Source organism: Rhizophagus irregularis, chromosome 22 (genome assembly GCF_026210795.1).
Source record: "Rhizophagus irregularis chromosome 22, complete sequence".
Classification (NCBI taxonomy): Eukaryota; Fungi; Glomeromycota; class Glomeromycetes; order Glomerales; family Glomeraceae; genus Rhizophagus; species Rhizophagus irregularis.
Genome location: NC_089450.1, coordinates 2,953,816 through 3,010,729, shown reverse-complemented (window position 1 = coordinate 3,010,729; position 56,914 = coordinate 2,953,816). Strand labels below are relative to the sequence as shown.

Here is a 56,914-nt window from a genome sequence, read left to right as displayed (position 1 = left end):
GATCATTTTTCTAATTTTATCCCAAAAAAATTCTGACGTGCGATCAAATTTCCAAAAAAAATTTTATAGGGTCAATATGCACTTAATTATCTGAATCCAGAGCTAGATACACGAATAAATTAAATCAAGTTAATATTTACGATAAGTAAGTTATTTATTATTAACGGGCGATCATGAGTGTATAGGCAAAGTCACGTGATCAATTGGTGAAACTTTGACAATAACCAATATAAACGATGATATTATCGTAATATTATTAACAAATAGGTTTGTCAGATAAACATAGGAAAAACCTGCCTACCTCGCTCTTTGTGTGAAACGCTCTTTTCTAACTGCTGATGCGCGTGATAAAATTAAATCAAGCAATAGTTAAGTAGAGTTTTCCTTGAACGGATAAAATCCTGATTCGGATTATCCTTGAACAGGATATCCGGATCTAAAATTTGTCGAATAATTTGGACTATGATACCCGTACCGTATAGATAAAGTTATTAGGATGGTTTTTATTAACAATTATTATTGTTCAAATTCCATAATAAATTAGAAATCTCTTTTTATCACATATACAGTATACACGAATAATTACATAAATATCCGTCATACACTAATCTATATGATTAGGGTATTTTTATAATCAGCTTTTTATATTCTAACGATGAATTTCAACGTAAAAAAATATCCATTTTTGTAAAAGTTTATGTTAAATATGTCAACACTACTATCAATATTGCAATTAATAATTTGCTATAGTTTATTATGAGATTATACTCAAAATAATCGGAGATAAAAGGCTAATCCGACTTAGAAAAGTATTTTAAAAAAATTTTCGTTGTTATACAAATATAGCAATGTGACAATATTAATTTTAATCACGAGAATTTTGACCTGAAAGTCACCATTCAATCTTGGATGCTTATAATTGACATAATTGGTATAAGATTGATAGGCATTATGCAAGATGGATTATTTGATTGCTGATAATCTAAAAAATTTATACAAAAAGATAAGGAGTTTTGGAAATGAGGAATTGGGTGCTCGATTACACTTTTAAATATTTTCTTAACATGTAAAATTCATTTTATATACTGTATGATTTAGATGAACTTTTTTATTTATTTATTTTGATATATTGTTTAGTTTACCCTGGCGGTAGAATATCATGGTTTTCACGACGCAGCCATGAAATCAATGATATCCAATTTCCTGTAAATAACTATTACATATAAATGGTTCCCGGAGTTAAGTTTTGGACCTGAGTCAGAAGGCAGAACCGAGTTAGTATATTCGTCACTTCTTTTCTTACATATTTTTAATCAAAAAAACTTCAAAACTTCAACCAGTCTTTTTATATAATGTTTGCACATCTAGGCGTTGTTGTTTTTAGGTTCTAAAAGAATAGCTTAAAAAAATTTTTTGATAATATTGTTTCGTTAGTAATAATAGCAATAAGTACACGTTTAAGTGTAAGTTTAAAATTCGTGTCCTTGAACGATTTAGAATTCAGTTCGTTTAAATCAATTAATATACATATTAGATTTTATTCCAATTATATAGTTCATTGACTTGTCGCTGTTTAATAAATTTGAGCACGATTTCGTGAGAATCAAATCAAATTTCGAAATTTTGTTATATTCAGAAAAATCAGAAAAAGAATTTGAAAAGTTCACACAATTATTTATAAGATACAAGCAATTTTAAAAATTAGTAACTTTAAGCTATGAAATTTAAATTAAAAAAAAGGTTCATTAAATTATTCTGTATTACATAAATGAAATAAATAAATAATGATCGAAAAAACCTCTTTTTTTTCTAATTTCGTATTTAGATAGACGATTAATGGAAAAGTAATGTAACTATTGAACTGAAAAATTCAATATTTCCCGAATTTTTTATTTTATGAGATTATCATTTTAGACGTAACAAAATCGTAAAGAAATTATAAAATACTGTGTTTTTACAATATTTATAATTACTGACCTAGTCATTTAAAAACCACTGTTATCATTTATATCAAACTTACAAAGATATTTAAATATATCTCTATAAAATCAGGAATGTCGTCTTAAAATTCAAATCCATGTTAACATCTTCTAAATATATCCCTCTTTAATTTGGTAGTTTCGCTTGCAGAAACTGTACATGTGATTCCAACATCTCAGTTTTGATGGGAGCGTAATTTATCATGTGGGCCTGCGGAGATAAAGCGAAAAAACTCTTAAGGGGATTTAATTTTTTGTTGAAAAGCGCATCAAGCTGACCAACGTTATGTCAGTTTTATTTTTAGTTTATCGATTTTTGATCATATTTCTCAAAGTGCATAAGTAACCTTTGAATAAAATATCTTGATATTTGGACTTTCCTCGTGATTAATACTGTATTTTACATACTGAATATCTATGAAAGTAAGTCCCAATCGAACAGCGCGAAATAATGCATGCGATTTTCCATAGCGTACTAACAACCATTCAGTTTTGGCATAAGCATCCTTTGAAATGACAGACCAGTTCGACAAGTTAATGCCAAATTAAGAGTGTAATCGTCTAATCGACATATTTATAAATATTTATCTTAATCTCATACTCTAAATTTTGAAGCATTATAAATATATCGGAAATTAGGAATATGGATTGGAATCGATTTTAGAATCGACTAATCGCGATTAATTGTTTCTCAAATTTCGATTCTAAAATTCGATTTTCGATTTAGATTAATTGTTTCTAATCGATTATGCATCATTAAATTTGTGACAGGAAAATTTCCAACGATCACAAATTTAACATATAAAACATTAGATTATTAAATTTTATGATTTTACATTTAAAATAAAATGTTTATTGCACTAATCTGTGATTGGCGGTAACTCTGGCCAAGCTTATAATTCCGGTCACAATTCAAAATTTTATCATTTCGTAATTCGGGCCGGCACTATAGTTTCGATAATTGAGTTTAATCGATTATTAGGTTCAGTTAATATAATAATAGGTTCTTATTATAACAATAAACATAAAAATATGGAATTAATGCGTTTATCAAAAAAATATATATATATAAATAAAAATACGGAATTATTTTTTGCAAAATTTTTTTTTCCTTTTTTGGCATTCTTTGTCCTTTAAACAAATGATCTTCAAATTTTTCAAAGTATTAGATAATATAAATAATGTTACACGCCAAGACCAATAAAGTATATATGTTATGTAAATCGGTTTAAAATATCAGATTTTCATAACTGATAATGGTTTATAATTAATGCCAATCCAAATATGTTCATCAAAAGAATTTTAAAGTAATAAAAAAGTTTTTTTTATTATAACTTGGTATTATTTTAAAATATATATATTTTAATATAATGGTTTATAATTGATGCCAATCCAAAATCCAAATATGTTCATCAAAAGAATTTTAAAGTAATAAAAAAGTTTTTTTTTATTTGCTGTGTATACCTGTATATGATAGTAGTGCGATTTCGTGTTACGCCAGAATAAGTTGTTGTTTACGAGATTTTTTTTATATAAACCTTTGAAATGTTCTTCTCTCAAAAAATATTCTTCATTTCCATCAATTCAATAATCTATCAAAATAATAATAATAATAATAATTATTATTATTATGAATATTAATAATTCTCTTCCAAATAGTTTTAGTAACAATGTTTACGAATCCAATTCTCAAACAGCTGTTACCCAGACTTACGATACACATACGCCTGTCACGTATAACAATAACGTTAACGTAATTTCTGATCAGAACAATGGCGTCATTATTCCTCCTGATCACGCTTCGTTTAATAATAATCACTACCAACATAATGTTTCAAACAATGTTCTTAACCATAACTATCAGCAACATATCCAGCAATCTGGCATTTCTAACAACAATGCTACTGATCCTACTATTATTTCTGACCATAATCACCACCACAACTATCAACAACACATGTCCAATGTCGATACAAACGATAACGTTACCTTTTCTTCTAGTAATAATAGTAATAATCATCACGCTTTCACTCATCAACAATCCGCGTCCAATAACGTTTTTTCACCACCGCAATCTTACAACGATCAAAACCAACCTAGTAATCCATCGCAATCTAATATCCTTCCTCTGCTTAGTTCGTTTGGTATTAATATTAATTCTCCTCAGGCAACTATTATTCTTATGCCTACAACTAATTCGGATATTCAAAATCAGCTTCAACGGGTTCTTGCTCGGTTTCAACAATAAATTCTTAACGTTCAATGAATAGGATTTTTCCATTTTACAATAATCATTTATTTATTTTTTTTATTTATTTCATTATTTCTTTATATTTTAACATAATGGTCGCCATAGTTACTACTGTCACAGTAGCCCTATCACTGATCTTTTAAATTAATAAATATTATTAACAATTGTAATAAGAATTATATATTTTTTTAAGTTGTTTTAGAATTTACGTCGTTACACGTGGTTTTGAAATTGTTACTAAATAAAGGCTTTGAATGAACAAAAAATTCTTGCTTCTTTGCCCATTCGGTTGATGATTTAGAAATGGGAGTCTCTCTGAGGCGACCGTTTAAAGATAGGATTCGTTATGAGAAATTCTTTTTCTTCACAAAATAATGAAACTGTTCATTTTTCGTGGAACGTTACAAATTTAACCCTGTAAAAAAAAATGTCCGGAAATTGTAGCTAAAAACATCCGGAAAATGTCCGTGTGTCCGGAAAACGTCCAGAAAATTGCAATATTCCGGACACTTTCGGTCTGAACCCTCCTAGACATTTTCTGGACATTTTCTGGAAAATGGAAATTTTCCAACGTCCAGAATATTGCAATATTCCGGACATATTCCAGACAAATAAACATTTTCCGGACGTTTTTAGCTACAATTTCCGGACATTCTTTTTTTATAGGGTAAGAGAATTTTTCGATTTTTAGATTTGAACGCAGGTTTAATAAAATTTATTATAATAAACTTTTTAATTTTGACTAAAGTTAATTTCATGACACTATGGTAATCTATGAAAAAAAGAATTCTAATAAGTAAATAAGTAAGTAAATACGCTTAATTATATTCTTAACTGAATCAAGTCTTGAAGATATCCATTTAAGAATTTAATTGTTAATCTTCCCATCATCTTTTTAAATACAAAAGTACCATTAATATTTGGGTTTAACATGTATAATAAGCGGGTTTACCACGAAATCCCGACAAGCACAATCCCGATATGATAAAATCCCGAGGCACGTATTCCTAACAGAGACAATATACTGAACGATCAAAATCCCGAAAGTATCATATCCCGAATGGTCTAAAATCCAGAATTTAAATTTCCTGAAAGTTCAAGTTACTGATGAGTCAAAATCCCGACACAATATTATAATTTTGAGTATCTCTTTGATTTTTGTTTACTAGGAAGATCATTTCCTACTGATTATATAATTTGCGACAATTAATACAATCATATATACAATACATATGCACTATTTCCAATTTAAATGATAAAAAATTGCAATTTTGATTTATGACTTACATGTTACAGTATAATATATAGTGAGATCACGCAGTAGTAATTGACATAATAACTCCTTGGCAAATTATGCAAATTATTAACAATTGTGCAATCACTACGATTTATTACATAAATGATCACATGAAAAAATTCTTTTCTTTATTGTGTCGGGATTTTGACTCATCAGTAACTTGAACTTTCGGGAATTTTGAATTCCAGATTTTGGACTATTCGGGATATAATTCTTTCAGTATTTTAATCATTCGGGATATTGTCTTAGTCGGGAATAGGAGTGTCAAGATTTTATCACATCGGGATTATGGTTGTCGGGATTTCGGGAGAATCCCATAATAAGCATAGTCTGTGGTTATCAACAAAGAAATTGTTTAAGAAATTTTGTTTACATGGCCGTATTTTTTTTTTTTATAAATTGTAATAATTAGTGTAGTGCGTTAATTATTACAAACGCCAATGTACGTAAAAATAAAAAATTTCATTTTCCCCTGATAATTAATCCAATATTTGTATGATATATATAAATATTATTTTGTCATAAATTAGCGTTTTAATGAGGTATTACATTATTAAATTAGAAATAAGGAAATTTTTTCGTTAATAATACAATTTGGAAATAACATTTACTGATGATTGCTTACAAAAAAGTAAATTGAATTAAAAAATTAAAAGTTGATTGAATTGAATTAAAAGTTAATTGAATAGTTAAATTTACTGAATTCAAAGTAAAATTAAAGATATTATATTTTTTTTGATTACAATTAATCCAAAATTGCAATTATTTAAACCGCTTATTTTTTTTAAGCGGATTTTTAAAGAATGTGTTTAGAATTTCTAATTAAAACACACCTAACCAGAGTCAAGAATTAAATAATAAATAATAATAATAATAATATAGTAATTAAATAGTACAATTTTACTATATGTCTATCTAAAGCATTCTATATATATTTTGTGCGCTTGGAATACGTAAAAAGCTGTCTGGAGAACCACTCTTAAGACCTTTAACGACTCCCTTTGTTGATAAAGTTTTAATTGCGGTTGCCATTTCAGCTGGTGATTTGTTACCATCCTTGGCAATTATAAGAGCTATAGTACCAGCAACATGTGGGGTAGCTTGAGAGGTGCCGGAAAATACTACACTACCAGTATCGGCTTTAAAATTAGCACCTTGAATGTTCCGACCTGGAGCGAAAATGTCGAGACATTTTCCAATATTTGAGAAATCTGTGATTGCGTCACTATTTTGTTCGGTGGCACCGACCGTGATAGCGCTAGGTTCAGATGCAGGTGATACATTACACGCATCCTGACTATCGTTACCTGCAGCAACAGCTACGTGAACACCAGCATTGGTAAGTTGCTTGACAGCATCGTTCATAGCTTTTGATGGATTACCTCCAAGAGACATGATGTTGACAACTGATTTCTTACTTTTACTCTTACTGTGTGTTTTTCCTACAAAGTTCAATCCAGCGATAACTCCACTATTTTTTCCAAAACCATCAGCGTCCAAAACTCTAACAGCAATTGGTGTGGCATTTCTTGCTACTCCTAAAGTTGCTCCACATGCAATGCTAGCAACATGAGTACCATGACCAAATTCATCTTCTTTGTTGCATCCATCACAGAAAGATCCTCCGAATTTGGCACGACCACCGAATTCTTTATGTGTAATTCGAATACCAGTATCGACAATAAAAACATTTACACCTTCTCCAGCAGAATCGGGGTAAGTATATTTTCCATCTAGAGGTCGTTTAGCTTGATCAATACGATCAATATTGTAAGTTGGTTTATTGTCTACTGCACGTCTAGTAAGTTGAGATGGTACTACATATTGAGTCCTAACTTCACCATCTTCTTCAATATAATCAACATCATCCATTTTTTCAAGTTCCTTTGCAAATTGTGGTGTCATTTCTCCAATAAGACCAAAGAGATTAACAATTCCGAAACTAACGAAAGTGGGTTTGCCCTTATTGCTAAGAGATTTAATTTTTTCGAAACTATCAATTTCTGCATCAAGACAATTTTTAAATAACTCATGTTGCCTTTCAGCAGCTTTCTTGTCTTTAAAGACAACGATAAATTTTTTCCCTTTACCATTGGGCTTGGCATTGATTGATAATGTATCAGGGCAACCAGTTTCATTTTTTGCTGATTCAGCCGAGGAGAGCAAGAAAGTAACTATTACAGCGATAGAGAATATTTTAGCGAAGCGTGGAGCAACCATTTTTTTTTTTTTTTTTGGAAATTAGTAGGTAAGAATTTTAAATTAAGGAGATAAATATAATAATGAGGAAGGTGATGATTTAATAATTTATTCTATCCACGCAGTGGATAAAGAATGTTATAGTATTATAAAATGAGGGAGGAGGAGAATTAGACTCTGGTTAGGATTTTTTATTATTTTGATTTTTTGATTTTTCGGATGAAGAAAAATTAAAAAGCAAAATTGGTTGTATTTATATACAGAAAATTTTTCAAATCTTGGAAAATAAATTTTTACGTACGCTAGTAAAGATTTTCAAGTAATATTAAACTCGGTTTTAATATAAGTTTCCATTTCATTTTAAAAAAAACTTCTTAATTACGAAAGAGAAAGATTTCCATTTCCTAATAAAATAAAAAAATTAAAAAAAGTTAGCTTCATATAAAATTACCTGCGGGGTATTTTTTTTTTATGAAAATTGATACCTTCCATATTCCCATTTTTTGTTATTTTACATTTTACATTTTTATTTTTAAAATAATGATATTAAAAAAGGTTTCTATGCCGATCATTTAATGATTAAATGATCACATAATCACATGTCGGCAGAACATTGCTGTTTTCAAGTTAGTCTGTACGTCATCCCCTAAAGAATCGGTTTTCGGGATTTTCCTGAATAACTATCGATTATTAGCAATTACCAGAGGAAATCTTGGGAAATTTCAGTTATTTAAGTAGTTTCTCTTGAAATATAATAGTGTTAATTTTAAATTTATTTATAATGAAACTACCCACAAGCCAGAAATCACCAAAATTCTTTCAGAAATCGCTAATAATCGGCCATTTTTTATATAATGGTACAATATAAATTGCCGCTATTTGCAAAAATAACGGACCCATTTTTGCTCCGAAGTTTCATACTGTTAGAGGTCAGTTCTTATAAGCTTAAAAATAAGCTATACATTAAAAAATGTTTATATTTAATAAAGCAGAAGGTTAATTTTAAAGATCAACGTATATGTTAAAATCAATCCAATCAGATGTGAATAGAGTATCACTTCACACTGGCGCATACAATCAGACACAAATAAAGGAAAGCAGATTAACCATATAAAACCAAACTTAAAATTAAGGTGTATATTAAAGGGTAAACATTTTATTAATTAAATTCTTCACACATGTTCTTATTGAATTATCCTAATTACAGGTCTAATTACAGGTCTATATATACATAAAATTCCAAACTAAAAATGTTTAAAATGTTTAATATGTGCCATATATACCATATGTGCAATATATTTAATATATTTGATATATTAAACATTTCGTACATTGATCTTCCCGTTATGTGACGTTGATCATTCATCGGTAATATTAATCGTCCCGGTAATTACCATTGATCAACAGCTGTATCACGTGATTTCGTCACATTTTTTTTTATCGTAACAATACGCAGTCATACGCAGTCATACACACAAGAGAATAAATCACGAGAATTATACTTTCCATTTTAAGAAATTTAATGTTACACTAGTTCTAAAAAGGAAATTTTCATTTTTTGGAAAAACAAAATTTGTGGAACGGCTATCGCCTAAAAAGGATATGATCGGTACAGCCGATTTATAATTCTGGCCAAAATTATAATTTGGCCGGAATTACTGCCGATCAATAATAATCTTTGCGTATGATTGCGTATGACTGCGTATGAATCTTCGGAGAAAAAAATGAATTAGATGGTCCGTTATTCTGTAATAATACAGTTACTAATAAAAATAAGAAAATTGTTAGTGCCACCCGGATGGCATTTAAACAACTTCGGACCTTGTGTAATAAAGCAGGTGTATAGGGTGTATCCACGTGTACCCGAAATCAAGTTAAAGATTTTTTTTTCAAGTTTTTTATTCAAACTAGGATTTTTTATTATAATTCAGCAATAATAATTATTAAAAAAGTTAAAATTCACGTGATGCTGAAGTCAAAAAGTTACCATTCCTATTTAGTAGCGTTTTGCGTTTCGCGTTAACAGTTAATAATTTTAATTATATAATTAAGACCCGTTACTGCGCCACATCATTTTTAAAATTATATAATTGGAATCTATATAACTAAAAAAATAGTTGTGTAACCGTAACGTTTAAAACTAGCATGTATAAATAGTTTTGAATTGTGTAATATATTTTCAGCTTTTTTTTTTGCTTTTTTGTTTTCTAGTCCCGAATTGCAGATCATCACTATTGTTACCAATTTTAAATCATTTGTTTGATTAGGGTGCTGTCAGATATTACCTAATATTTAGGGGGTAACTAAAATCTTAGGTTTACATACAATACTATATAAGGAATTATATATATAATATAACTTACCTAGGAGAGGGGGAGTAAGCTCTTATATTAAAGTGATATTAGGTAATATCTGACAGTGCCCTTACTAATTTTAATTATATAACAAGAGGCCATTTTCCCATTTTCCATGGGGGATGGTGAATTGGTATTGTATTGTATATCAGATAATGTATTATACTTGGATCAACATAGCGGGCTTTCCGATTTATCGCGTAAATTTTTTCAATTTATCACATTATATAAGTACCGTTTGTGAGATTAGTTTTTTGCTTTTTTGAAAAATTCTACATATTAAAATACTCCAATCAAACTCTAATTGATAATTTAAGCATATTTACTTTTATTAAAATCTATTTGTTATTGATCAACTTTTATATGTAATAATTATTTTAATTTAGCGTTATCAATTATAATAAAAATTTAATAATAATCCAAATAAGGGATGATGTATCCGTTAAGAAAGCTTTTTTCAGTTTTTTCCTTTAGGCCAAATTTTTTTTAATAATATTACCGCATTTTATGTTAATGTTTTTTATTTACTATTTTTATTAACTTATGAATAGATATATTATTAATTGGTTATGGTACATTTCACTGAAATCCATTTCGCCGTAGCCGTTTCACCGAAGGGATGTTTCACCGAAGGGACGTTTCGCTGAAAGTGTATTTTATCGAATCCATTCACCGATTTTGACAAAATGGACATTTCACCAAAAATATTAGCAATGAAAATAAAAATTAAATTATTTTTAGAATTTTTTTTTTCCAGGATGTTATTACTTCAACATTCAAGTAACTGATATTAATTGTTAAGCAATAAATAAATAACTTTATTTTCCTGAAAATAACCCAAATGAAATAATTAATTTTTCGGTGAAATGTCCATTCGGTGAGATGTCCATTCGATAAAATGGCTTCAGAGAGAAATGGAATTCGGTGAAATGGGGTTTTTGGTAAATGGTATTTCGGCGAAACGTCCTTTTAGCGAAATGACCCTTCGGTGAACATCCCTTCGATGAAATGGACTTTCAGTGAAAAGTCCGGATACTTTATTATTTATTTCATCTTTGGAGTTTCAGGAAATGGCCAATCGGGAAATTGACTTCAGGAAAATGATATGTTCGGGCAAAATCTCCCTTTTTCCGATTTTTTAATAATTTCTTTCTGGATCAGCAATATAATCATTAAAAATCAATAATATATATATTTTTGTTTATTTGAAACAAATATGGTTGGTATGATTTTTAGTCGTAACGATTTTTTCATTTGTCAGATTGACCTCCGTATTGATCCTTTATTATAACGAAACTTGGATTAATAGATAATTAAAATGGGTAATGTTGTACAACCGATAACGCTAATCGTTTATCATGGCCGATCCTCACATGATCACCGGCTAATTAAAATGTCCCGTTATAACACCAACAATTTTATTATTAAAATTCCATCCCCACGTGACCGGTGACATTTAATGGGTGTGAAAAAAATAATTTTGTGAGGCAAAAAAAACCCAAGTCCCTCAGATAAATAAAACAGTGAAAACGCGGTGGGGTGTGATGCCGGTGATGAATATTGGGAAAATTTGTTAGTGTTACTGGGGAAGTTCTAATTAAATCGTTGTGTTTGCCAATCGAGCTTAATCATATTGTGACACGTTATGCTTATAAAAGCGCAAAAAAATATTCATGCCGTTTATTAATTAATTACTAACTTGTAATCTCCAGGACGGAAGAAAAAATTATTAATCCATTTCAATAATTTATCACAAACAGATTACTCAAGCGACCATAATGAACGACGAAATACGTACTCAAATGTTGCGTTCGACATATATTTAATCATTAAGGTTTATAAGGTTTATAAGGTTTATATTATTATGTATTCCATAATTTCTTTCGTTTATTATGTTATCATCTTTTGATTCTTCATATGGTACTTGTCAGTGCTTCAGCACATGATTTTTAATATTATTTAAATATAACTTTTTTTAAAGATTTAATTAAGTCTTCTTTCGATATTGTACGGAATTAAATATATAAGAATAAAGTTTTTGTAAAAAAAATAATCGATTTGACTTACTATTTGATGATAAAATTGGTAAAATTGAATGTAATATTTATCATGTTGATCACTGGAGTTTATGATGATAAATGCATGCATGTCACAACGGCCCGTTCTGGTTACTGCGTAAATAATTAAACCGGGTTCATAAATAATACTATATAAGAATCATATGTAATATAATTTTTGTGGATTATTCTCCGAATTTTAAATGCATATGTATTTTGATTATTAAGAAAGTAAGCTGAATAATCGTAGCAATAGATTATAAACGGAAAATATTTGGAACCACGTGTTGCTACGGAATAATAATGATAAAAATCAGATAATAAAAATAATAAATAAGGTGAAAATTGATTAATATGTAATTGTGAAACTTCCATTCATTATTAAAATTAAGTTTAGACAAGACACTTTACAGAAACCTTCAATTTTCCTAAATATATCACCGATAGATAGCATTTATGAATATAGCATATTACCATGTATGCAATATTGCTAAGATATAGTCAATATACAAGCAAAATATATTGATAATATGTTCTTTATATGCCAAAATTCATATTAAAAACAAAATATAACCAATACATATCTAAGATACATTCAAAATATGTTTGTCATATGCCAAAATTCATATTAAAAGCAAAATATAAGTAATGTATAACCAACATATAATTGTAATATGTTGGATATATTCCAAAAATGCATATTAAAATAAATAAGGTTAACATATTATTAAGATATATTGATAATATGTTCTTTATATGCCAAAATTCATATTAAAAACAAAATATGACCAACATATATCTAAAATACATTTGAGATATGTTCTTTATATACTGAAATTCATATTGTAAGTAATGTATGAGTAACATACAATTGTGATGTGTTTGATATATTCCAAAAATACATATTAAATTTAATCTTAAATTTATATGCTTTAAATTTATATGTTAAAATTTATTCTAGCATCCTTTCAGCTCCAGTAACAATACAAATGATTACAACATTTTTCGCTTTGACTTTTAATTAATAGAAAATTTTGATTAACAAAGAAAAAATTTTTTTTTGTTTTAGAAGTAATGAAAAGAATTAAGCAAAAATCAATAACCCAAGTGAGAAACTAAAAGGAAAATTGTTTTATAAAGGATAAAATAAATTTACATTTTTGGAATGAAAGAAAATGAGGACAATGTTAATCACAATTCTCGGACTGGTAATGATTCAACTAAATTGAACTCAATAAATTAGCTGAAAATCAACTACTGATTTTGGAGAGCGTCTAAAGCTGTGTTTGATCACATGATGTTGTTATATTCATCGCGCCCTCCAGTTTTCATTTTTACTATACTGTATATCCCGGGGACTTGAATTTTTTCGAGAGTTGAAAAATTATATCTCACGCCCGCACTATTAAAAATCACGTGATCAAACACAGCTTTAGACGCTCTCTGGTTTTGGCTAAAACTCAAATATTAGTCAGCTAATAAAACTTCACGAAAAATTAAACAAACCATTGCTAAACTTTGACTATTTCAACGTATAAAATGTTGTTAACCATAGCTTGTAACACTAAGATAATCAGTGATTTATAGCTTAACTGCAGTGCAATTCAACTGATTAAAGTTTAAGCTTTTATAGTTTAAGCTTAAACTTTTTTTCTTTCCTTTCGTAATTTCCCCTTCCTCTTGTAATTTTCGTAATTTCTCTTTCCCTTTCTCTCACTCTTACCTATCCCTTTTCATCCTTTTCCTTTTCTTCCTTATTTTTCTTTTCAAGTGGCTTTTTGGTTTTTGGACATGGTACTTCAGTAGGTGTCATAATAATAATCTAATTTATTTACTTCATCTTTTAAAAAACAACTTCTAATTTCTTTTTTTTAGACAACTGGACGTGTGGGAATTTTGAAGTAACATAACCATTGGAAAATTACTAAAAAGCAACGATCATATTAACAAAATGTTTAAAAAGTATATCATAAATTATGTTCTTTTTGGTTTTTATGTGACAAAACATTAATTAACGTTTTGTGTTTTGTATTTTGTAGTTTAGACAGCTTTTCATTATCTTTGACGGATGGTGAGTGACATTTTTTCTAATGTTGTTTTTAACAAAACATTACTGATATTTTTGTTCTTTTTTTTTTTTGAGCAACATATCCAAGCACTGTACGTCCAAATTAACCACAACTTCAATACAAAATCAAGGCATGGGATTTTGATAAGATATTTTTAAATTTCATTATTCCGCCTTTTAAAGGATGGTTATTAATTTCTATTTTTTTCTTTTTTTTTAGGCGGTTAGCTCATTGGCTCTTTGGACGTGTGGAATTTGGTAGGAACATTCTTTTTTTTAGATGATACTTTCAGGACGCGTAGAATTTTAATTTTTGTTTTAATTTTTATTATTATCTTAATAGGTAAAGTTTTAGAATATTAACTTTTTTTTATTTTTAACAATTTTACTTACAGTCCATTTCTTAATTCTTTTTTTAGGCGTATCTTTCAGTCTCTGGAGTCTAGACGCTAGTAAAATTTTTAATAGTTTTTATTGAACGAAACAGCTACTAATGTTACATATTTTTTTTGTAGATAGCTGGTTTTTTAAGTGCTTGGGAAAGTGGAAGATCCGGTAAGTTTTTTACTTTTATTTTGAACTAATTCTTTTGAATGAAATGACCACTAACATTTCATATACTATTTTTTTTAGATGACCAGTTTTTTGAGTATTTGAACACGTAAGACTAATAAATTTTTGACGATACATAACTTTATGGCATATTACTATTAATCACTGTTATTATATTTCGGCATGTAATTATTATATAATTTACATAATTTTGCAATATTATTTACATATATTAGATATATAATAGTTATAAAAAGAGTAATCATGAATTTTTAATATATGGGTATCATATAAAAATAATATACTAATTATACTTTTAATACATGTTTGATATATGGTTGTCATATGAATTTCTAATTATATTTCTAATATATGCTTGATATGTGATTGTCATATAATATATAAATCCGAAACATATTTTTGATATATGATTGTCAGATTTTTCATGTAATATTTTCTACATATTGTAAGCATATAGTTAGAACGAAAATAACAGAAATACTAAAGTGATGTGTCTGTTATATTGTAAAGATATTGTAAACATATTTAGAAAAATTGAAGGTTTCTGTAAAGGCAGATGTCAAAATGTAAACATTATTTTTTGAAACCCTTTTTATATGTTACGTTTGACTATTTATAATGGTTGTATAACAAAATAAATCAAATCTACTTCAAAAACGTTTCATCTTTTTAGTGTACTGGAAGGGTGATAACAAAATATGTAATTCCAATTAATGACTTCGTGTTGCCATCAATAATTACGCTCAATTACGAAGCGGTTAAACGATATTAAGTATGATATATATCTCCGATGTTGTATGAAAATCAATACAGTATACCTATAGGCGTGCTGCAGAATATCCATAAATAGAATAGAAAATAAGAGAAAAACCAATGAAAATAAGAAATAAAAAAAATAACATGCTACAAAATAACAAAAATAAAAAAAATTAACGAAAATTAACGCAAGAAATAGTTGAATAGTAAGATTAGTAACGGAGGAACTTGAAGATGACATTAAGGAAAAACTGGCTTTCCTGGAGGAGGCCAGCATATGTGCCTGGTTCCTATCATAGACTAATATATTTTCTTTTTTTATAGTTCCACCCACGTTGACTAAAACAAAGTACAGTATATTTGAAATTGATTACATTTCAATGTTTTATAATATGCGCATATTAAAACAGTTATTTTTGAGATCAGATAAGAAATTTCCTTCTTTCCTTTTGTAAGAATTTTCAGTAAACTACAATGCAAAAACACGAAACGTTAGTAAAATGTCGCTAAAAGTACTAATAAAATCAAAAAAAAAAGTATTTTCAGAAATCCCTACCGAGATTTTACACGTCCTATAACATGACCGCCGTGATAAAACAAAAATCTTTTATTATATACAATTTAATTTTTTTATTTAATAATTATAATATTTTCTCAGCCGATAGCTTTTTGTTCAACGTAACTTTTTAATAGCTGGGCAATCGTGAAACCATCATTATTTGATATTTTTTATTTGTACGCCAATTTTTACTGATCTGTTTTTGATAAATATTTAAACTTTGCTCTTACTTGATATGGAGTCGGGTTTTCAAACAATTTATTTATTCACGAATCAAGAATTTTGATTGTTTGATTATCGTGCAAGATAATAACCAATCGAATCTGCATAACTGTGATGATCTCAATCTTATCACATAATATAATGTTGCACGACTTTATTGTTTAGAATGTTTTAACATTTTTCCGAAATTTTTAATTTTTTTTTTTGGTTTATTATAAGCTGAGAGTATTCGTTGTTTGAATAATAACTTCAGTTGTATGTCGTCTAAATTAAAATTACTTATTATAGATAAATTCTCAAATATAATATATAATATATATAGACAATATGATTATTAATTGTATTTGATATTAATAAAAATATTAAATGAATTTCCGTTTTGCCGACGCAGTTTTTAATTAAATAAGATTTTCAATCAGAATTCATTTGACATAATTTGTTAAAATTTAAGGTCACAGTGATATTGAATTAAATGAGCCCCTATAAAAATTTTCTGGGTAAAAAATTCCGATAAATGATCATTTTTCTAGTTTTCATTCCAAAACTCCGATACGTGATCAAATTGTGCATTAATAAAGCACTTTGTTTTTTGTAAATCTTTTTTCGACTTTTGTAATTTTTTTCATTAATGTCTCTTACTTGGCCGATTTTCATTTGCAAATGTTAATCATGGATTTCAAATTTGTATTCCCGTATATCCGTAATACTAGAAATTTTTTTTTTTGCGGTGCAGTCACACAATCACAATTTTGAACCATTTTCATACATTTATGAAAATGATTTTGTTTAGTAAACAAACTCCAAAAATCAAATGGCTTTCAATAATTTCCGAAACGGCAGCAGTTTTTTTAATATGTTACTGACTACTTATGTAGAGGTCACTTTTTCAAATTTTCAATATTTACTTGGCTTTTGTTTTTTTCCTTCAATACGATCCAAGAATGTTAACCAAACTTGCTCAAAATTTTTATAAGAAATAATAACATCTCGTTCATAATAAAAAGTAACCAACCATTCAACGATAATTCAGGACCATATATTTAATAGAAAAAAATCTAATCCAATTATGAATAATGTTAAATTTAAAGAAATAACAAAATAAATTATATAGTATTTAAGAATAACTTTTTTTTTATAGTTGGGATTTTCACGGCGTATGTTCAGCATACTTTGTACTATGATATTTTTCCGTTTATGGCCAAAAAAAAAAGATCTTTTTGTTTATCCATTCAAATTTCAAAATATTGAAATAGTTCAAGATTTTTGTAACACATTGAAAGCAGTCTATGCAAGATAGCGTACTTTGCATCATCATTTATATAAAATTATCTTTAATTTAAGAAAAAAATCTAAATTTAATTAATAAGTTCACATATCGAAAAGGCTAGCGACTACCCAGAAATATTGCTGTTTAAGACGTAATTCTTTACCAACCATATGGTAGTTGTAAACGGAATCTAAATCTTTATTCATACAATTGGACTGTTACTGAAAAATATGACAACCAGTTTAGTTTCTAATTAGACCTAAAGAATTAAGTGTTAATTCTTGTTATCGAACTAATTTAATAAAGATGATTTTAAAATTGTATAGTGGCGTTCTTTTTATAATTGTTAAAAGATTAAGATAACATTTTATTTAGAATCAGCACTAGTACTATCTACTCACAGGTCGAAGAGATATGCATGATGGTGTAAATGGAGTTTCCAGTTTTTGTGGAAATGTTATGGAAATATTATGCAAATTGGACAAGTATCAATCACGTACAACCATACCACTTCGACCAGTGACTATTATGCGAGAATATGAAGAAGATAAAAATAAAAATAAAATATGAATGAAATAATAAAGAATAAATATTCTTTGTCATTAATTAATTTAAAGATATATTGTAAATGGCGTCAAGGAAGATAAGTATGAACTTTGCTGAATGCCCTATAAAAAATTTTATCCGTTATTTTTGTAAAAACTCCATGAAAATGAGCCTTTCACGGATCCATTCACGGAAAATGCAAATAATTCGATAAATTCCTTGATATAAAGTTATTAATTCCGGAAATATGAGCCTTTTACGGAAAAAAGATGGAATAAAAAAACGGATTGACTTTTTTTACAGGGATGAACTTGCTGTAGTTGATTTTGAATATCTGAAATACTTAATTACTTGTAGATACAATAATAAAAATATTTGTTTGTGGAGAATTTACATTAATGCCAAGTGAATTGAGCAGAGGATTGATATTAGACTGAGATGGTGAATTTTGACTTTTGCAGAATTGTGATGATGAAACTTTATTGGATGTGGATTGCTGATGGTTTTGGTGGAAAATATTATTATTTGAAATATTATTATTTGAAGTGACAAATTGCTGATCAGTATGATCAGGAGATGTATATTGCTGATAGTTATTTTGAGTAATATTATTTGAAGCGACAAAATGCTGATGGTTATGATCAATATGATTAGAGGATGTATATTGCTGATAGTTATGTGGAGAAATATCATTTAAATTGACAAATTGCTGACGGTTATTATCAGTATGATCAGGAGATGTATATTGCCGATCAATATGATTAGAGGATGTACATTGCTGATAGTTATGTGGAGAAGTATTATTTGAAGCGACAAAATGCTGATGGTTATGATCAATATGATTAGAGGATGTATATTGCTGATAGTTATGTGGAAAAGTATTATTTGAAGCGACAGATTGCTGATGGTTATTATCAGTAAGATCAGAAGACGTATACTGCTGATAGTTATGTGGAGAAATATTATTTGAAGCGACAAAATGCTGATGATTATGACCAATATGATCAGAAGATGTATACTGCTGATATTTATGTGGAGAAATATTATTTGAAGCGAAAAAATGCTGATGGTTATGATCAATATGATCAGAGGATGTATACTGCTGATGGTTATGATCAATATGATCAGGAGGTGTATATTGCTGATAGTTATCTTGAGAAATACTATTTAAAGCGACAAAATGCTGATGATTATTATCAATATAATCAGGAGATGTATATTGCTGATAGTTACTATCATGTTGAGTAATATTATTTGAAGTGTTATATTGCTGATGATTTGAAATGGTACTATCGTTAACGATAGAAATGCTATCGGGCGTGGATTTCTGATATTTATGAGGAGAAATAATGGTGTTGCTGTATAAAACGTCATATTGCTGATAATTAGAGTCAGGAGAAATAATAATGTTACTATCGTTCGAAGCGATAAATTGCTGATCAAACATCATAACGTTATCATTGTTATTGTTATATGTTACTGAAGTGCTTGTATCGTCATTCATCACAGCTGCTTGGGCAACAGTCGTTTGTTTGAAATTATTATTATTACTCATAGTACTGTTGTTAGAATTTCATTGAGAATATCTCCCTTGCTTTTTATAAAAATATCGAAATCACATAACTTTATTTCTATAATAGTGTTATTATCCATTGAATCCATTTAACGTATTAAATCAATAAATAAAATTTATTTTTTCTTTCAGATCATCTCAATATACTGCACATACATGTGTATAAAAAAAATTCACTTTCAAAAATATGTAAAAGTTAAAGAGAGATTAGATCCGGATTGAAATTAATCCGGATGAATGACAAATTCAATCTGTTTTTAATCTTCCTTTTTCTAGTTTTTGAATGAGATTTTGATTGTACATTATAGATATCCCCCGAAAATTATTGAATTCTTTCTTTTAGCCACAAGGACCCTGAAATATATATAGTCATCGAGACGTATTTCTTCAGGGCCAGAATTAAGATAATGTCAGCCAGTATCTAAAAAAGGTAGCAAAAATTTGACCGGCATTATCCATAAAACATGGCAATGATTTTTTTATGCATATTTCGGGGGCCCTACCATTCTAGTCACATCATTCAGTTTCGGGTCCTTGAGAAAAACAAATACAAAAAAAAAAATAGCCTATTAAAATAAAGTACAGTATTAGAGGTTGGCTGTCTAAAGTACGATAATCTTATTTCAAGAACAAATATAACATAACAAATATTTATGATCTCTCTGTACACTGTAGATTGTATATTTGTCTATTAATAGTTATGACATTAGTATCACGTTTATTTCGCGCTTTTAAAGTTATTTGCATCATTCTTCTTAACGTTAACATTTTTCAATAATAATGATAATAAAAATAAATCTTTTTTTTAAAGGAAATTAAAAATAAAAAGAAAAAATATTAAAAATTAAAAATTTTACACTATTAAAAATTTCAAAAAAAAAAAAATTTTTTTTTCAGAAAACTTTTTAATTTTTCTTTTTCAAACAAAAAAAGAAAATTTCAAATAAAGAACTATTAAAAATTTTCAAAAAAATCTTTTAAGAAAGACCGTTAAAAAATTTCAAATAATTAATTAAAAATTAAAATTTCAAATTTCAAAAATATATATATATATAATTTTAGTAAATAATTAATTCAGTGGCGTACTTATTAGTGGTTACACGCATTGTTACTACCATTCAATTTATTTTTACAAACATTACAAACTTTATTTGTTATATAACCATTATAAATACAGTACCACACATCATACATGTAACATGTGTCAGTATTTAAGTCCCGAGCGATAAACATATGCATGTTCCGTTTTTGAGCAAGATATATGATAATCATTAATATAAGTAATAATTATAATATAAGCAAATAAAAAAAATATATTAAATATATTATATATGGTACAAAGTTAATTCATTTTATGCTATGATATTCATATTGGTATACTACATGTTGCTTTCATTTTGGAATCTTTAAATTTATTCAAAATCTTTCACTATTCCAAAAGTGAATCCAATGATTTGTAGTTAGTCGGGATTAATTCTGAAGGCTTCCTTTATGTTTCAAATTTTATTAAAGTGATAAAATATAAAATGGCATTAAACATTTGAAAAAATTTATATATTGTTTACCTATTTATGTGTAATGTCATTCAAAGCATTTAATTTTTTGATCAAAGAAATCTTTCATTGAAAATCATATCAAAATATAAATATGAGTACAAGCAGTTCAAAAAAAATCATTTTTTTATTTTTTTCATAAAAAGAACTTACTTTGATCTCTTCGATAATGACAAGGATACAAAGGACACGATCACATAGTATCTATGCTTGTAATTAGCTAATATTAATGAAGACTTATTTTCGAAAGGACATTTTCGCTTACTCTCTGAGTCTCTGGGTCTTCACGTGCGCAAAACGTCTGCACGTGACTTATTTAAATAAATCTAGTTTAAGACGTGATTCTCCAGAAAACAGAAAACTTATGATATACTCCTGTATTACAAAAACCAATACAAATGTCAAAATATTTTTTTTCGAAAAAAATCTACTTTGTTACACGATTTTCAAATTAACAGCACTGACATTTAAAATTATTGATCAACGCAATACTAATAATAACGAACGTGTTATAAATTAGAATAGAACTATGGAAACTTAGCTTTGACATCTCAAATTACAAGAAATAAGTACACCATCGATTAATTATTTCTTGCATTGTAATACCACTTTAGAAAACACATTTTTAAATAATTACAAAACGACATTTTGTTTTACATTTTTTATAAAATATTAAATAAAGTATTTTTTTGGAGATATATAATTGTCAATCTTTGTGTATAATAAAAAAAGTAACAAAATTTGTCTAATATTTTATTTAAAAGAAATATAAAATTACAAAAAAAAATAAAAGAAAAAAAAATAAATATGATTTAATCATAATTTGACAAGTGACAATCCGAAAAGTCATCTTTAATCTCTTCACTTTTTAATTCTTCCGTTATTTTAATTTCTACGTTTTCATTTTTTTTAGAATTAAAATTGTTTTCAGAACCAATTTCATTAAGCTTTGAAATTACTTGATTAACATCTGGTCTTTTATCCGGTTCATATCGCCAACATTCTATTTAAATAAATAAATTAAATTTGGATTGCTAATCTCGTTATAAGATAAAATTTTATAATAATTTTATACTTACGTTGATAAAGTTCAATAAATTTAACGTTTGTGTTAGGAATAGGTTCTTCTCTTACGTCATTAAGAATATCTAACGAAATAGAAGCATGATCTTTTCTTTTTTCAAAATTGAAAGGTGACGAACAACTTGTTAATTGCCAGAATGTTACTCCCATACTATATATGTCGGATTTTTTCGATAAATTGTATGGAATTTTTTTATCAAGCATTTTAGGATCCACATATGGTAATACACCAAATACTTCGGTATCAACATCTGATCCTTGTATACATGAACGCCCAAAATCTGCTAATTTTATTACATGTCCGTGTACCAGGATATTATTTGGATGCTAAATATAAAAGATTGTTTTAATAAATAATTAGTCACAAAGATTAAATTATAAAATAATATAATACCGTATTTTGCGGTATATAAGCACCCCATTTTTGCACTTGATGCCGGCCAAGATCCTCATAATTTTGGCCAAAATCGCCATAATTCTGGCCAGGGGTGCTTACTTTCGGGGGGGTGCTTACTTACCGCAAAATACGGTAATTCAAACTTACAATATCTCGATGAATTATATCATAATTATGTAAACAGTAGATTGCACTTGCGATTTCTTTGGCAAATTTCAATTGAATTTCCGGCGTAAGTGTTTCAGCAATTTCTAAATATTTTCCTAATGTTCCGCCATCTGCATACTCAAGTACAAGCGAATAATTTATTTCATCTAAAAAAATAAAAAAGTATGTAAACAAATACTTGAATAAATTATTATACAAATATTTATTATCAACAAGTATTTATTACTTACCAATTATGACGCCAACAAATTTAATTATGTTTGGATGGAAGTCAACTCTTTTCATTATATTAATCTATAAAAAAAAAATAATAAAAAATTTGGAAATTTATAATCTTTTAAATGATTAAGTTTATAAAATAAACCTCATTAATAATAATTTCTTCTTCCATAACAGATTTGGTAATTTTCTTAATTGCAAATTTTGTTGCATCATCTTTCCAGTACGCAGCATGAACCGAAGCGGTTCCTCCAGAACCAATCACAGCAAGAATCTTAAAATCCTGGTTGACATAATGATGACAATCCTTGAGTAACAACTATTATAATGAGATTGAAATATCAATCGAATTGCACAACAGATTATGATAGTATTATTCCCAAAAGTTTATCTTAATACAAATCGGGAATGTACTATGCGAAAAAAAAACCATTGCAGCTCCTTTTCCTTTTTGAGTTATATGGCTGAATTCGGTTACTCTCCTTTTGGTGTAGCTGATTTTCCTTAAGCGGAGAATTATCGTTATCGAAATTCCGATTCTTCCTTGAAATTTTGACTTTTCAACTGAAAACTTATACTTCTTTAAGCTTTCGTCGTTGTCTTTAAATTTCTCTTGTATTCTTAAAGCTTCTGACGGAATTTATTTAAAGATTCTGAACTTTCTATTGAAATGTTCTTTAAGCTTTTTTCGGCAGGTGGTATCTATAGAGTTTTTCCTATTTCAGGGGAATTACAACTACTCTTTAATTATTTGAGGAATTTTTAATAACTTAGAATGAAAATAAAAGAACCAAAATAAAAAGCCAGATATATAGCGGAGTCCGGAGTTTAAAATATGCAACTCTTCGTATTATGCATAAAATGTAAATACGCCCTTCATTTGATTTTATAAAGCAATTTCATATTATCATATGAATTTGAACTCAATTTTATTCTGATCGTCACAGTACTTTGTATCCCTATTTAAAATACATCTGCATTTTTGTATGGTATGTACGATAGTACGATATGTATGGTATGAACATGTATGGTTAAATTTTTTTTGTCAAAAAGCCAAAAATTATAGTAATTAATCATATCTGCAAATTTTATGAACTTAACGTCAATCAAATATACTATAATTCATTTAAAGATGCATTAATCAAATAAAAGAAAATTTGATCGATTAATACTTAAACTTTTGAGTTTTCTTAAATTTAATTGGTGTTCAATATCTTTATAATTAAATAGTTTGTATAAGATTATTTATATATATAGTATACTGGGGTGCGCCGTCAACTAATTAAATCAAAACTATGTATGGTCTTATATAAAATTTTATTAATAAAGATTTTTATTGATCATCAATTAATATGATATCAAATTCGGGAAGTTTCTTTGTCTTTTACTAGAAAAATCCCCAAGTTTTTAAAATTCGATAACTTTTGCATTTAAATAAATATTAAAAATTTAAAGAATACTCAATAACTTAAAGAATAACATAATATCTCGCTTTTTCGAAAAAATACTAAAGAAAAAAAATTTTATCTTATGGAAATGTATTCAAGAGTAAATACTTTACCTATTTTACGGTAGATAGTGACGAAATTGAAGAATTTATAATATGATATAAAAATTTAACATTATATTATTATTAATGAAGTATTTTTACGTGAAATAATAGCAGGTATATATTCCAAATGTTTTTATGTTTATAACTTTTATGCATATTTAATGGCATTAGAATTTACTAGTACTAGCTTTATTATTAAATTTCTGACTTTTTAACGATTTATATTGAGTTACCTATTAAATGTAAACTAAATTCATGACTTTCAAATTCCTTCACGATTATTTTTTTTAAATCATGTGATTTATCGATGAAATATTGAAAGATGGCGATAACCAACGAACCACAAGTACAAGTAATAAACGCGGTCGCAACGAAAAGGAACACGTAAGAAAAATAAAGAAACGGTTGCTTCGTCATTTCTCTATTCAAGTATTACCTGATCAGTTTAAACATGCATTTGACAGTTGCATGATTTTTTATAATGAAGAATCGTAACTTAAAGAAAAAATGATAAAGCTAGTATTGAATACGGTTAGATGCAAATTTGAAATTTGGTTTTAAAAAAAAAATTAAAATTAAAAAATTGAGGATTTCTGTATTTAATTAAGGGGGAAAATAATATTGCAAATAACTAATAATTTTTATCCAAGACGCTGTAATGAACGGTACACGTACTATTGACTTTCAGCCGTTCATGTTCATTCAAACAATAACGTTACTATTTCTCATAATCATATTAATTAACAATTTGCCACTGCGGTTTTTACTCACAACATGTTATACCATTTGCTCAACTGTTCACTTGCTTATTTCCTCATATGCCAATAACTAATACAGATATTCAAATTCTACAGCTTCAACAGATTCAAACTCGCAAATTCGGCTTCGATGATAGATCCTAACTTCGTATAATAGCATTATCTATATTTCATAATATTACTAGGAAACGGGAACCGTTGTATGCGTAGCCCTGTAAAAAATCAGATCCGTGTTTTATCTTTCCATGCTTTTTCCGTGAATGTATCATTTTCATGGAATTAATAACCTCAAATCATGGAAATTTTCATCTCGTTAACACGGATATCCGTGAATGTATCATTTTCACGGAATTTTTACGGAAGATACGGAGAAATAATGGAAATATTCGGATAAAAATTTTTTATAGGGTAGAAATATGTATTTTTTACGTACATATACATTATATTATTTATTTCTTTATACTCTCGAATAAAACGATAGCAGTCACCAATACAATAATAAAAATTGAATTTATCGCAGAAAATTTATAACAGTCAACATGTTTATTTTGTAAGGTAAATCCCGTGATGATAATTTGGGCTCTTGATGCATTGTAATAACAAAAATAAATAAGCACGCCACATTACATAAATTGCCTAGACACGTTTTTTTTAAAGTTTAATGGATAAACAAAAATGAATCATTTTGTAATTATGTACTTAGCTGTAAATGGAAAAATATCATAGTTAATTTGATCATGCAAGTAAGTCAAAATCCGATTGTTTACAAATATATTATAGTCCCTTTTTAGTAATACTCGGCATCCTTTATTTCTCAATCACGTGTGTGACAGTCCAAAAATTTCCCACCCCCTAATCAAATGAAATTACTCACAAAATATTAAGCCTTACAAACCCTACTCATTTCAATATCTTGTTTTAAAAATGTTTCGCTCGATCAAAAAAAATTGAACTCTGACCAGAAACTAATTTACTGTATTCTGAAAACAACAAATTTAATTTACCTTAGCATAGCAGGCATGGACAGAAGATTTTTTTATGTAATTCCACTTGTGCACAAATAAATTCGTTTAATTTTTTTCTTTATACATAGATTCTAACTATTATATCACATTACATACTAGTTATTAAAAACTAGGAAACGGGAACCGTTGTAAGTCCGGAGCGAAAAGCTAAATTTGCGATTTTATTGGGTGACGATCACGTGGCGGACAGAAAATTCACGTGATCGATTTTTTTTTCCATAGTGCGTTGACATATATTGTCCTTCGCTTCGCTCCGGACAATAAAACGTTTCTTACAAAGTCTAAATTGTCCTTCTAATGGTGAATTTGACGATCATTTCAGCCGGCATTATAATAATTTAATTTATGAGAAGGGCGAAAAATGTCCCGAATGTACGAAACATAAAATGTCTAAATTAACTGTTCTTTCAAAAAGAATATTATGCTGACGCGTTTTTAATCATGATTCTTAACTAGTTTGAGCAATGTCTTTATTCTTATATATTTAATTTATTTATTTAAAGAAACAAAGAATGAAAGAAATATTACTAAACTTTTTTATCCGCGAAGTAAAATAAAAACCGAATGAAACCAATCAAACCAATACTATAAATTACCATTATTTCAACATCGATATTTACAATCAAACAAACTCGTATATTCCTCAAAGTGATAATAAGGTAAGTTGGTTTATTGTTCGGCGCGCCTCTTGAAACATGTCATAAATTAATAATAAATTATTTATGTAATATATATCACATATATTATTCCTTAAAATACAGTACATTAAATTTATTTTTTTACAGTAAAATAAAAGTAAGTAGGATAATTGATAATACATTATTAATATACTGTAATTAATTACATGGAAAAGCATACATATTTGTAACATTATGTTAAGGTAACTCTTTTAAGTAGCTTAGATAAATGATTTTTTAAAATATATAAAACTTATTTAAATATATAAAACTTATTTTTATTTAACAAATTTCGCATAATTATTAATGGTTAAAAGGAAGATCCATTGAAGAATTGATTAGCAAATGGATTATTTTCAATTTGTTGTGGAGGAAGGTTTGAAATTAGCTTTAACGTTGCTTCATTGTTGATTTGTTGGCTACTTTGATGTATTCGATTTGTATATCTTCGCCTTTCGAATTGATTCTGTCGATTATTATTTCGTGGTACTCTAATCATGAAAACAACGATAGGTCTTGTTTGGAGACGTTGACTATGTTATTTTCATTTATTCCAAGGGTGAGATAAAATATTTAAGAGAAAATTTAATAATTAAATATTTACTGTACAATAAAGATCAATAATATATTTTTTATTATTTACCTCGAATAATTTTGTCCCAAATAATCGCCGACAAGTTTATCGTTTTCGTGTGGATTAGTTTTTAAATTTAATCGTACCTTTTGTTCAAGAGGAAATTGTTCGGGTCGTTCATTTGAAATCAAACCTTCAATAAATTTTGAATTCTTCTTGGCGAACAACTTCATATAATTTCCTTTTGAAAAAAGTTCTTCAATAGTGTATCTATATCTATCAATTAATAAATAAGCTAATATAGATATAGGAAAAATGATTTTTCGGAATGATTTGATTTTCTGTTGGAGAGAACGAATTCTGTCAGCATCAAGCTGATGCTTTCGTACTAAAAACATTTCGATTTTAGCATATGGATTTTTTGTCCATGTTAAAGCCAAAACAAGAAGAAAATTGAAAATAATTTCGTAGAGATTCTGAAAATAGTGTGTCATCTTAAAAATTTCTTAAATTTTAAAAAAATGTATAAAAATTTTAACAAAACGATCCTATAAAATTCACTGTTTATATAATAGAAGAAGGTTCTTTATTTTTTAATTTAACTATAAAAAAAATAATAATGAGAGATACAAGATTACACTACATTACTAATCTAAAAATGTGATGCGAATGGGAAATCGGAGTTCAGAATTTTTAAAATTTTTGCGAAACATAAATAAAGTAAATAAATATTCGCAATTTAAAGTCAGATATAGTACATTATTATTTTATTTAGGAATTAGGATTTCAAATTTAACACATACAGTATATCTCGACGCCCTTACTTTTTATATTCGGTAGAATTTTATATTAATTTTTGATTCTTAAAAATTACTATATTTGGAGGTATATATTCGGATTTTTAATAAAAAAAAAAATCTTTTAGTTTAATTGATGCAAATTACCATAAACCTTTTTACCATAATATCGTTACTATAAATGAAAAGAAAAAAATGAAAAGCCTTAAAGTTGTTTAGCCATCCATTTTATTTGTATTATTTGAAAGAATAGTTATCTAAAAGCATTGTCAGCATAATGAACCTTAAAAACTTTTTCCTGCTTGAATTGCAATTTTGTGATAGTGTATGAGACACAAGTTTGTTGAACACATTGAAATGGTGTTTACAATCATTATTATTTTTGGACAACAAAATTATGACATATATTGTTTTTACTGATATGATGCATAAAAAATTTAACTGCGTTTAATCATCATGTTGTTTAATAGTTGTATATATTTATTATGACAAATTGTATTTATGTGCGTGTGAATTTTTATTGTAAATACTAGATCGCTTTTTGATCATAGATATTTTTTAGTCTAGTCATCACAGTCATCACATAAGGTTGATCACACAATATAAATTGTGTTTTGTTTATTTTACTCGTAAAGTAAAAAAAAATTCACCTTTTCAAATTGAAAATAATATATAAACATATCAACCATACCGTATATTCGCATTTGGGTAAGAGGCGTCTCGTATGATCTACGTAAAATTCCGATTGCCCGAGATCTAGCCAAAAAGATTATTTTAAGATGAGATAAAACCATATGACCACGTTAAAAGATCTATCTAGACTAAGTTGGAATATTCATGACCTTCAGTTGAAAGAAAATATCGTTTTGTGAGTCGCAATTTCGTTAAACATCGGGATTTACAACGTGCAGATCACGTGAAGAAAGACCAAAATATTTTGCTTACAGTATTTGTTTATTTCTTTCACTCGTTCGATGGAATAATTACAAAAATAAGGTAACATTCAAGGTTTTGTCAATAAAGAACGTTTACTAACCAAATATGAGCTTACGCCTCTCAGAAGATAAAGTTACCTGTTACGATAAATTACGATAAATTATTTACAATTGCATTTGATATACTGCATAATAATCTCGTGTTTTTTTATTTCATGTTATTTCCGTAAATTTAGCATAGTCACGGAATTTATAGCCTCAAAACATGAAAATTATCCAAGTTACTTAGATTTTTTAGTTATCTTTCCGTAAATATATAAATCATATTTACGAAGTTATTACAGAAACTACAGATAAAATTTTTTTACATGGAATGTCCGCTTGTAGCAGGTTGGACCAATATTCTTTGATAATTTTAAACTTTAAACAAAGAAATTTATAACATTTATTTAAAATAACTATAAGATTATAGAGGATTCGAGAAGATTCGGTAAAGATTTGCAAAATGAGATATTTACATCATAGTAACACAATAAACAAGGGGTTTCTTTAATATAAATACAATATTAAAATAAACACGTTAGGTAGTTTAATAATTGTATAATTGTTTAAATTGTTTAATATTTGATTTATATTCTTATATCGATTTTGTTTTTCATTATTTGTTATTTAGATTAATTATCCATTATCATTATTGTAGCCTATACGAACACAAACAAATCGTTATTACAAGATCTTCGGATTAATTGCACACATTTTTTCCCACGGTCTGAAAATTTAAAAATTACATAAGTGTGCGAAATATTGTAAAAATTTTGAATATTCTAAAATAATTATTTATGATACGATAGAGAATTATCCATCTAAAAAATCTGATCCGTGTTTTATCTTCCCATGTTTTTCCGTAAATGTATCATTTTCACGGAATTTTACGGAAGACACGGAGAAATAATGGAAATATTCGGATAAAAATTTTTATAGGGTATATGAATACATAAAGCTGCTCCGAAGGCCAGTAATTCACCAAAGTTAACAGAAAGAACATTAGAAAAATTATTTAATGGCCGTTAACAGTCTTTTAATGAAATAACGTCAAAGTTAACCATGCTCCAGATCTAATTTGAGATATCCTACTACAGCTTCCTGCAAATTTCGGGTCATGTATCCAAAGTATTAAATTTCATTACTGCGGTACGTGTAAATATTTTATTTGTGTTAATAAAATCACGTCACAATAACCTTAATTCATGATAAGTCACTTAGGTCATATATAGGGATACCAACGATTAATGCTAGAAAGTAATAATTATAATTTTATTGAATAAATCAATTTTTACAATAATAACCCAATGTTGTAAAAACGTTTTGCCGATTTGAGAATACTTACACATAGGACGTGCCATTCGCGTGCGCCAAATTTTTGTATTTCTTTCACTTTGTTCTGTTGTCTTTTACGGCGGGGCGCCTTTTACAGTGGGCGTTGCAATGCACCTCCTTTTTTGGGAATTATTATATAGTGATCACGTTATATCATAAATTTCGCTTTTTTGAATAAAACGCGGTGCAAACCTTATGTGCTTATTATAGAACTTTTAAAGTGCATGCGCTATGCGTATTTTTGCCTGTTCCACAACTTTACTTATAAGACTAAAAAGGGTTTAAAATACTAATTTTAACCTTTTAATACATGTAACATAATATAATAATATGTATGTATCTGCGTATAAATTTAAAGCTAACGGGTTAATTGGCCACGGTAAAAACCGGCAGCGGGTACAACCGACTTTTGACATCCCTATTGACCAAATCGGTTCCGAATTTTTATGAATTTTGGTTAAAATTCATACAATTGTCAAATTTAATCATTTATTAGCCTTTTGTTTTTTCTTTGTCCTCGATTCATAAATGATGAAACAAAGTTAAATTTCAACTGCACGTGGAATTCTCATGACTAATAATAGTAATTTGTTGATTTGTACAATAGCCAAAATTCATATAACCTCTAACTTCATTATAATATGATGAATTTCTACACGTGACATTTATTATATATTTAAACTTGTATAAGTGCGATGGAAATTTTTTAAAAAAATTTACACATCTTCTTTGGGATTACTTAAGAGACCACAATGAACGATACGAATACTCCAGTCACATATAACGTTACAACTTCCGATATGCCTTCTGATCACTATTATCAGCAACCTATACCCAATATCTCTCCTGATCAGAATCATCATAACCACCAGCAATATAATAATAATCAAGAATCCACTTCCAATAATTATCAGAAATCCACGTCCGATAACGTTTCTTCTCCAAAATTTCAGCCGAATACTGTCTTTCAAGGCAATTCTATATGTTATCAGAACATTGTTTTTTCCAATAATGCAATAAATAATTCGGTACTTATGCAATTTTGTTCTTGTTCCTCTTTGACAAATAATTCACAAAACTCACAAGCTCGATCTCAACAATAAATTCTTGATAACTTTCGTGTTTAACATGTATCTACATGCAATCAGAATTTATCTACTTCTAGTATTATATTTTTTATATTTTTTTATTTACATCGGGAAATTTTTACAGGTGATATATAGCGATATATATCACTTTATCGATATATATCCCATTTATTTATAAAATGTGATATATATCGATAATAATCGCACTCGTCGATTATTAACGATGTGATTAAATCAACAACTATCATCACTAATGATTATTATCTTATGGTAAAATAACGTTAGATTATTTATTGTATTAAATAACTTTATATTATTTATTGTTAGATAACGTTAAATTACTTTATTGTTAAATGTGGTTCAGTTTTATTATCATATCAATAAAATACATTTGAAATCTATGCTAAATCTATACTAAATTCTATACTAAAACTATACAAATCTATTATGGTATATCTAATCGGATCCCATTGAAATTCCATGCACCAAAAGATTTACCAAAAAAGAAAGGTCAATTTCACATGTCCAGACCCGTCTATGAAAAAAGAAATTTTGAAACGTTAATAAACGTTTCATTATTGTAAAAAAAAAATAATAAGGAAACCCACCCACTGAATCCCAAAGTGTCCAAAGACCAGGCGTCTAATAAAAAAGAGAAAAGTCAAAGCGTCAGTATAGAATAAATAAATTAAGACAGAAAAAAAAGCTTTTACCGAAAACTGATATCTTGCTTCCAAGGAACTGACCTAATAAGAAAAAGAATAGTTAGAAATCATTCGTTAAAATAAAAAAAATTAAATGAAAAAAATAATATTGCCGCTAGAAACTGGAAAAAAAGAAAATAACGAACCTTAATAATCGTTTTGTTAAAAAATATTTTTTTAAAATAAAAAACCCGATATCTACCTTGAAATCTGGTGAACCTGATCACATAAAAAAAAAAAAGAAAATAACGAAACATTAATGATCGTTTCGTTATTTTTTTTAAAAAAATATTAATACCTCCCCTCAAAATCCAAAAAACCGATCACCTACAAAATAAAAAAAAAGAACTATTAGTAAAGTTCGTTAAAATAATAAAAAAATTAAAATAAAAAAAAATTAAGTCTTTATACCAAAATGGTGAGTCTAAGGAAATTCGAAGGCAAAAGATTTACCAGAATGTCACGTCTAAAGAGACCGAAGAATGCCTAGAAAAAAGGAAAGGGAGGAAGAGAGAAAGAGCAAAGAGAAAGGAAGACGAGTAAAAAAGGGATATGGGAAAAAAGGAAAGAAAGGGAAGGGAAAAAAATGAAAAAGGGGGAAAGGGGAAAAATGAAAGAAAGGGAAAGGGAAAAAAACGAAAAAGAAAAGGAAAAGGGAAAATTTACGAAAAAAAGTTTAAGCTTAAACTAAAAAATGCTTAAGTTTTAACGGTAAAATGATCAAACTGCCAATGAAAAAAACGGGAAAAATGAAATAAAATGAAAGGTGAAAATGAAAAAAAAAGAAGGAAAGCGTAAAAAGGGTGAAGTAGGTGAAAGGGAAAGTGTGAAAGAAAGACAGATGAGAGGGGGAAGGAAAAAGAAGGGTAAAAGAATGTGAATGGGAAAGGGCGAAAGTAATGTTTAATTAAACTTAAAAAAAAGTTTAAAAAAAATAGTACTTATCGCGTCGCGTTTTAGTAGTTAATCAATGGAAAGTTGTGTTACATGATATGATACACGTGATTGTTAAATAGCCTCGTTATTTTTAATTTAAAATTATAATATTATGTTACACTAACAATGGAGTAATGGAAAGTAATAGAGGAAACAAAAAGGAGAAATAGGACATGATGAGAGACGAAAAGAAGGATGAAAAGAAATGATGGGAAGATGAAGAGGAGTAATGGGAGACGAAAAGAAATGATGGGAAGATGAAGAGAAGGTGAAAAAAAAAAAAGAAAAAGAAAGCGTAAAAAGGGTGGAGTGGGTGAAGGGAAAGTGTGAAAGAGACGGGTGAGAAGGGAAGGAAAAAGAAGGTTAGAAGAGTATAAATGGGGATGGGCGAAGGAAATGGTTAATTAAACTATAAAAAAAAAGTTTAAAAAAATAAACTTATCATCGCGTCTTAGTAGTTTAACTAACGGAAAGTCATGTCACATAATATAATACATGTGATTGTTAAATAATCTCGTAACTTAATTATAATATCTATCATGTTACATAACGCAAATCTATACAGGATTGATTAACATTAAATAACTTACAGAAATTTATTGATAAAATCTTTTAACACTTAATATCATTATTTATTTTTCAGATTATTGTCAATAAATATCATTAATGTTAAATATCTTATAGAAATTCATCGATAAAATTTTTAACACTTAATATCATTAAATATCTTTCAGATAATTATCAATAAATATCATTAATGTTAAATATCATTATATTTTTCCAGTTGTTTATTGATGATCATCATAATACATTAATTATCGATTTATTTAGTACGATAAAATGTGATAATTATCAATAAAGTGATAATTATCGATATTTATCCTCCAAAAAAATTTCCCGATGTATCTCGTATGTTTATTTACTTTCATCATATTTTCGTAATAATGATAGTATACTTATAAAGTTGCGGTTGTAATGTCACAACATGTTACAACATTGTATAATGCTGCAGTAGTAGAACCAATGTATCTTATTTTGACTTATTATATGAATTATAAAGCGAATAAAATTTAAATTAAATCTTCCATATGGTTACTTTGCGTTAAATGCTAAATCTGAAAGATTTTCATAATTTCCGTTGCCCAAAATTGTGTTTGTAATACCAAATATCACCAGATAAGTTGAGTAAACATCTACATTTACGAAACTTATATTATTCAACAAAAAGTAGATGCAAAAAAACCCATTCCACCAATAAAAACCCATTTCTCACCTGCATAGTAATTTTATACAGTCACAATCATAGCTATGAGGAAGTATTTTAAAATTCAATGAAGATTTTTTTTTATATTAATTTTTATATAATTATCTATTTTTTATATTTTTCAAGTCATATAAACTAATTCACATTTATTTTATTGTACACATTATAGAATAATTATAAAACATATATACTTTCAATTACTTAAAAGAAGTATTTATCAGCAAAACCAAATAAAGATTTTTTTAATGTTCGTCCCCAATCTAATTACGCCTTATGTAATGTTTTGTGTATCAAAATTAACAGGGCAATTAAATCCGCCGATATTCCTTATTATAATATGAATATGGAATTTAATCAATATGTTTTTGGTTTCTAAATAGAAAGTTTTGTTATTTACCGCAGAAATTATTAATACGGGCGCACGCCCGCGCACGGAACGCACCGTTATACATAAATATTGATCTCATTTGATCACAAATATTTACGGTGATTAAAATATTAGCTAATATATGTCACTGCCCTTATTTTTTTATATTATAGAAATTACTAAATTAAGTAAAGCCTGTGTTAGTCCTTGTATCTGTCACATCTACTTTCTTTTTATGTAACACCTTAACTTTTGATTATGATGAGACTAAAAAAAGGTTAATAATAATTTCTTTGATTTCAATTTGTAATATTTATTTTGATTATTTTTTGCTTGAAAATGAAACGCTATTGATGGAACAGTCTAAGACAATTTAGGGAAATTGAAAAAAGTGAATTAGAGGATAGTGAAAGTGGTAGCCATAATGGTTAGAACTTAGAATTCTCACATTCAAACCGTACTATTCTGGGAATTTATTTTAAATGTGAACTTTTTTTGAGTTATCAAAATGAAATTAATAACTGCTAATTGTTTTTATATTATTGAAACTAACCCTACTAATTGTCCGGAGCGAAGCGAAGGACTATATATGTTTTCGAAGGATGTCAAATAGTGTCACGTGACGATATCCGGTTGTCCGCACGCGTCACGTCATTGAAATTTCGTGCTACAGTACATCAGATGAAAATAATTTGTGATACATCAAGATAAACAAGATAAAGGTTTATTTATAACCTTTTTTTCGCTCCGGACTTACAACGGTTTCCGTTTCCTAGTTAATCATATTTCTTTTTGTTGATTTTCCAACGTTAAATTTTATAGAAGCTATTTTTTTTTATAGGCAAATGATGAAAGAATTAATGCAAATCTTTGGTGACAGTGTACCTAAAATCATCAACCTGCTCTAACATTTTACCGGCTTCATTGCATATTGGAATTTTGCACGATCTTTATATTTAATAATATTAAGCATTAAATCTTGTTGGATAAACGTAAGTATCGCCGATACATATATTTCAATGTTTTATTACATCTTATGAATTATGATGAATGTGAATGGAATTGTTCAATATAATTCCTAGGGGAGGTCATGATATTTTTGTTAAGTGATCATAATTACGTCATACCAAGAGACAACTAAATCCATTACATAATGATGCAGCCAACAACTTATTAGGAAATGAAAGACAATACACGTTTATACAATAAGTGTTTTTATTATATCAGGTATAGACTCTCACGATTACACTATTTAACGCTTGGCTTTTGAATGTCAAGCTCCGATTATCGGTTCTTACCGGATCCGTCGGTTTTATATATATAAAAAAAACGATAAAAAAACCGAAAAAAAATGTTTCTTTTTATTGAGAATACATTAAAATTATGTACTGCATGTATAGTATTCTCATTATTGAATTATCGGCAAAATTTAATTTTACGTATTGATCACGTGATTTCGATTCGCCGATGATGATTGTAAAAAAAAAATCATTTAAATTGAAGAATATTATTAAGTAAAATTATAATTAGTATTTTCTAACATTATTTTATTCAGGTTTGAACCGACTATTGGTATCACAACTAATTGATGAGAAATTAAAAGGGAACCGAGTGTGATTGTATGGAGTTGATTTTTGAAGGTTTCAAGTAAAACCTACATGTATCCCAATATTTGCAAGATCGGATCAAACTTATTGTCGATCTTTGTATTAATATTTTAATTTGTTAGAACTGTTATGACTTAACATTTTAAAAATTTCTGCATTTTGTATTTTTGAATTTTGGAATGTATTATTAACAAATGTGTATTGTATACAAAAGTTAATTTTAACTTTAAAGTTTTAACAAACTAAATTTTTTGCAAGATCATTTCAAAATAAATCAATATTTCACACGTTGTTACGTAGAATTCTCGCAAACATTTCTTAAATAATCGTATTCCCATAGAAGGTTTCTAGAAATTGTGTATAAAATTCAAAAAAAATTCCTTTCTTTAATTATTAAATTTCAAAACGTATATATTAGATAGCAGCTTTCCTTCACTCAAATTAAAAATAATCATGGAACAACCAATAAACTATAAACCATTGTTAAATCAAAATACAAAAAAGTGAATGTACCAAATGTAAGAACCATTAGATGAAAGTCATCAGACTTGTCACGTTTGTTACAAAGTAAAGATGACATATAAGTACTCAAGTGGAGACGATTTTATTATATATACACAAGTTAATCTTGTTAATCGTAATGGAAACATGGAATATGTCCCTTATGATCAATTCATAAATATAGAATTTATTGCTAAAGGAGGTTTTAGTAAAATTTATAAAGGTACTTGGACTGATAGCCCGGTTGATAATTATAGCAGAAAATATTCTCGCGTCCAAAATAAAGTTCTAAAAACAAAACATTACATTTAAGGAGCTGAACGAGGTACATCATAGTATATTAATTTAATTATCATAAACGAGATAAATAAATTAATACAGTAATAAGCTTTCTTCATTTTAGTTCAAGGTATTTATTTATGGCTTTTCTTCAGAATCTTTTAAAAAAAAATGATATCTAACATTTTGGAATCGATATCATGATTATCATGCCATATTATGATTCAGGTGATTTGATACATTACATCACTATAAAATTAACTGGGTACATAGCACGTGGACTTAAACAAATACATAAATTAAATATTATTCACAGAGATTTTCACAGGCAGGACGACTCTCGCGAGGGTTAGGTTTATACTAGTATCGGTGTAGTGTAATTAGCTTCTTTTGTAAGGGCTCTGATCCCGGATTTGTATTGCTCCCGTCGTTATCTCTATTTTAAAAATAAAAATAAAAATAAAATTTTCACAGTACGCAATAAATTTTTAGCCAAGAAATACTAATAATTGATCTTGGTATAAGTAAATCTGCAACTGAATCTGGAGATGATAATGAGAATTATGGTATTCAGTTATTCCTTACTATATGGCTCCAGAGATTTTTCAAAGTCAAAAATATAATAAAACTTCAAATATATATAGTTTTGGAATGATTATGTGGGAGTTAATGACAGGTGGAAGTCCTTTTTGGGATTGAAATCATGATACAGAACTTATTATCGATATTCGTGATGGAATGCACCTAAAGGTTATATTGAATTAATGAAAGAATACTGTCATGTATGTCCCTCCTTTTTTCTTTTATCATTATGCAGGAACAAATAAAATTCTTTTTCTTTTTCCCTTTTTGTTTCATTCAATATAATACTCATTAGATTCGTCTTGATGAGACGATTCGAATGAGCTATTGTGCACTCTGTACGACCTCTAGATGCCCAACTGAAGTAAAAGACCGCAGGCTACTGATATATATGATAGAACTGATAACAATTTATTGGGAGTAAAGGCGTAATAGAATTAACAATCCAAATTAAATTATAAAATCATCGAATATTGAAACTGTAAAAATAAATAATCCAGGTATAAGAGTAGACCTTTAAGCACCATGATTAATTCTGTAATGTCTTCAAGGAGTTTGAGAAGTCAATCTATTAATTTAGAAAAATTAAAAAGAAGGTTTGAGGATGATTTGATTGAAGGTAATAATGATTATGGTATGATATTTGTTTACTAATTAAAAAAATATATTTAGGTCCAAGTATTAAAGGAGAAAATTTGTGTGGATTAGCTTTTAAATTTCGTACCTTTTGTTCAAGAGGAAATTGTTCAGGTCATTCATTTGAAATCAAACCTTCAATAAATTTCGAATTCTTCTTGACGTAGTTTTTCACGAAGAAAAAGTGAAACAACTTTCGAAAAAAGTTCTTCGTTAGTGTTAGCTATGTGTTTGTATCTTTCATCTAATAAATAAGCTAATATAAATATAAGAAACCCGATTTCCCAGATTGATTTGATCTTTTTGTTGGATCAAATTGACACAAAGAGTTCAGAATGTTTGTAAAATTCGGAATTTTAAAAAATAAAGTCATGGTTATTTTACCTAATATTTCAAATTCTTAATTCTTAAAAAATTACTATATTTGAATTATCGCTCTAATTTAATAATATATTCTATTTAGTTTTTTACTTCAAATCACCGGGGTGATCATCATAGTTGACCAGAATTATCAATTTTTACCGGCACTATATTTTTTAATGCTGGTCGATCGTCAGTCACCGGTGATCATCACCCCCGGTGATAGAAAAAAAATGTTTACCAACAAACAAATTCTACCCAACAGCTAAGAATGCTTTCATTCTTAATAAATATTTGTATAAGGCACAAGTTACTATTAGCATTGATATGGACTATTTCATTTTTGGTAGACAAATTATTTACATGTGATATTGTTTACTAATCAACTGAATGCATAAAATTTCACTGCGCTTATCATATTTAATAATTTTATTTATTATTATGACAATTAATTCTCAATCTGCATTGTTTTACGTGCATTTCATTAGATCGCTTTTGAACATATAATCTTATCACATATAAATGATCACTGAATTAATTGATGGACACAATATACATTTTGTTTTGTGTTTATTTCATTCATAATGAAAAAAAAAATCTTTTCAAATGGAAAAAAAAATGACCACATCACCCCATACCGCATATTCGCATTTCGCCGAATATCTACCAAAAACCGACTTTCAAGTTAGCCAAAAAAGAATTTTAATATAAGGTAAATAATTATATATGGTTATGCTGAACGAAGGACCCTATTTGAATATTTACATAGGGACTGCAGATCACGTAATTTGTCAAAAAAAATAATTGGAGAAAATAAATAGTACTAATTGATTGCTTATTTATTTATTTTTTCACTTATTCAATAAAATAATCACAAAGAATAATAGTTGGTACATTTAAAGTTTTGCCAATAAGAATGTTTTAATATCAACAAAAGAAGAATTTACGCCTTTCAAATAATTATAATAATTATTTGCTGTCGCATTGATGTATAATAATATCCCTTTGTAAAATATTTTTTACTTTTAATTAATTAGCAGATTGGACATTGATAATTTAAACTTTAAAACTGTGCAACAATGGAAATGTATGAAGTACATTAGTTACACAAAATGTTTGTGAAAGTTACATAAGTATATTACATAAGTGAGGTCATAATTTTTTTTAAAAATGATTTATTTACGTCTTACAAATCTACTTTGATACTTTTTTATTAGGAATGTTCTTTAAAAAAATGAATTTTTCTAAATTAAAAAGGATATATTTTATCAAACTATCCTGTCATCCAGTGATGAACATATGGCTATACTAATTTTCGCCCCTAGTTCCATTGTAAACCGGGTCCGATTGATCAACATCTGGAATTTTTTGATTTGTAATCATTGTAATCATTTGTAACCTTGTAAAAAAAGCTAATCCGTTTTTTATATTCCATCTTTTTTCCGTAATAGGCCCATATTTCCGGAATTAATAACCTTATATCGCGGAATTTATCGAATTATTCCATTTCCGGGAATGGATCCGTGAAAGGTTCATTTTTACGGAGTTTTACGGAAATAACGGATAAAATTTTATAGGATACCCATATCTTCTTCCGTCATTACGTGGAATCAGAGCTAATTCCACATCGGATCCTGGGGCGAAAATTAGTATAGCCGAACATATTTCGTTAGAATCGTTATAACAAAGACGAGCCGAATGACGGTTGTCCCACATCTCTAGTTTCGGCGCAATGACGTGAAATGTAAATGCCAAATTGTTAAATAACTCGCCACCTAATTTTTTTATGATTGTGTTATTTTGTCACTACGATTATGTCCAAATTTTAGCCCAAATTTTATCCCAAATCGGAATTTTCAATAGAATACCACAAATTCCAAATTTGTCATTGCAGATATTGCAGATTACGCCAAACCCCTACGGTCATTCAACTCGAATATACATATATATACATATTAAAAAAAAATGCCAAATTGGTTCGGCTGCAGCCAAATGACAACTCCGAGAAATCCGAGTCATAGATAGTTTGATGACACAGAAACCAGCCAGTTATGAATAAATGTTGAATTGTGTGATTGTACAATTAGCTATGACTTTATGATTACGTGAAACGACTGGAACGTGCGAATTTTGATTCAAAACGGAAATTCAAAATGACTTCCGATTTTGCACGTGACATTTTATTATATTTATATAAGTGCAACTGTAATTTGGTATCGTCAATTTGACAGCGCCTACCTTTCTAAAATAAAAATAAAAAAATAAAAAAATAAGTCATCGTTACTAATTTGCACATCTCTTTGAAAACGACCACGATGAACGATACATCTAACAGTAACGTTAATAACAGTTTTACAATTTCCCATATTTCCGATGATCTTAATCTTCAGCAGCAGCAGCAATATTATCAGCAACATATATCCAATATCTCAAGCACTATTCCTCCTAATTATACTAGTCATCCTCAACATTATCAGCAAACCTCATCCAACATTTCTTCAAGCACTATTCATCCTAATCATAATGATCGGAATCATCGGATTCATCTGCAATATGAAGCTTTAAATAATAATCAACAATCCACACCCAACAATAATAATACTATTCCTCCTGATAATAGTCAAGAGCAATATGATGCGAATAATATTCCTCATCATAGTTATCGGCAATCATCCACGTTCGAAAACGTATCTCCTCCAAGATGTTACTCAAAAACTATTAATCAAAATAATCCTCGACAATGTATTATCTTTCAAAATGATACAATACATCACCAGACAAATGCTTTTTATGATAACGCAACAAATAATTCAGTATTTATGCAATTTTGTTTTGATTCTTCTTTGACAAGTAACCCACAACCCCGATCTCAACAATAAATTCTTGAATTAATCGTGCTCGACATGTATATATATCCCAATCGGGATTTATCTACTTTTACTATTATATTCTTTATTTATTTCATATTTTTGTTTATCTTCGTCGTATTTTCGTATGCAGCAATAAAACCAATGTATTCTATTTCTAAAATTTTTTAAATAAATGTAATATTGGTCTTAATATTTATATTATTATAATGGATAAATTAACTTTTTGATATTATGAAATTTTATTTGTCTTCAAAAAATTTTACATCTGGAATTAATTAACCGAAATTTCTGGCACTGACAATGGTTACGTATTATGTTGTAATACTGTCACCGTATTTGTAAACACCATTGGGTATACGTAATAACTATAAATGTAGATCATTTTCTGCACGTCGGTATACTCCGATTGGCTCCGTGATTGCATCGATTAGTAATTTCTATTAAACCAAAAACATATGGAATGAAAGCTAATTGATTTTATTGATCGCAAGAAAAGAATAGCACCAGCCATTGTTATATGCGTAGCCTATCAGATAATAGGACTGACATAATAATTTACTAATGTAGTTTTATAATTTTATTATATGATAAACACGTATAAGTCGTGTAACTAATCAATTTTCTTTAAAATGTGCGACCTAAAGTTTTGTATACCCACCCCCTAAAATATTATCCTACTAAGACTTAATTATGTAATTACGGAATTATACGCAGTTGACGTACGATTTTGTACAACTTTATCGCCAAAATTTTCATTCCTACTTACAGCTGTAATAAAATCGGATAAATTAACATGGGATAGAAGATAACAAGATTTTTTACGGTTTTATCTGTTATCGTATAATATTATAAAAATTTTCTTAAAAAATGGTAGAATTATGGTTAAAACTTAGTCACATCCAACCGTACTAATCTGGGAACTTAAAAAATCTCGATTTTAAATGTGAATCCTTTTTTTTTATTGATTTATCAGTCTATGATTAAATAAAATTGTTAACTACTAATTATTATTTTATTAATTAAACTGACTATTATTTTTTTCTCGTTGATTAGATTATATAGAAGCTGTTTTATTGTTTTTTTATAAACGAACGATGAAGGAATAATATTACCATAGAAATAAATTAATACTTTAAAATCGCACTCATTCATAACCTGATTAATTATTTTACCAGCTTCAGCTTCAATAATATCAAACATTAAATCTTGTACTGATAAAATGAGATCTTAGAGATTTGAGAACATTTGGTTAAGCATCGCTGATACGTATATATTTGTGTTGTATAATGAATGGAGTTATTTTGTTACAATTTCTAGGGTTATGGAATATATAATAGCGGTACCTCTTGGTAACAAAATAGGTCATGATACAATTTTTTTGTTAAATAACCATCTTTACGCCGTATACAATATAATAATGATATATTACATTATAAAATAGATTTTTTTTTTTGCATAGTTAATTTATGAGAAATCTAAAAGAATCGTGCTGATTTTTGAAGGTTTCAAGTAAACTTACATATCCAATATTAGAGATCGGGGTTAAACTCATTGGCGATCTTTGTAATATTTCTGTTATTCCAGGATTGTTATTAGTTATGACTTATGGCTGTAAATGTAACTTATCGTAGCACTAAAATTACTAAGTCATTATAATTGATGTTTATTGTTGATCCGCAAATGAACGATGTTGATAATTGACGTTTATTGTTGAATTTATTGTTTGTTTTAATTGTTGATCTCTTGGTACGAAACCCGAAACGTCAAAATCCCGAATTGCCATAATCCCGACATTTCATAAGAGCTCGAAATTCAAAATACCGAAATGAAAAATCTTGAAAATTCATTAAGAAAAGAAAATCAGTATGATTATGGGTGTCGAGATTATGACAATTCGGGATTTTGACATTTCGGGATTTAGATGTCGGGATAATGTACCTTCGGGATTTCGAGTTTCGGGATTTTGGACGGATCCCGCAAAAAAAATATTGGGTCCAACTTTACAGATTGAAGTTGAAAATATAAGATCAATTGAGATTTATTATAATATAAATAAATTTGTTAAAAGTTTTATTCATATCTAACAAAAAAATTTGCAAATTAACTTTAATTTTTTTGTTAAAGAATTAAATAAACTTAGTGTAATTACTGAGAAATGAACAATCTCATTGTTTTTACGGTGAAATGAGCATTCTCGTAATACAACTTATGGTATATTCTAAATGGTCATTTCAAGGACCTTTTTGATGTTTTTTTATATACTGTGTTTTCTCGTGCATTCAAGAGAGCGTGAGATTACAAAATGTTTTAAGCATTACGACATGATTTAAACGGTTAAAGTTGTTGATATATTTGTCATAATCACATGACAACATAATCATGAGTCTTATAAATATCACATAAAATTTTATTTTATACATCTTTTCTCTTATTCACGTTTATCACCGTCTCTCACTCATTTCTTTCTTCCTGTCATCTCTCTCACCTTTCTTCTTCTTCCCTTTCCAGCCTTTACTGCAGTCTCATGGTTGTGAATTTTTTGGTGCGGTATAGTACTGTGCAATTAGAGCATAGACGCTTGCTTTAAGTAAGCTCGTGGATACCAGCTTATTCATTGCTGCAGTCCTGGGATGAGATTGGATTAATGTGGAACTGCATAGTGCTGTGCGATAGTTTTACAGGGTGGAGCATAGTGGCATAGTGCACTTCTTCTTAGGAAGTCCCTTTGTGGTAGGGCTGGAGTACGTTGTCATTAATATGATAATTAAAATAGCAAGTTTTCGCTCAATGCAAATTTTCCACTTTATAATTCGGTGATGGCAAATGACCAGGTCATTTGGCCATTTTGAAATGACCTCTGAATGACCTTCATTTGAGTCATTTAGAATTAATTCAGGCCAAATTTATGATGCCGGCCAGAATTACAAATTTATATTATCACGTGATATAACTCATATAAGTTATCTCGAAACAATGAAATTACATAGATAATTTTGGCCGGAATTATTTTATAATTCATATCATTGACCAAATGACACGTGACCAGTCACTGGGTCAATAAATATGATTAAAACTTTATTCTGAGAGTGAATAATAACATGTTTAACATGATTTTAAAATGAAGTGTTCTTAATCTAATATATTCATAGCTAATAATAATTATATAGGGTTCTAGACATATACGTTTTCCATCATAATTAATTCTCTTTTTATTTTTTTTTTTAATTTACTGATAGTTTATTTGTTAATAAAAATCTTGCCCGCTCACGAATCCCAACAAAATATTTTTAATTAATTTTGGCAATTACGATCTAATATTTAACTTGCAATGGGCAGAATACAAGACATCATTGGTCGTCATCGTAATACAGTATATTATTATTGAGTTTCGATCCGTATTTATTTTTTGAATTCGGATTGGTATAAAGTTTTTATCGTACGTATACATTACCGAAAAAATAAGTTCAGCTCTTTGAGTGTACTAGTGTACTTGAAAGCTTAAATAAATTAAACACGCGTGATAATAAATTTGGTTTACAGCTATTTGCAAAAATAACGGATCCCCAATTCATTTTTGCCCCGATATACCACCATAGATGTTACTAGTGACGTTGGAGTTTCATACGCAGTCATGCGCACAAGAGCATAATTGATCTGGCCAAATTATAAATTTCCATTTAGGATTAGTTGTTACACAAATTCGAAAAAGGAAATCTTCATTTTTTGGAAAAAACAAGATTTGATCGGCATAGCGTTGTTATAATTCTGGCCAAAATTGTATTTGGCCAGAATTACTGCCGATCAATAATTTTTGCAAATAGCGGATAATGAACCGGATATAATAAATCCGGATGAAACCGAAGCAACTGTTTAGTAATAGCAATTCATCAGTTATTTGTTTCTTAAGCTTGATGAAAATTAAAGTCTTTTCATACGCTAAACTATTAATTCTCAGAAACAATGTCTTTGAAAAATTTTTTAAACGCAATTATTTTAAAGTCATGAAAATTTATGTGTTTTAAAAATATTTTCAAAGCTTCTTTACACGCTCCTGTAATCATAACTACCATTTTCATTCGCTTCAATGAAACCAATCTCTTATTTCTTTATGTTTGATATTGACCAAGATAATATTATGTTTAGGACTTAGACTGTTCTTTGATTCATGTACTGTTATATCTATTCAAATACTGTACATAGTCTTTTTCATTAAAATAAAAAAAAAATTCATTTAATAATATAGTAGCGTTTTGCGTTTTACGTTAACAGTTAATACTAATCAAATAATTCAAATTATATAATTAAGACCCGTTACTGCGCCACATCATTTTTAAAATTATACACTTAATGCTTAATTGGAAATTTTTTTAATAAGATAGATTCTGGATTTTGATTGTCAAAGATTTCAGGATTTACGACTAATCTGGATTGGTGTCGGGTGATATTCCCAAAATCCTGACAATCATAATATATCGACAGTCTATAATCCCGAAATTCCGATAAATGCAAATCCATAGTCAGATCTAAATTCTTGACAGTCTTAACCTTATAATGGTGTAGTTAGCTGAAAAATTCAGCCGAAGGCGCAGTAAATTTTCGGCTAACAACACCCAGCCGAAAAAAATTCATGTTGATCTTGAATATTTTATTGGTTCAACATATAACTATTTTTCGGCTGAATATTTTCGGCTAAATACACTTCTTTTAAATAATAGTGTAGTTAGCCGAAATATCCAAATAGCAGTCAATATGAAATAATGACAAAATTTTATTTATTATAGAAAACAAGAAGTACATAACATTACTATACTTATTATTGGACAGTGCATTATTTTTAATTAAATAAAACCACAAAATATTTGTTATTTTTAACTCATTTATTTCTGTCCAATCATACTTCAATATTAGATTTTTAGTAATTTAATTGTAAAAAAGAAATATTTTTAATGTTTAATTGTTCTTTAAATTAATGAATAGTTTATTTAACCATTAAAACTATAACAATACAATTATACAAATAAAATAAAAAAGGGAAATTTTTTTAAGGGATTTGAATTGTATTTGAAAGTATACATACATTATTATTATTTTTTTTTTATTATACAATGGTGAAAATATTTTTTGTTTTAATTTAAAGTCTTATATTATTCACTATAATCTTTGACAAATTTCAAGTTTTTGCATTATTTTTTATTTTTAATATACTAAATTTTAGCTAAGATCCAACTCAAAAAACAAAAAGCATTTGAAAAAATATTTCAATAAACACTTAGAGACTGACAAGAAGTTATATATTCTATATATAGTTTGGAGATTATTTTGTATAAATACGATGTTACATTTTACCTGAAATTTCCAATTAATTTTAGGCCAGAATTAAGAAAATTTCGGCCAGAATTATGGATTCAATTCATTAATTTAGCCAATTAAACAAGTTTAGATTTTACAATGTATTATATATTTGAAGAGGATGCTATTGGCCATAATAAAGTGAATTAGGAGGTTACATGAGCAATGACTGCTATTTGGATATTTCGGCTAACCAATAAAATATTCAAGATCAACATGAATTTTTTTCGGCTTAGCCGAAAATTTACTGCGCCTTCGGCTGAATTTTTCGGCTAACTACACCATTATCAAAACATAGACTGAGATTCAACCGGATAAATTTGAGATTGGTTAATTTTCAATGCAATTATTTCTGATTTAGAAGAAATTTCAATCTCATGCTATGACATTTATTTACCTATTAGTACCTTTGCATTTATCTTCAGAACTGTGTTTAATTTGCTTAATTAATATCCTAAAATCAAAAATACCTTGGTATATGTACTAGTTCAATGGTTTGAAGAAATTATATTTTATGAAAAAATAAGACGAAAAATGCGAAGTGGCAATGTAGTTATGGTTAGTTTAATGATACACAGTTCATTTGAAAAAATTTCGTTAATATTAATAAAATTTAATCAAATTATGCAAATTTATTACAAATATTTTAATATATTGTACAGTTCCCAACATTGGCCCGCATTATGGATATTTTGGCCAGAATTATGAGGACTTTGGCCGGAATTAAGTTCAAAAATGGTTACTTAATTTCGAACTGTACGGAATTGATAAATTAAGTTCCGTTACTGCGTCACAGCTTTTTTTAAAAATTTATACGCTTAATTGGAAAATTTTTATATATTTATTTATTTTTAAAAAAAAATTTCGGGAATTTGACCGTCAAGTTGTTATTATCGGGATTTTGCTTAGTGTCGGGATTATAAGCTTTCGATATTATAGTTGTCGGGAATTTGTGATAAACCATCCAATCATAATTGCTTAACTCTTGTATTATAACCGGACAATAAAATTATTTATAAAATTCAATTCATCAACAAGAATTTTCTAAGAAACACGAATAGTTAGCCCTAGTTTATTTTTTTTAAAAAAAATAACCCACTTTTTTCTCTTTTTCTTTGTTTTTTTTTTAAAAAAAAGTAAAAGAATAAAAAGAAGGGTTAGGTTCAAATATATTATAATAAAAAACTTTCGGTATATTTTGTTATGAATTGGAAAAAATTACCTTTAAGAATCATAACTCGGTTAATAGATATAAAGTAAATTATATTAAGATTAATTAATTAATTTTAATTTCTGAAATACTAAGTCTTATCCGTGGAAAAATATTACGTCAATTAGCGCATTGCTTATTAAGAATCCCGAGTGCTACCGTAAATAAATTTATAATGCATAGATGTAACCATTTTTCGCATTAATTATCATTTTATAACATAGCAATAACTTTTTTTGATTATGAAACAAATTATTTTATTAATAAGGAAGGTTTAAACTGAGATCTCTTTTCGACTTTGGTAAACTGATTAAAAGTGGTCAAGAAAAATATATACGGTATAAAAACATGATGGATGATGAAGGTAAACTATATGTCTATATGCAATTGTGGATTTTAAATTATTATATAATATTAATTTGCAAACTGATTATCATTGTATAATCTTTTACAAAATATTTCAATATTCATAATAGCATGGTATACATATCTTATTACAGGAAACTAATCATATTAATGAAAATTAAAATGAAATTTTTAATTGAGAAGATTACATTATAAATATAAGTCAGGGTATTATGGTATCATAGCGGGTTCGTATTATTATATAATGGATGGAATAAGAAAAAAATCGAGGGTAAGATATATATAGTGCATAATACAGGAATTATTTCGTGAAAAGGGAACGATTTATAAAAGTGAAAATTATAGTATTTTACGTCTTATTTCAGGAAACTAATAATCTTAATGGAAATTAAATTGAAATTTTTAAATAAATTGAGAAGATTACATTATAAATATAAAAAGAATTGGCATTATCGTATTATAAGAATTCATATTACTACATATGGATGGTTGGATGAAATAAAAAAAAACCAAGGGTAAGATATATAAAACAGGAATTTTTTCGTTAAAAAAATTAAAAGTGAAGAGAACGGTTTATAAAAGTGAAAAGTGGCACGTTTTCCCCAATAATTTAGGTAGTACGTGTATTATTGTATATAATAAAAAAAAATTCCGATTAATAATTCTAAATTTATTTTTTGGTTAAAGTCAGTGAAAAGAAAATCCGTTGAAAAATTGAGCAATTGATAAGTCATTTGTAGTTTGTTGAGGAAGGTCCGCGATGCGCCTTAACGTGTCTCTATTATTAATGGGTACGTTAAGTTGAATATGTCTTCTATATATTCTATTTATAATTCTTTGTCTTCTTATTTGTTTCTGTCTATTTTGAATAGGCATTTTCGTTCGTATAATGTATGTACTTATGTTTAAAGAGGAAGTAAAAACTAAAAAAAAAATAGATACGAAAAAACGACGTATTTATATATAAAGTTAGCAAGCTAAGACATCGTAATAAATTATTAAAAGTGAATCATGTTCCACCACTTCTTTATCTATCTGCAGATCAGGTGGACTTGCCAAGAAAGTAGATAACCAAAGTGAAAAATTTTGATATACCATTTATTATCTTGATCAACTTTTCGGAATATGAATAAGGTTTGTTGTCTGGATGCTTCGGAATGACAGACTTTATTTCGACTGATAAAAAAAAAATTAGGCGAGAAAATACCTGAAATGGTATGATATAAAATTGATTTTCTTTATTCTACTAGTATATCGGAAACAAATTCCGCAGATTTGCACTTGCATGACTTAAAACTACGGAAATGAAAGTTGAAACAACGTAAAAGAATTTAAACAATGGTTTGTGCCTAAAAATGGAAATTCAATATACTGTGTAAAGGATATTGGCCTTTTTATACGGAACAAATAAACGGTAATATTATAAATGGGTTAAATAAAGAACATTGATAACAAGGTATACCGAATGATTTCGGATAACCAGTTAAAAGATTTTCAGAAAGGATTAAGTAAGCGATAAATAAACCATCTTATGTAAATTATTTTTTTATGTAATAAAATGATCCAAATGCATTTCATAAAATAGTTCGGATATTCTTGGACAATTTTTGCAGATCGGGTTTGCCTCGTTGTGGATGTTCATTGTTGAAAGAAAATAATTACAATTTAAGTAATTTTAACTGAAAAGCATTTAACTATATATACAACAATAAAGGTGATATAATATAATTCTTAACATCATACAAACGAAAAATTTCATTATTTATAAAATATGTTAAAAATTTTGTTCATATAATCTACTATTTTTTCTTTAAATTACAGTTATTTTCAGAATTTTAAATTCTGCTATATAATATCAATTTATCTGGTAATTGTCTTGTAATCTTGTAATTGTTCTATAATTGATCGTCAATTTTTGTCCGATAATTTACGTAATCCTGTGAATTTTTTTTTATCAAGTAAAGATTTGCATGGAGCATCTGGAGCGATACTAAAACAGACATTGTCATTACCATTTCAAAACGGTGAAACGATTTTTTTTTTCTTACACTCCCCAGCAAAAATATTGATCTTGATAGAATAGGGGTTTACATCTTGTTATCTTAATATGTATATTAGAATAATTTTTATCTGAGAAAATCTGTTATAATGTATATATCTTCAATTCAGTGATAAAATTCCACATATTTTACATATTTTATATTTTAAAGGGTGCTGTACTCAAGAAAGTTCTTTATTTTACTTATTATGCAGTAACCGCATATTTACCATATTTTCACTATGCAGCTACTACTTTACTATACAGTTATTATATAATTACAATACAATTAACACAATAACAATGCAGTTAATACTTAATACATGTTTAGGAAACAGGTTTTGTAATGTTCAAAAATAAGAATGTACGTAACACATTGTTTCGTATTTGATCATTTTAACAAAGAAATACAGTAACATTTTTTGGCCATGAAACAGATTAGTTTTCAATGAGGAGATATGAGGGGACCGAAATCTTGATTATCGTATAATCTATAATAGTAATATGCTTTCGGTACATCAATATCAACACTAAAGAATTTAATATAAATTTTTATACCAAACTACGTGACTATCAAGACGATATTAAAATTGTCATATTTGATAGTTATTATAAAGAAATATATTGAGACGATATTTTTTTACGCGAGGGGCATTTCATGGGATACTATAAACTACATACCTGCGCATGACTAATAAAATGATTGACTTACTAGATGAAAACTAACTAAATATAGTGTTCTCTAATTAATAGTGTTTTCCAAATTAGTCTCATTTAATTGTTAAAATTAAAATCGATCAAAAATCAATTGTAGTTTATTGAAATTTATTGATAATTAATTGGTACGTTAGTTCGAATAAGTCTTCTGTATATTCTATGTCTTTTTTGAGAAGGCGTTTTCTTTGTTACTTTGTATATGTATATTTAAAGTGTATTTATTTTATTTATTTGGAAATTCTACATTGTACAAAAATAATAAATATTAATATAGTATGTATTTAATAATAAAGCATATAGGCATGTATTACTTTAAAGTAAGCATTGTCATATGTTAATATTTTCATGCCTTCCGTTATGCATTTTATTTAACCGAAGGTAACAAAATTATTTTAGTTATATTACTCATATGTGTATCTGTCTATATACCATATACTGTATACAGTTTTTTTTTTGAAAAAAAAAATTTCGCGGGCTCTTTTATACTTACCTTTATTGTTGAAATTATTGTTTTCTTTATCAACTGTATTATAATATGTACTTTAAAGTGCGAATTTGTTTCGTGTGGTCAATTTCAATGAAATTCCATAGAGAGAAAAATCATGCACCATCAATAACAGTATCTTCATCTACGTGCAAGATACTGTATAACGGATAATAGAAACCAATCCTATATTGTTCACAAATTATTGATTTTCAAATGAAAATAAATCCCGAAACCTTAATTTAAATTTTTAACCTTTTTAATAGTATAAATAAAGTTATTAACAGATACATTATTACGTAAACTACCACGTATTTTCTTCGGATTTTTCCTAAATCTGTTGAAATTTACCGGATAATATATGGAGTCATCTTAAAAATGTAGAGATTAGACCCGGTTTGGATTATACCCGGGTTACCCGTGGTGGGCGGGTATCCGCGGGTTAACCTTCAGGTCAATCTGGCAGATTACCCGTCGGGTCACCTGTATAGTCCTTGTTGTTAATTAAATTTTTTTATTGATCAATGTAAGTCATTAAAGTTCCCGTAATCCCGTTTAGTATTAATTATTAATAAATTAGTAAAATGATGAAGTTATCTTGGAATTGTACAGTATCAGATGATATTCATTAGATTTGTTAAAAGAAATAGTTTATATTGTAAAGCTTGTAGTTAATAATATTTGAAATATAAATAAAATTTGTCTTTTTTGATCATAAAGCTATTATATAACAAAAGAAATTAATATATAATTAGTAATTTTTATATGGATTACGGGTGGGTTGACGGGTTGGGTTGACCTGGCTTTCACCCGGGTCCATCTGCCAGGTGACCCAGGTAGAGATTTTTTTTAGACGCTATAAATAAAAATTAGCCGGGTAAAGATCCAGAATATAAGAATTTACCGGTAAAATATTTTCTTTCCGGCCAATGAAATTTTGATTTCTATTTTAAGCACAGTGTCAATGAGACCATACCTTTATTTAGTTAATTTCTCTATTCTAAGTTTAGACAGTAATGTAGAGAACATGTGCCAACATCTATTTAAATAAAATTGCCAATTTGCATGTGTGATTTATCCAAACTTTGCATATTAGCGATTAGTTTGAGAAACGAGAAAGGAGAAGGTAAACGAGGAGCAGGCTACGGTATATAAGAACCGCTACACAATATATAAGTGTTTACTGTGGGAAATCTTTTTAACGTGAGAATAAAAAAAGAAAAATAAATAAACGCGAGCATGCCATCTCGCATGATTCATAATTGTTTTTTTCTCGATATTATTGCAGTTAGTTTCTAATATTTATCTCATGATTAAAAGTTTCTACTTGCATAAAGGAAACCATTTTTTTCTTTGTATATTTTTTTGGTATATAGTTCAATATTTTTTTTTTTAAGGTTCACGAATATGGTGCTACAAAAAGCTAGTTAAGACTTTGACTAAATTGTAATAGGTTTCATTATAATAGATTTATTTCAAAACGAAAAGACATTTACTTCCATGCAAATTCGTTCACGTGATCACGAATGCTGAATCACGTTAAAATCAGTATAAATCTTTTTTTTACATCAAATATTATCTGTTATCAATTAGATAAAAATGAAATTAGGTAACTACCATTTAATTTTTTTATTGTTAAATTAAATTACTATTATACTAATTTAATAAATTGCATCCATCGAATCATAACTATTTTAATCAAATTTAATTTCTTAATAGATTGTGGATTACATACTTCCTACTTCTACCATAACAACATACATTATTTTTCGTATGTCGGGTCACTCGGATCATTCATCATCATCCGATGATGCTATATCAGAAAATAATGAATATGACAAGAAATGTCGTAAATTGGACTATTTAATTGATTCAGCTGATGATGGTAGTGGCGGTGAAGTTCGTCGAGCATGTCAAATTTCGGCGGAAACGCCAGAATTTAGTAACATCGATCGAACTTCATATTTATTATTAATTATAATCATATGTTGGCTTTACTTTATGTTACCAACTATACTGATGTCAAAAGAAAGATTTGCGCTATAGAACCTATAGTTTTATTTGGATGGTAAGATTTCTTCAAATGTTAAATAATCATTTAAAGATATTTTTATTGATTGATTTTTTTTTATAGACAGATGAAAGTTATTCGGTGATGGTGTACTTCAAGGTAGAACCATTCACTGGCGTCACTACAGATTGGAATGATATGCGATCTTTATATTTAATAGCAGGCATTCAATCTTGTATTGATAAAGTGAGACTTGTAAGATTTGGTGATCATCTGGTGGGTCCAGTAATTTTTCGTTATATTATACTGTATATATTTCGGTTACTGTCCTGGTAGTACTAATCGGATAATTAATTGTGGAAAAAAGGTAAGCTACTATTTAAGGATATTTTATTTATTTATTTATTTATTTTTAAAAAAAAGATGAATACTTTTTTAAGGATTACTGTCGCGTCACCATCATCCTTTACCATTTGATTCGGTATTCAATGATGTCAGTTGGAGTTGCTATTTGCGTGATGAGGAAGAGCTTGATTTGAATACCACTCATGGAATTTGAAATTGTGTTGACAAATTGGTATAAATAATTGAGTTTTAAGTTTAACGTGATTTTAATAGTATTCTTTAATACGTTAATTAATTGGTTAATTACATTTATCAGCCAATATTTTAAGAAAATATTTTATTCCCTTATATGATGAATGGAATTATTTTTGATATAATGAGTTTTTTTAGTCAACACCTAGGGTTATAGGATTACGTGATATACCCTTTATGATGGAGTGTTCAAGTTAGTCACCCACTCGTCTTGTGATGAATCTATTTCTTTAACTATAAGGAATTCCTCATATTATATGAGGAATCGGTACGTTAATTAATTATTGATAACAATAATATAAGAACCAGATAGATGTATGTTTTTCGCTAATATAATCTTCTATTACCTATTATCACGATCGTGACTATGCATCTAGGGCTGATAGATTATCACAAGAAAAATACAGAACGTACCTTATCTTGATCGGCCATGTAGCGGTGCAGCAATCAACTTATTATTATAACATTATAGTGTACACTTTTTTTTCGTAACTGGATGGCAAATATTTTTGTGAGGAGAAAATGTTGGCGTTTGAGGTTTACATATTCGATAAACAGTCAATGATAAATAAGTATATATAAATCTCAACATATCGGAGAATCGGGTTAAGACTGTTTGACAGAAAATGTAAGTTAATGTTTAATAATTATTTGTATTAATCAACGAAAATCCATCAAATCAACGTTTTGAAATTTTCATAAGAAAAAAAATAAATAAATAAATGAGTTTTACTAGATCTGTGACCCATGCAATTTTCCACCTTCCATCCACTTACGTCATTTTGAATCTAACTACCCCTGCTTATTTCCTTTTATATTTTGTATCACATTATTTTATTAATTTGTTACACGTGATTTATAATTTCTTGTACATCAGACGCGACGGACCTTCTAATATATATTAATACTTTTCTTCAATGATATAGAATAGATGAATTTGAAGAAGAGAACTTCAAGTTATAAAAGTACTTTTGCCTGCATCGCTTATCTCACCTCGCACATACTAGAATTGGACATCACAGATATATATTTAAGTACTTAAGAATATACAGTATCTAATATTTCCCTTCCCTTTTATTCATTATGTAGAATTGGAGATACTTACATGCTGGATTTCAATTCTTGAAGACTTGAATGAATAACTGAACTGAACATAAGGTTAGTAAGGCTGTTTAAGTGGAAGTATTTTTATTTAAGAAAAGTCTAATGTTTCCTTTCTTTTTTTTCAATTTGTAGGAATGCGGAGTGGGACACCTTATTGGAGTCGAACCAATAACCTACGGTTTCGAAGCTTCTTGGAATTTGATGAAACTGGAAATTACAGATGAACATGATAAGGTGTACTAAATGAGAATCTTTTATTTAATTGATTTAAGAGATGTTTCAAACCTTTCTTACAATTTGAGCGTCAGAGCGTAAAAATTTAGCTTGGAATAGCGGGTTTTTGTTTTATTTAGTTAAAAACTTTAAAACTCTCTCGATCACCAGGGCTGCTTGAGAAGCTAAATAGTCCAAACTTTAACTTTAGGTATTAAATGGGTGTAATTAGTAGTAATATTTAATGATTATGAAAAAATGTGTTTGTGTAGTATTTTAAGCTTTGCAAATAATTTATATTATAAAGCAATTTTGGAATTTTCTTTTGCATGAAAAGTTCTCCAAATATATACAAGATTATATCGTTTTCATTAAAACTATTAGTAAATCTTTTTAATCTTTGGGATATTTGCTTTAAAATCATTTTTATCTATATTATAGAAAGAGAGGTTAACTAAAACATCATCGAAAAATATCGGGATCAAAATTTAACTTGTATTGATTATTTAAATTAAAATATTTAGAACGTGGATCGTTAAGATACTGTAATCAATAATTTAAATACAGATTATTTTTTCGGAATTATTGGGATATAAAATGGAGCATAGATCGCTTAGAATACTGTAGGAATTTTAAAATTATATTATATCGAAAAATTACAATTAAAGATGGGCAATTTATAGTATCCTAATCTTGATCCTTTTTGCATTTCTAAATTGGAAGATTGCCTTTTGATTTGATCGTCAGCAGTAACGTATGTAGTTGCATAGCGCGATTGAAGTGTACAGTATTATCTGGTTTTTTCTTTTTTCTTT

General features: G+C 27.9%; 12 protein-coding genes across 12 annotated transcripts; 8 read left to right on the top strand and 4 right to left on the bottom strand.

The window, feature by feature from the left end:
* Positions 1-3,609: 3,609 nt before the first annotated feature.
* OCT59_014831 (uncharacterized protein) lies at positions 3,610-4,227 on the top strand (the record flags this gene model as incomplete). Its single annotated transcript, XM_025310039.1, has 1 exon — positions 3,610-4,227. The coding sequence occupies one exon, from the start codon at positions 3,610-3,612 to the stop codon at positions 4,225-4,227; it is 618 nt and encodes a 205-aa protein (XP_025186801.1).
* A 2,215-nt stretch (positions 4,228-6,442) lies between these two features.
* On the bottom strand, positions 6,443-7,747 carry OCT59_014830 (uncharacterized protein; the record flags this gene model as incomplete). The annotated part of the gene is made up of 1 exon (XM_025324314.1): positions 6,443-7,747. One exon carries the CDS (start codon positions 7,745-7,747, stop codon positions 6,443-6,445), a length of 1,305 nt encoding a protein of 434 aa, XP_025186800.1.
* Positions 7,748-18,471: 10,724 nt separating this feature from the next.
* Positions 18,472-19,683, bottom strand: OCT59_014829 (uncharacterized protein; the record flags this gene model as incomplete). The annotated part of the gene is made up of 1 exon (XM_025310038.2): positions 18,472-19,683. One exon carries the CDS (start codon positions 19,681-19,683, stop codon positions 18,472-18,474), a length of 1,212 nt encoding a protein of 403 aa, XP_025186799.2.
* A 2,383-nt stretch (positions 19,684-22,066) lies between these two features.
* On the bottom strand, positions 22,067-23,554 carry OCT59_014828 (uncharacterized protein; the record flags this gene model as incomplete). The annotated part of the gene is made up of 6 exons (XM_025330010.2): positions 22,067-22,257; positions 22,334-22,664; positions 22,882-23,048; positions 23,133-23,196; positions 23,267-23,440; positions 23,552-23,554. The coding sequence occupies 6 exons, from the start codon at positions 23,552-23,554 to the stop codon at positions 22,067-22,069; spliced, it is 930 nt and encodes a 309-aa protein (XP_025186798.2).
* A 3,889-nt stretch (positions 23,555-27,443) lies between these two features.
* OCT59_014827 (uncharacterized protein) lies at positions 27,444-28,201 on the bottom strand (the record flags this gene model as incomplete). Its single annotated transcript, XM_025310037.1, has 2 exons — positions 27,444-27,666; positions 27,777-28,201. 2 exons carry the CDS (start codon positions 28,199-28,201, stop codon positions 27,444-27,446), a joined length of 648 nt encoding a protein of 215 aa, XP_025186797.1.
* A 1,606-nt stretch (positions 28,202-29,807) lies between these two features.
* Positions 29,808-30,729, top strand: OCT59_014826 (uncharacterized protein; the record flags this gene model as incomplete). The annotated part of the gene is made up of 7 exons (XM_066150272.1): positions 29,808-29,829; positions 29,905-29,929; positions 30,028-30,037; positions 30,140-30,206; positions 30,291-30,318; positions 30,579-30,630; positions 30,703-30,729. The coding sequence occupies 7 exons, from the start codon at positions 29,808-29,810 to the stop codon at positions 30,727-30,729; spliced, it is 231 nt and encodes a 76-aa protein (XP_066002455.1).
* Positions 30,730-31,568: 839 nt separating this feature from the next.
* OCT59_014825 (uncharacterized protein) lies at positions 31,569-31,919 on the top strand (the record flags this gene model as incomplete). Its single annotated transcript, XM_025324313.1, has 1 exon — positions 31,569-31,919. The coding sequence occupies one exon, from the start codon at positions 31,569-31,571 to the stop codon at positions 31,917-31,919; it is 351 nt and encodes a 116-aa protein (XP_025186796.1).
* Positions 31,920-37,355: 5,436 nt separating this feature from the next.
* Positions 37,356-37,595, top strand: OCT59_014824 (uncharacterized protein; the record flags this gene model as incomplete). Its single annotated transcript, XM_066150271.1, has 1 exon — positions 37,356-37,595. One exon carries the CDS (start codon positions 37,356-37,358, stop codon positions 37,593-37,595), a length of 240 nt encoding a protein of 79 aa, XP_066002454.1.
* A 1,074-nt stretch (positions 37,596-38,669) lies between these two features.
* On the top strand, positions 38,670-38,947 carry OCT59_014823 (uncharacterized protein; the record flags this gene model as incomplete). Its single annotated transcript, XM_066150270.1, has 2 exons — positions 38,670-38,763; positions 38,817-38,947. The coding sequence occupies 2 exons, from the start codon at positions 38,670-38,672 to the stop codon at positions 38,945-38,947; spliced, it is 225 nt and encodes a 74-aa protein (XP_066002453.1).
* Positions 38,948-41,455: 2,508 nt separating this feature from the next.
* OCT59_014822 (uncharacterized protein) lies at positions 41,456-42,019 on the top strand (the record flags this gene model as incomplete). The annotated part of the gene is made up of 1 exon (XM_025331496.2): positions 41,456-42,019. The coding sequence occupies one exon, from the start codon at positions 41,456-41,458 to the stop codon at positions 42,017-42,019; it is 564 nt and encodes a 187-aa protein (XP_025186795.1).
* Positions 42,020-43,875: 1,856 nt separating this feature from the next.
* On the top strand, positions 43,876-44,094 carry OCT59_014821 (uncharacterized protein; the record flags this gene model as incomplete). Its single annotated transcript, XM_066150269.1, has 1 exon — positions 43,876-44,094. The coding sequence occupies one exon, from the start codon at positions 43,876-43,878 to the stop codon at positions 44,092-44,094; it is 219 nt and encodes a 72-aa protein (XP_066002452.1).
* Positions 44,095-53,947: 9,853 nt separating this feature from the next.
* OCT59_014820 (uncharacterized protein) lies at positions 53,948-54,662 on the top strand (the record flags this gene model as incomplete). The annotated part of the gene is made up of 4 exons (XM_066150268.1): positions 53,948-54,073; positions 54,204-54,242; positions 54,309-54,440; positions 54,609-54,662. The coding sequence occupies 4 exons, from the start codon at positions 53,948-53,950 to the stop codon at positions 54,660-54,662; spliced, it is 351 nt and encodes a 116-aa protein (XP_066002451.1).
* Positions 54,663-56,914: the final 2,252 nt, after the last annotated feature.